The sequence below is a fragment of the Oryza sativa genome, chromosome 9 (genome assembly GCF_034140825.1).
Source record: "Oryza sativa Japonica Group chromosome 9, ASM3414082v1".
Lineage (NCBI taxonomy): Eukaryota > Viridiplantae > Streptophyta > Magnoliopsida > Poales > Poaceae > Oryza > Oryza sativa.
The window spans coordinates 10,079,200-10,151,288 of NC_089043.1; the positions used below are offsets into that span (position 1 = coordinate 10,079,200).

The window sequence follows — 72,089 nt, forward strand, 5'->3', positions numbered from 1 at the left end:
TAGTCACATCATTTAATGCACGATAGTCCACACACATCCTCTGGGTATGATCTTTCTTTTCCACAAAAATAACCGGAGCTCCCCATGGTGATGAACTCGGTCTGATGTATCCTTTCTGAAGCAAATCATCTACTTGCCTCTTGACTTCTGCCAACTCATTGGCTGCCATTCTATAAGGTCTCTTATGGATCGGAGTTGTTCCAGGTACCAAATCTATTCTGAACTCTATATCTCTTTTAGGCGGCATACCAGGTAAATTATCTGGGAACACATCGGGATACTCCCGGACTATAGGAATCTCTTCCAAAGTTATTTGGTTCAGTCTTGACCTTAAAGACTCAGAAGACAATGCATGAACAGTTACAACTCGACCATCATTGCTGGTGAGAGTTACTTTTCTGTTGGCACAGTCTATCACACCTTTATGTCTGGCTAACCAGTCCATCCCTAGGATGACATCAAGGTCTTTGGATTCTAACAGGATAAGATTGGCCAGAAATGGTACGCCTTGAATTTCTATTCTGACAGAGGGGCTACGTTGCAAAGAGAGTGCTTGATTACTTGGGGTACTAACCATCAAAGGACGTCTAAGATCTTCTACTTCCATCCCATGATTTCCCGCAAAACTCATAGATAAGAATGAATGCGTAGCACCAGAATCGAAAAGCACTGTTGCAGGAACTGAGTTAACAAGAAACGTACCCAAAATCACATCTGGAGCATCTTGAGCTTCTGCAGCAGCGACATGATTGACACGGGCCTTTGATGCTGGTACAGCAGAGTTATTCTGGGCAGGGACAACCTTCACGCGTCAGGGCTTCGGACACTTGTCAGCATAATGTCCTGGGTCTCCACAGTTGAAACACACCACGGGCTTGCTGCCTTGCTCCCTCTTGGCAGGTTGTTGCTGTGTTGGAGCTGCAACAGGGCGTGGAGCTTGATTACGGATGTTATTGCCAGCATTGTTGTTGAAGAACTGACGCTGCGGACGAACAACAGATGAAGAACCTCCATGTGGCATGGTCTGGGGTCCTAAAGTAAGACGCGGCTTCTGATTATTCCCCTGTTGTGTCTTGAATTGAGCAATCCGGCGTTTCTTCTGCTCCATGCGGTTGTACTTGTCTTCCAGACGAATAGCCTTATCCACTAACTTCTGGAAATCATGATAATCCCCAGTCATGAGTGGGTAAGAAAGCTCATCATTAAGTCCTTCCAAGAACTTCTCCTGACGCTCTTCATCATTGCGCACATCTTCCGGAGCATAACGAGCCAAACGATTGAACTCGTGCAAATACTCCGTAACAGAGCGAGATCCCTGGGTGAGCGATCTGAATTCCTTCTTCTTGAGAGACACCACTCCCGATGGTATATGCGTCTTCCGGAAAGCAGCGGTGAATTCAAGCCAAGTGATAGGTTCAGCAGTAGTCCTGTTAAGGCGGAAGTGATCCCACCATTCAGAGGCTGGGCCATGCAACTGATGTGATGCAAATGAGACCTTCTCCTGATCAGTGCACTGAAGCAAATCCAACTTCTTCTCTATGGCATGCAGCCAATCGCCAGCTTCAACAGGATTAGTGGTACTAGAGAAAATAGGCGGCCTCACACGAAGAAATTCTGCTAACTTGTTCTGGGGAGGTGCATGGTTATTTCCTTGGTTTTGCTGATTCTGGAGTTGCTGCATCATCATGTTCATTAACTGAGTCTGTTGAACAAGAACTTGGGTAAGTGTGGGATTCTCTCCATTGTTGTTGTTATTGGGGTTGTTGGGGCCATTCCCGTTGCTGCGAGTGTTCACCATCTGGCATGGACAGGGCACAAGAAGAGAAACCGGGGGAAACTACTTAGGACAGAGAATTACTTTAACTTTTATTGATCTTAAGTGAGTTTCATTATTACAAAACTGAAGACTCTTACACCACTAAACTCACCAACTTCCTAACACTCAAAAGCAAACAAACACATGCACTTACATCCCACCACTGATGTAAATCACATGCGAGGCACACACAACCAAACTTAAAACAAGCAAACTAACACAACGATCTAAGACAACGACTTAACAAGTCACTCTAGTTCTTCCGAGCATCGGAGGTCGATTGAAGGTTCGTTCGGCTCGTCTTCATCATCTTGGGTAGCTACCCACTCAATCTTGGAATGGTTGCGCTTGGATTCTTCTTCTTCATCATCACTTATGATGATGACCGGAGGATCTGCTAAGGCTGGGGTAACTTCTTTCTCCACCACACGAACCTTTGGCGCCAATTGATAGCGAGGGACAAATAGAGCTCTCTTCCTTGCGGTAAGACGAATCCTGGCCTTCTGCGGTGGTGCTTCTCCCTTCAATGTGGCTAGTTCCTTCTCCAAACGATCCACCTTGTCTTCTAACTTGCAAATCTTACCACGATTCCGGTCTTCACGATCTTGAGCCGCTAACACAGTCTCCGCACGACTTTCATCCATAGCCCACAGCATCTCAACCAAATGCCTTGTGGTAGCATCATTCTCAATTCCTTCAGTCTCAAGGTAACTGCCACGGTCACTTCCCTGGGGTTGACGAGGATGGTAGCGATACTCAGTGTCGGCCAACTGATCACTATAATGATCGCGGAGCTCTCCTATGGCGATCCTTGCCACCTCCTGACATGCATGGATGTAGTTTCTTCCTCCAGCTTCGAACATTACTGAGGGGATATCTTCACTATTACTGTTCAAGGTGACTTTGACTCGGCACTTCTCTTCGTGACGATCATGAGGAATCTGGGCATAAAAAGGGGCAGTCCCAAATCCAATGACAAAGGACATCGTACACAACTCCTGGACAAAACACTCAACACCAAACAAGTACTCAGGCTTGTAGCGCGGCATCTAAAGACAAGTGAAAGGAGGGAGTTAAGACATTTATCCAATTAATAGCACAAGTTTTTGGATTAATTTGAATAAAGTTAGGAAATCAAAGTAAAAGGTAAGTAAATAAAGTAAACCAAACTTGCAAGATAAGTTGAAACAGTTGGAAACAAAGTTACAATTTTTGTACTTTTGAACAACAGGTTTCAAAAGAAATAAAAGAAAGTTATAAAATCATCATGCTAAATTTATTTTATTGCAGCAAGATTAAATAAAACAACATTGTAAAACTTTTGCTGGTAAATGAGCCATTAGTACAGTAATAGATGTACAGTACTAATAACACTGGAATAAATTTTGAGTGAGAACCATTAAAAGAGATTATGAAAGGCATGTGCCATTAGTTTGGTTTAATTAGAAGAGAAAGGGAGGAGAACAGTTCTACTTTTCCAATCTTTTTAGAGGGCTTCTATGGGTAACCATTTGGCATAACCTAGGGTCAAGGGAGCTCTGATACCAACTTGTCACGCCCGGAATTTCTATCCAAAATTCCAAACGCTTACATGTGTGTGAACCCTCGTCCAGGAATCAGCCGAGGCACACAATAACAAATTGATAATAGAGTACAATTATTACTCTAATTAATAAGCGAATCAAATGTCATTACAGAGGTAGATAGTTCCTCTCATTCAATAAAGATCTAAGCAGCGGAAAATAAGATAAACGGCGCAGACGGCTCCACTCCACGGGCAGCTTGACCAAGGCTACACCTAATCCTCCACACCATCAGCTTCACTGTAGAACTCTTCCTCTGATGAATGATTGCAAGGTGAGTATATGACATACTCAGCAAGCCACGCAGCAAATATGCAAGTGCACAGGATAACAAAGGATGGCATAGTATAGGGCTCATTTGCAAAAGCAGCATTTAGCAAACATTTGAGAATTTAATAAAACAGTTAAGTAATTAAACAATATTAATCCAACGCTATACAACATACCCTGTTGTATAGGCCCAACCATTCTGAACAACCATCCCGGCTGCACAGTTCTATCTCCAAACCAGGAATATACCATTCCAAACCAGGAGCTAATCAAATTATTACCAGTTATAGCATCTTCTATTATGGTGAGAAGGGTGAGACTAATCACGAAAGACATTGTTAGACCCGCCCATAACCACGGGCACGGCTATTCGAATAGTTTTACTCTGATCAGAGGTGTACCACTGTACCCACAAGACACAACCCCACATCATGTCACCATGTGCCTCAATACCACCACGGTACCTCGGAAAGGAGTTGTGACAATACCCCTTGCATAACACAATCCATTACAGCGCACCTTTCCTGGATCATAATCACCCCCTTATAATCAAGGCATGGACTCCCCAGCGACCCCCGTGGGCTTATCTCTGCCACTTCTCAGTCTGGTGCCCCGCAATGAACCATGCTATACAAAAGGTAAAGCCGTTGCCCATGCTGGCTTGTGGCTGGCACGGTTAATGTTTCACAACCGAAACTCGTGAACCGGTCCTTAATTGTCATGAGCACGACCATCAAAACCATGTGCTCACAACCCACCATTATCAGGTTTTAGTTGGCACATTAATTAATTAACCAATCACGATTGACCATCGTGAATTATCATTAAGCCATCATTAAATAACAGTGAGTCATAAGTTATCCCAATAGTGTGCTAATGTTTCTAAGGAGGGCTAAGCAATTATATCTAATATCTAGTTGAACCAATAAATAAAGCTCAACTAGTCAAGTTATAACAACCCAAGGTATCAAGGAATAAGGTAAACAAGAACCAAAAGGGCTATAACAAACAATAGGTTAATTCCACCCAATGACATTCGAAAATAAATGCAATAGTTGAATAGAAACAATAGCTTTAAATAGGATCAACATGCTCAAAGGGTTGTTTGGGATCTGTGTGACTTGCCTTGCTGGCCTTGGAACTCTTCAAACTCTTCTCCGGCGAAAACGGACTCTCCGGAAACGACGGAATCTAAGCAGAAAGAAGCAAAATCACCAAAACAGCACATAAACAAGCATGAACAGTACATGTGGATATTTTTAATATGTAGATCTCAATTTTAGAAAAATTTAGAGACTTGAACCAACTAAATCGGAGCTAAGATGAATTAGTTATGAATTTTTGAAGATTTAATCGGATTAAAACACTTAAATTGATTTTAATTGAATTATGACGCAATAATGAATTATTTTTGAAAAGGAAAAAAGGGATTTATTGCGTCAGCGGGCTAGGGTTTCGGTGGACCGGGCGCACGGGCGACGGTTCACGCGAACGGACGGCCGAGATCAACCCATCCAAAACGGACGGCCGAGATCGATCGGGTCCACGGCGGCTCACGGCAGACGGCCACGATGACGTCAGCGGTGACGTCACCACCGGCGGCGGCGGCTCGGCGGCTCGGACGGCGCACGCTCGCCGGCGAACGGCGGCGCTTCGGCACGAACGGAGGCCACCAACGGGTAGAGCGCGACGCGGCGAACTCACCGGTGACCAAAAGAGCGGCGGAAGATCAACGGACGGCGACGGCGACGACGAAGAAACGGCGGCGGTCTTCGGGTCGACGGCGGCGATGGTGCTCCGGCGATCTTCGGCGACAGCGAAGGGGCGGACGAGGACGGCGATGACTTGGCGACCACGACGACGGTCTTCCCGAGCGACAGCGACGGCTGGAGCGACGGCGGCGCACGGCTGGAGCGACGGCGACGACGGCGGCGTTAGGGCACACGGCGCTAGAGCGTTTCCGACGACGAGAGGCGAAGGCGAGGGTGGCGGCGGGTAGAGGAGACACCGGGGGTCCTTTTAAAGGGGCTAGGAGGCGGCGGCGAAGGCCCACGGCGGCCGGCGACGAGAACGAAAGCTCGAGCTCGGAGAGAGAAAAGCCGATCCGATTCGAACTCGAATCCATCGATTTCCAAACCGATTTAGCCGAAGTTTCCAAAGGAGAAAAGGTAGAGGAGATCTCAAGGATCATTTCCCCTCTTTTGATTCGGCCGGAGAAGGAAAGGAGCGGCCGAATTTGGAAGGGAACGGCGGCGGCGGCGCGCTAGGGTTCGGCCGGGCGACGGCGGCTCGGGGAAGACGAACCTGACAGGCGGGACCCACCTGTCAGCGACAGTGAGGGCGCGCGCGGCTGCGGCGGACTGGGCCGGCTGGGCCGAGGAGAGAGAGAGAGGTTTTGGGCCGACTTTTGGCCCAAAGCCAAAAGAAGACTTTTTAAAACCTTTTTCAATTTAAATTATTTCTTAAATGCAATTCCATTTATTAAAAATACTTCCTTAGCTCAAATAAATCCTAGAAAAATCTAGGAATTATAGAATTAAGCAAAGTATTTAATGAAATTTTATCTGGCCCCATTTTATATTGGAATTTATTAATTAAAAATTAGATCTTCTCTTCAAGACTTTTAAAATTATTTCTAAAAATTCCATTTAAACAACAATTTATATATTTTGAATTTTTAGGGTGTGACAGTACCCGCTCCATGAACTTTAGCCCTCATGCACTCTAGGCGTCATACATTTCTAGCAGTGAGAGGAGTTCTGGCGCTCCTGGGAAAGAGACGTCTCACACATATTAAATTATGATTCAGGTTAAGTTCTCTCTCTCACGCACTCATGGCAGTCCTACCCATGGCGACACCGATGTAGGGCACGCCTCTCGGCCCTACCTCAACGGCTGTCCCACGGTAGCGCACCTGCCTCACTCAGGGGTGAACCATCTATGCAGGGATACTGCCTCCGCTCGGCTATTTAATCTGCTAGGTCTATACCCATACGAGAAGTGCGGTTGTACGGGGGTCGTTTCATGCTTAACTTCATGGCTCGGTCCTTAATTGATCGGGGACGGTACTAGCCTTTCCCAGATACCACCCAAATCCACCGTCTGCCCCAGTCTAAAACAAGTGTTTAATTTCATTCCTACTTTCACAAATCATGTCATCATCATCATGGCAATGTGGCGCTCATGTCTCCACATGCCGCATCTCAATTACCTTCCCAAAGGTAATTTCCCAAGCATATAGCATTTGATAAAATATGAGCGTGCATGAATCTAGAGTAGCATTTCTAAGGATGTGTCATAATTGACTAAGGACTCATACGTAATTATGGTTACATGGATTTAAAGGTAAACAATAATCAAGACATGGCATAATCACAAGTAGGATGTTCATCATTGCATGCAATCTTATTTGTAAACAAAATAATTTCGCAATTGGGATCAACATGTTCAAAGAATAGTGATGACTTGCCTTGCTCGAAGTCCTGCAGGTCTTGACCCTCGCTCGGATCCGCAACTCCCTCAGGCTCTAAAATTACATGCGAAGAAATGATTTGAATTCAATTAGAATTCAAATAAAATCCAAATGACTCACATAAAAGTCGAACGCAAATCGATCTTTCTAAATAGACTACAAAGTTTGCGGAACCACTTTATTCGAATTGTTGGGTCATTTAACCTAAGTCATTTTGGGATTTGGAAGTACATTCATAGAAATTCGACATAATTATTTACTTCTTAAATAAATCTAAATTCCTACCGCGAATCGACCTCTTACAGTGATTACCGAAAATAATTTATAATCACATTAACATTTTACAATTCTAGGCTATAATTAACCTATAATTAAATTCTAATTATTCTAAATTTTCTAAACTTCTTAATCTCCCTCAAATTCCTATTTTATTCCCCCCTTTCTTTTTCTTTTCCTTTCTTTCCTTTTCTTCCTTTTTCTCTCTTTTTCTTTCTCTCTCTCTTTTCTTTCTTTTCTTTCTTTTTTTTTCTCCCCCCCCGGTTTCTTTCTTCCTCCCTCTCTCTCTCGGCTCTTGCTCCCCGGAGGCAACAGCGGCAGAACGAGGGGAGGGCGGCGGCTTACCGACTGCGGCGGCACAACGGCGGCGCGGTGGAGAGGGTAGAGGAGAGGAGGAGGGAATGGGGTGGGGAGAGTGGGGAATGGTGGGGCTTTTATAGGGGAGAGAGGGGGAAAAAGGGGAGAGGGAAGAGAGGGGGGCGGTTAAATGGTGACGCGACGGCGGCGCGAGGCGGCGAGTGGACGGGCGCGCGGCGACGGAACGGGCGACGCGACGGCGGGACGGGGCTCGAGGCGACGACGGCACGCGTGGCGCGGCAGCGGGATGGCGACGGCGACGGCGCGGCAGCGGCGGCGCACGGCTCGGAGCGACGACAGGACGCGACGGCGACGGCGACAGCGACGGCGACAGCGACGGCGACAGCGACGGCGACGGCGACGGCGACGACGCGTGGCGACGCGCGACAGGCGGCAGCGGCGACGCGACGGCGGGCGGCGCGGCGCGGGGCGCGAGGCGATGGGATGGCGGCGCGGCGACGCGACGGACGCGACGGCGACGGGCGGCGATGGCGACGGCACGCGGCGCGGCAGAGGCGACAGGGCGCGACGGTCGCGACGGCGACGGTGGCGCGGGGCTCGGGGCGGCCAGGCGCGCGCGGCAGAGAAGGGGGTAGGGCTAGGGACCTCGTCGAGCACCTAGAGTGCAATAAACAGTGTATTTTCCTATTTATCCCAATTTTAGCCTATTTCCTATATAATTTCTATTCTATAAATCCTAATTTTTGCATAAATGAGGTTTACTCAATATTTATGTTATTCCAACCAATGGATTCACCCAAGATTAATATTACCCATATTTAATTTATTTAATTTATTTGAATTTTTAATTGGGCTAATTTTTGATTCCGTTGCACTAGAATTCAATTGTTACTAATATGGTTGCGATAATATTTTATTTATTTCCAACCAATCCTTCTTCGTGATCTATAAACTTTGAAACCAAATTCCAATGAAATGGGCGAATAAAATCGGCATGATGCAATTTATTTAAAAAGTTTTTGAAGGCCCATGTTTTTAGAGTTTTGATTTTTGTTGGTCGAATTTTCAGGGTGTTACAAGAAACCACCGAGAGGAGGGAACTATATTCGAGATCGTTGGTTGCCGAGCGTACTTTAGATTATTTCATGTCCCATCTTTCTCTTTGACGACTGCCCACTATCACAACATCATCTTCATTGTCTGTATCTTCGACTTGTTCAACATTGGAAGCCTCGGCCGCCATATTTGTTTTCCAACACAGTAATATACCGGCTAACTTGTACCTAAAAAGTTCAATATCTTTCTGCATAGTAAACATAACTTCGTTTAATAGGAAAATTAGATAAAATGTATGATCTAATATTTTGTTATTATGCTAAGAAATTCACTTGTGTAACAGGATGAGAAAATTTATCTCCAGCAAAAAACTCCATAAATTTGAGCATGAAGAGCCCACAAGAAGAACTACAATTTTGTAAACATTAATTAAAAATAAAACAAGAATGCACCAGTAAAAAATATATCATGTATCTTATTTTAATATTCCAAGAGATATGATTTGTAGTATACCCATCTAGTTGAATTTTGACTTGTAATTGTTCTATGATCAGCCATGTCACGACATTTAGATCTATCCATTCATGGCTAGGTAAGTCCTGCCGCCGTGTAATGATATCAAGATGTTTTTGTACTCCTTGTATCTATTCAATTATTACATTTGCGATTAGCAATAGAAAAATGAATTGCAATCTAAATAAACAAAAGATTGAATATGCCATATACACTTACCGCTATATGGAGGTCAACACGATCGAAGTCCTCACAGAGAGAATCAAGTACATGTATCACTTTTTTTTGGGGGTTGAGAATAGCTAAATACCAATGAATATTTCCTCTATTTATTGGTAGAAAAATCTAAACAAGTCATCGAATTAGTACACAATAATGCATATAATAACAAACTTAAATCCTATTAAATTTAGAGAGCCAAACTTTACCAGTTCATGAAAAAGATAGTTCTTCACTATATTTGTAATAAAGTTGTCTATATGTTCATCTATTATGTAGACCGCATCTCGTTGTAACATGGCAATGATAAAGGGGTTTTCATAATACACTTTCTTATCGGTCTTTGATTGCGCCTCCTTTATTCAGTGTATGTACGCACTGATGACCTATAGATTCAATTTAAAATATTTAGGAACTTGACAATTAAATAAATATTAACGTTGTATACTCATGTGCAGTTGTACTTACGTCGTCGTTCACCCATTCATCTTTAGTGAGAAGGCACGATAGGTGATGTTTTTTGACAGAAAAACCTCCCATGTTCACCAGCGTCTCATTTTCAGATGATACCAGAATAATGTCTTGAGCAGTAACATCCTGGTTGGTTAATACATAATCTGTAAAATAAAAAGGGAGAAAGGGATTACTGATGACAAAAAGTTATAGATAGATGATACTAAACACATGTCATACAATAACGTACCTTGAGGGAGGTAGTCGTAAGTCTGGCCAATTATAGATCGTATCAAGTTCGATGGTACGCCATTATTGGGCATGCTGACTTTGGATCCTACATGCTCCCCTGACTCCTTATCCTATAATAATGGTGTATTATACTAAACAATATTATGCTAAACAAATGAAATGAAATATTGACTAAGAGGGTCAATCAATTTGTGCAACACGCTCATAGAGTTTTAAATGAAGTGGAATAACCTGCAATGGTTCTTCTGGTTCTGTTCCTTCTACACAATTAAACAATGAAAGTATTTATAAGTGGCCATTGAGAGGAGCGTATGATAATAATGACAATAGTAGTGAAAGAGGGAATACTTGTTCTAAATGGTTATCAGAACACACTGGAAATTTTTTATGGGCTTACTGTTCCACACTGCATTCCTTCACAATTGAAGTTTGCCATCTCTTATGGCACTCTTTTAGCTTGATAATCTGAAAAAATATATGACTAAATCTATAGTTTCCTTTTATCCAGGAGGAGATTTGGCTTTTCAGTATGCTTCAGTAAGGATTTAGCAGATGGCAATCTTTGCTGGTATGTAGAGTATTTCATTAGGCTAATCGCCTATTTGTTGATGATCATAATTGGCACATAAATTGATAAATTTGTATTGATGATTCTACTCATTTTAAATGTTATATGGTAGCATCCTTTGTTTGATAAGGAAAAATCAGTGTTCTTTGCATATTCAATTAGAGAAGAGCATGAATACTGTTGTTACTCTAGGAAGAATGCTTATATTATGAAAGGAGCGCTAACATTGCGTTGAGAAAACAACAGGTGATGTTATCTTTTTCTGACTTCCTTATATTGCAGTCCGTTAGCAAGGAGCATCAAGAGTTCCTCGGCCTTGTCGACAAAGAGGTATAATGTGAACTTGTAAATTGATATTAGAGTGACAATTATTCATGCAGTTATCTTCCATTTTTATTGCAAATACTTGGGAGGGCTCAATAACTCTTGGTCTTTGTTGAATGCAGATTGAATTATATTATATACTAATGGAATTCTGCCGGCGGTGTGAGGCCCACTCAGAGTAGGAGTTGGAGGGTGCAGAACTGTGTTTGCATTGCCAATGAGAGGAGGAAGACCGCCTCAAAGAGCCTTGTCCCCATCCACCAACATGGCCATGATAATCGTTGACATCGACCAAGATCTCTCCAGAGTAAGTAGAACAGCACTAAAATTAGGATTAGCATTTCTAGACACCATGTTATTTCAGAAATTGATTAGTTGGAATCTTGTATTCATTTTGCTAGCCTGAGTGCCTAACTTAGTGGAAATATATTGGAAAAGTTTCTCCATGGCAGATCGAGGCTGTTATTTCCTGTAGATTTAGATTTCACTGTAAATACTGAACAATTATTGCAATTTTCTATTTGTATTGAGTACTTGGGTGGTTCTTTCTATCAACCAAATCAATTTTTATTCATCAGTGTAGACTCTTTGAACTGCAATTGTTGTGCTGCTGATATGTGTTATGTAGGCTGCAGCAGAAGGTCAATTTTCCATTTTGTGAGGTGCCATAACTTTGAAAATATGTTAATTTTGTCAATTGCTTGATATTAAGTGGAGTATCTCCTTTGTATGCACCAACCAATTTTGGAGCTCCAGACAATGAAACGATAGCTTCATCATATCCATGAAAAAGTGCTATTGGATGAATCCAATAAAGATGTGTTTTCTCTGGCATGTTGAATATTGAAGTGTGCTGATGACTTTGTAATTACTAATAATGATGCAATGCATAAATTCTATGGCCGGTTCTGTTACTTCTTTTTATTTGGATGTAATTTGCTTGAAAGATTTTTGATGTGGCTAAACGAGAAAATTTTTTAAGGCATTTGGTTTCTCAGGAGTTTAGGAGTTGGAACCATGCAAACATGCCTCATGCTAATGTCTTCCTGAGCTTTCAGAAATCGAAGTTATTTCTAGCTTAAGATGATGTTGGAGCTGATCCTGGTGCTGTTAGAGAGGCCAATCTATTCAGGTCCAGCAGTTTACATCAAGATGATGTTCTTTCTAGCGATGCATGTAGTGACCATTGATGTTTCGATTGCTTGAGGCGACCCTCTTTGTAATTGTGAAAAATGTGGTGTTATGAAACAAAAATATAGATTTACATCCAGGAGATAAAATTATTTTATTTTGTATTTTAGAGTAACACGGTATAGCTACTGGTGCTATCCATCTCTGGACCTGATTTTTTTTCTGCATGATTTAAAATTTGTTATTTAAACTGAACTTTTTTTCATGACTTTAAAATTTATCTCATTTTATACTTTCAAGATATATAAAATATTTTGATTTTTTTTTAATTTTGCATTATCAAATATTGTCGTAGCGTTAGCACGTGCATCGAACTGAGAAACTTGTCCAAGTTCACATCATCAGCAACAATTAGTTCAGTCAAATGATACATGCATATGGATCCAGTGAATCAAACTGAGAAACTTGTCCAAGTGCTGTTGAAACGCCTCTAATCCATGCACATCGCTCTTAATCAGTAGTCTACTGTCTCATTCTCACACAAAATTGAAACCCAAAAACAATTACAGGCACTGTTGGTATTTCTTAACAACATTAATAGAAATATTCATTTCTAGCAATGGCACAGAAATAGTCCTGATATATTTATGGTTACAGAAGTAATCCGCAAGCGCATGGATATACCATTGTAGCATTTCACCCGGAAGTATTCGAAGGTATCATATTTATTTAATCCCAAGGGAAGATTGTAAAAGAGAGAACCATGCTAATATATACATACATATATTACTTGCTTTAATCAAAATCTAAGTAGAGGTTAATTTAATATAAGGATGGAGTGACACGAAGCGAAGCCTTTGGATTTCCTCAAATAAATAATTCTAACTGAGTGGAAGAAGAGATAGGAAGAACTCATTTCCTATACTTCTAATATACACTCAAACTCTAGTCTACATTTGCTAGTATACAATTATGTGGCAAATACCCCCTAACAGTGCCCTCCTGGTGTTTCGAGAGACCACCCTTGGTTGCTGAGTTTCTTATGACAACCTGTCATGGCTGTCCAACCGGGGCTAAATACGGAGGAGTACCCTCCCTAGGAATTTGTATTAGGAATATATACTAACGTGGAAGAATACCCGTACTGAGCTATCACCATCAGCAGCCCACCTCTACTATCCCGCAGCATATATGCCCAGATAGTGATATTTAGTAATCTAAGCACCATGCTTACATTAATAAATACTACTCCTCTGCAGATGATATAGAGCAACCGATAACTCGGACACTAAACCCACACCATTGCACCTCTCTGGTAGGCTACCCACACAATTGTGACTACACAAATATAAAATAAGAGCAGCACTCAGACTAAGTAAAGTACCGAGAATATAAGAAGAAGAGTATCTTTATTATTTCCGAGAGTCTTACAGAAGAAAATAAGAAAGCTACTAAAGCCATACCGAAATTCTTCTGGAAGCTCCGAGGACTGCGAGAACTATTCTATACTACTCCACTTAGTACTAAAACTACTAAAATAAAGTATGAAGAGGAATCTTGAGCTTGCCTGAGTGTTTTGAGAGTGAAATGGGCTCCTCCTTTTATAGGGTCAGCATGACGATGGTAGGAAAGGCGAAATGACCTTCCTACCCCACAACCGTCATTGAGAGTGCATCCTGGACGTCCACATGGAGGGCCAGGCTGATTGGGGGCCACCAGGGTTCGGCCCCTGGGCTAGCCCAGCAGGCCTCCAGCTTCGGGCATGGTACAGACAGGTGGGTCCTCTAGTCGATTGTGACAGTTAAGGTGGTTTCTGGACGGTTACACCTAACATGTGGGCCCTCCTTATCCATATGCTTGCTTAGGAGTGAGTTCTCCTCATTTCTTCATTATTTATTTGCTCAATTCATGCAACATTATTCTCCAAGTATAAGTGGAACTATATTATTCTAAAACAAATATGCATTATAAGCATAGCTAATTCTCCTTTAATGTAGATATATTGGCGGTCAAAATTGGCCTATAATGACCGTCAACAAGCACATCATCAGGAATTCAATAGCAGTATAGTTACCAAAGTTAAGAGCACATACAAGTAACCAAAACATCTTTGCGCAAAAAGACTAGTTTTATACCCAAAAAAAACATACAAATAAGTGAATCCATTCATGGTACTACTATCGTGGCTAACAAGGCAAATAGCACTACAGTAACCAAAGTTAAGAACATGGAGTACAGGTTAAACGAAAGATGTCAGTGCTGATTTATTACCTTTAGCTAGGCCCAGAACAAGATGAGTACCCGCTGATGTCTGCCCACACGGAATCAGATGTGTTTTCCGCCGTTTCAGAATCCATGTTTGCTACATACTGGTCACACATGTACACCTCATCTCCCCTGGAATGTAGAAAAAATAAAACCTTTTCAACGAAATGTACCAAGAGAAATAGATTGGTGCGGAATAGAGTTGCTTACAATGCATCTTGGTCAGCAGTATTTTGTGCTATCCGGCAGAACATCCATAGAACTTGGGACGGGGTCCAGATCAATAGGACTGTAAAGGTAACACAATCTCTGAGGAAGGGGGTAAACAAACCTGAAAAATAAAACCCCAGGAAAAAAACTAGAAAACTCACGATGCTGGTAAAAATTCATCAGGAGAAAGTGTTGAGCTCTGTCCCGGAGGGTATGGGCATTTCCCTACTCCTTGGAAATAACATGCGCCTTCCAAGCTGGTTGATGGAGAGAAAAAATCAGAGCATTTTCGTAAAAAAAAAAAAAAAGCACGGATCGATAGAGGGTAGGGGCGACGAAGGACTGTTTGTTGCAACTGCAAGTCTGCAACACTATAGATTAGTAAAGACTAACCTTCCCAGACCAGGATCCACGGGGCTGCATATTAGCCATCAACTGTAAGAAGGACCGAGTAGGACGTAAATCCTCCATGGGAGAAATAGCGAGGAACACAACAAGAACAAGCCAGATCTGCCCTACTATGGAAGAAAATGCAGAGATGGTGCTGAGCAGCAGAGAGACATGGGTGGGATGCTAGAGAAGAGCCCGTGACCTGTCCGGAAGCAGACTTGGACGGGAAAAAAAGGCATAGGTAGCTTTTCCTCCCTCGATAGGGGGCTTTTGCGAATTTAAAAAGTACAATCCGTACTATACGGGGATTGAAATGTATATGTATATCGCAGTATACGGCCAAATTATCACGAAATACTGCCTGTTGTGCGCGCGAATCTTGGCGACATGATCAACGGCAGATAGTGTACGTGGACATCCACCTATGCGATCAGAATCCGCCCTCAATGGCACATACCTAATACAATATATTGAATACCAGTTAATAGAACAACTCAAAAAAAATGTAAACAACATATTTTCAACAAAAGAGTAAAATATTTTTATAAGTGTCAACAACATAACTTCTAGATCTATATTTGGTAACTAGTGTATGTTACACACTTTTTACATAAAACAGTTAAAAGAAATCACCACAAAATATCAAACAAGAAGAAAATAGAAAAGAGATTTGTCCTAAATAAAGCTATGGTTAAATCTAGTGTGTCAAACTCCAAAAACGCACATCTATTTTTTTTGTTGCACTAAATGTCTTAACACAATCAGAAATGGTGCTCACGCATGTGTAGAAATGTGGGATTGGTTACGCTATATTTCTATTATTTTGCACCTATACCTCAATTGAATTTGTCCAGCATTAGAGAGTAAATGTTGCACGCATGCCTAGCTTTCTAATAACATAGCCACTCCATCCTATCCCTCTGTCCATTCTACCATCTCGCACAATGCCACCATTCACCTCACAACCTTCTTCTTCCCCACCCTAGGTGCACACACACAATGGCTAAAAACCAATATGCAGACTCAATTCGACACGATGTTATAACAATTTATTTGCATGGGCTTGAAGATAAGGCATTAGTCATTTTGCATTCCCTACCCCTTCCATAGCCACCATAGTGAAAATCTAGTAAGAGGAAGAGTCGAAGGCACCTTAGTGTGCGCAAGGGACGTTGATACTTTCAGTTGTTTTCTGTAAGGTAACCGAGTTACTTTGATGACACCTCCCCTAGTGACAATGGACAGATCTGGTTGCAAAAAGAGAGAAGGCCAACCAAATCTATTCAATATTATAAATGGTAGATTTCAATGCTTATATTTGGAAATACAAGATATCTATCGTCATCATGTGCTTATGTAGATCACATACATGCATCTTGCCCACTGGAATGAAATGATTCCCACAGACCGGTTTACTCATATTGGTAAAGCCACTTGGACTGTTGGACATACCATGACCTTGCACATTACAATTTGTTGAATATATGAATACACATATACATATGTCAATATATTTTTCCAAGAAAAGATAAATCATACAGATATCCAATAAAAATGTGCTTGTTATATCAAAGCCATTGTGTCATATATGGACACCTACGACAAAATTGTATTTCCTGAAAATCACTCACTCTTCACTAATATGACAATTAATCTGATACTAACACTCTAATCATTTTTCCAATTTCAAGTAGTACTAAACCTGGGCCAAACCATATGCATTAATATAAATTAAAATCATCCATTTTGTCCCCCAGATACTGGAAGTATATACATCTGGTCTATGAGATATAAAGTTATCAACCTTTGTTTTGCTCCAAACTGATATCCTGTCAAGTTCTCTTTCCATTGTTCCTCGTTCTCCTGTTGACTAAATTATTGGACTTTTTTTCAACAACTTCCACTTCATCAGGTACATCCTTGGTAGCCATGGCTAGAGTTTTTTAGTTCCTCTTCTAACCCTAGATCAGGAAAATTTGAGGATTCTAGCTTGGAATGATCAACATGACCATTCTTTGTTGTCCCGACAAAACTATCTTGTTGTTTCACCTGAGAAAACGAAATTGAGGAATCAAATTCAAATTCATCGATCCAAAAAAGTTTGGATCACTATGTTAATAAGCTCACTATCAGTCATCGATATGGTGTAGCTAGAATTTTGACATGAATGATCTAAATCTGATCAGTTGGAATAGATCAGTTGGAATAGGGGAAGAGGAAACGAGAGATAAAGAAAAGGTTGAGTAATTTTTCTGTATTATGTGTTATGAATCAATATATATAGACTCTTATCCATGATAAGGATGAAAGTATATTAGTGTGATTATGTGTACTATCAAATACACGGGTGGCTTTAATAAAATTGGCCGTCGTTCCGTCACCGGCATGACGAGAAATAACCACAAGCGGCTCATGGCTTACATGAAAACGGTGTGCTGATTATATCCATAAATCTGTGTTCGGTTTTGTGAGCCAACGGTTAGTAAGATGAGTATGGGCTGTGGGCTAACAACTCCTCTACACAACCGCATAAATTGGCCCCTTTCATTTTTAATCCGTTTCCGAAGGTAAGTAGTGAAGCAAAAAGTGCTCGCATTTCCGGAATATATTTTGCTTTTGAAGTGCTCCCTCGCGTTTGGGTTGGGGGATTGAGGGAAAGTTGTGAGATCAGCGGCGATAGCGAAGATGGCATCAAATTTCTCTCTCCCAAAGATGATGCTGGTACAGATCGCCGAGGTACAACACACCTACAACCTCACCCCCTGCCACCAACCTATGCACGGAGGACATCGCCAGCCCGCGGCCTAACCTCATGCCTCTATCTCCGCCTTTATATATATATATATATATATATATATATATATATATATATATATATATATATATATATATATATATATATATATATATAGGACACTCATATGGGGCACCATGGTGCCCGGGCACCATGATATCAAATACACAAAATCACTCAAATTTTTCAAAATTTTCAAATTGTGAGTATATACCTAGTTATAATAACTCGATTCATACCTATACCTATCAACAAAACAACTCAAATTTAACTTTATTTCACAATCCATGATTACATACCTAACTAATTATATGTATGGATGCTATATACCTAGAATCAAAATCTAACAAAAACAAGTTCAAATTCAGTTCAAACTTGCTTTGAACTAGTTAGTAAAGTAGCTAATGTTAATATCTAAGTAATTGAAAAAGTTTCATACTCATTTGAATTAGGTATATACTCAATTTTAACAATGGTGCCCGGGCACCATGGAGCACCAAACAAATTTACTATATATATATATATATATATATATATATATATAGAGAGAGAGAGAGAGAGAGAGAGAGAAAGAGTTTCTAATCTTTGTTTTACTTCCACTGTTACCTCGTTGTCTTGTTGACAAAATTATTGGATTTTGTTTCAACAACTTCCACTTCCTCAGGTACATCATTGGTAGGCAGTTCCAGAGCTTGCAATTCCTATGGTACATCTTTATTTCCAGGATCAAGAAACTTTGAAGATTCTAGCTCTGAATGATCAACATGATCATCCTTTGTTGTCCCTAAAAAACTATATTGTTGTTTTCCCTGAGCAAACACAATTGAGGAATCAAATTCAAATTCATCGATCCGAAAAAGTTTGGATCACTATGATAATAAGCTCACTATCAGTCATCGATATGGTTTAACTAGAATTTCTACACGAGTGACCTACCTTCTTATGCCCACTCGATTCCTTTGTTTCCTCTGGTAAGTTGCTATCGACCAAGGTGTTTTTACCCACTGCTTCCCTCTAAATCAGTTCTGTTGGAATAGAGGAAGAGGAAAGGAGAGATGAAGAAAAAGTTGAGTGATTTTTGTCTTATGAGTTATGAATCGATATATATAGACATGTGCGTGATAAGGATCAAAGCAGATTAACTAGCATGATTATGTGTACTATCAAAACCACAGGCGGCTCATGGCTTACATGAAAACGGTATGCCAATGAAATCCATTAATCTGTGTCTGGTTTTGTGAGCCAACGGTTGGATTGTAGCATTATCATAAAATGGCCCGTCAGCCTGGCAGTTGTTAGCACCAAATCCAGCACACCTCTCGCTCCATAACTTTCATACTATCCTTGCTCTCACAAAATCTAGATGACACAATGCAAGTAGCTATACCTTATATTTACCAAATATGCTCCACATATAGTTACCTCTCCAACACTGTTGGCTAAAAATGTTTTACCCATTTTTAGCACAATATATCTAAATAGGTTATGTCACTAATATTAATATAAGTATTTTATAGTTATGAATATGTGTATTCTACAAAAACACATATCGTTTAGTAAAAAGTTTGCACAGAGTATTTCCATAGCATTGATATTTTTTTTAAAAAAAAAATCATGTAGACTAGGCAGCCGACGATGTGTCTGTAACCACATCTAGGCATGCGTGCGGTGGCGGCACAACAGAGGAGATGATCGCGTACCCTTTACAGTGCTGCCCATCCGCATTACAGCTTCCACGGGGAATGAGCTGTACTCTGCATGTCTGCGGAAACCACTCAGGATGATGTGGGAGGAAGGCTTTGCCACCAGATCATTATATCACCACCACCATCCATATGCCTAGACCCAATCTCGGTGATCCCACAAGTGCCTAAGCCTATTATTGCTTGTTTACATTAAAGTAAGATCACAAAATATTATTTGTATCGAGAACAACAAACTTGTGTATTGATTAGTTCAAATTTCACACTGAGTTAAGTACCACTAAGTAAACTGCATACAAAAAATTTTAAATTATTTTACTCTTTTAGCATTAAAGTTATGGTTTAAATGTCTAGTTTATTCGACATTAATCGAATTGTTAATGGCCAGTGTAGTTTGTTTCAACTATAAGTTTGTTAAATATATTTAGTTCAAATATTAGCATGCTACTTAAAAACTTAATGATACAAATAAGATTCATTACATAAAAACAGCAAAAGCTGATTTCATACATACCATGACCTTGCACATTACAATCAGAGGATTTCTGCATATGAGTACACATATAAATATGTCAATATATTTTTCAAAAAAAAGATAAATCAAAGAGTTATTCTCTATATAGTCATTATATATTCAATTAAAAAAGTTATTGCTATATGAAAGGCACTGTGTCACACGTGGATACTTACAAGAAAATTGGCATTTTCTGAACATCTCTCACACTTTTTATATAGTAATGAACCTTGGCCAAACCAAATGACATTAATATAAATTAAAATAACTCCATTTTGCCCCCTTGAAATTGAAAGCATATACTTCTGGTCTTATAAAATATATATGAGACCTGAAGTTACTCACCTTTGTTTTACTTCCACCGTTATCTTGTCGAGTTCTATTTCCATTGTTCATCCTTTTGTTGTCAGCCCCGTTCGAATGTCCTGAAATGGGGGGACTAAATTTTGGATTAAAGTGGCACGTTTTCCAAATTGCTAAACGGTGCGTTTCGTGAGAAAAATTTCTATATGAAAGTTGTTCTAAAATATCAGATTAATCCATTTTTCAAGTTTGTAATAATTAAAACTCAATTAATCACATGTTATTACCACCTCGTTTTGCGTGAATCATTTAATCTTCATCTTCATTTTCATCTTCAGGAGATTCAAGGTGGTGTTTGAGTACCTTCCACCTCCACGGGTACATCCTTGGTAGCCATGGCTAGAGTTTTCCAATCCCTCTTCTACACCTAGATCAGACAAATTTGAGGATTCTAGCTCGGAATCCATTCTTTGTTGTCCCCACAAAATTATCTTCTTGTTTTCCCTGAGCAAACAAATTTGAGGAATCAAATTCAAGCTCATCGATTTGAGAAAGTTTGTATTGCTATGTTAATAAACTCACTATCATTCATCGATATGTTGTGGCTAGAATTTCTACACGAGTGACCTACCTTCATATGCTCACTGGATTCCTTTATTTCCTCTCATAAGTTGCTTTCGCCCAATTTGTGTTTACCCTTAGCTTCCTTCTAAATCTACTCTGTTGGAGTACAGGAAGAGGAAAGGAGAGATGAAGAAAAGGTTAAGTAATTTTTCCGTCTTATGAGTTATGAATCAATATGTATTGGCATGGGTGAAAAGGATGAAGGTATATTGTCATGGTTGTGTGTTCCATCAAAACCACGGGTGGACCATGCTTTACATGAAAATGGTGTGCTGATCAAATCATTTTCTTGGGCGGGAAAAGAGGCAATAACTGCTTGCATTTCAAGAATATTTTCGTACTTTTGAAACTGCTCCCTCACATTTGGTTTGGGGATGCAGGGGAAGGTAGATAGATCTGTGGCGACGGTGAAGATGATGTTAGATTTCTTCATCCTAGAGATGATGCCAACACAGATCGGTGAGGCAATTCACACCTATTGCCTCGCCCCTTCCACCAACCTCCGCGCGGAGGACATCCCTGACCCGCATCCTGACCTCCTCCCTGCCATCCTCTCCGCCTTCCTTGCCCCTGTCGTAGATTCCATACGCACACCCCACACACCCCTACCCTCATCCCTGCCGACTAGTGCTGCGTCTTGGGGTGGTGTTTTTGCAGGGATGCTATCAGCAGATGGGGTTTGATGCACTGCTGGCACTCGACAACCCCAAGCACCACATAGAGGCCATACAGGTGTTGCACCTCCACCGCTTGCTCAAGTCCATCCAGTTCCCAGGGTTCACACTGCGCAACATGATCTCTAGAGGACTAGTTTTCCATCCATGCCTGAGTAATTTCCTAAACTACATTGCCCCAGCTAATCTAGTTCCTAGTTCATACATAGTTTCACGTTGGAATGACATTTTTTTTGCCTCCTAGGTAATTTTTGATTTTGTAAAGACCATCATATGTGTATGACATTGTTCTTGCCAACGGATTTGGTGAATTGCAAATGACTCCAGTATTTGTTTTCTCTACAAACTCTCCTCTCGTATTACAATGAGTTAGGCGTCCCTTACCATAGACAAACTAAACTAGAGTATATTGATCATTATCCTTGTTCTCACCAACTCTAGATGACACAATGCAAGTAGCTATATCTTATATTTTACCAAATATGTCCCACACATATTTATCACTCCAACACTATTGGCTAAAAATGCTTTGCCCATTTTTAGCACAATATATCGAAATATGTTATGTCATTTACCCATTTTTATAGTTATGAATATGTGTATTCTACAAACACATTTGGTTTAGGAAATAGTTTGCACAGAGTATTTCTAGAACATTGGTCAATAAAAAACGCAAAGAATAGTAGTTGGCGAGGCGTTGGTGACCACATCTAGGCGTGCATGTGGCAGTGGCCCTATAGAGAAGGAGGTCACCGCCACCTCGCCGCGTACCGTATACACATAGTGCTACGTGAGTGCATTGTGCCCCTATGATCCGGTGAGGATCTATGCTCTGCATGTCTGCAGAAACTACCGCGCAGGTTTAGAGGAGGATTACGGCTAAGATGCCAGCTACAAGAAGATGAGGGAGGAGGGGGTTGCCACCATATCACTATACCACCGCCGCCGTCCCTAAGCCTAGGCCTGAGTGTGGTGATCCTCTCTCGCTATGTCTCCATCCCGCAAGTCCTTGAGTAGCAAATCACATTGCCCAGGGACAGCCAAATCCGGTTGCAACGGGGGAGGAGGGAGACCAGACGACAACAACTAAATCTCGATCTCTGTTGCGCCATCGGACACCATGGCCAACTGATTAGGCGCCGTCAGGACTCTTGCCAAGCTCCATCTACCTCCCGCTATGCTTCGCAATATCTTTCCCCAATGCTGCCCCCAATATGACATGCAAACTCCATCTCCCGCTACTACTATGGTATATCAATCAGAGAAGGAGGTGACTACCTAATCGATCATTCATGGTCTTCCGTGAAATAGCACAATCAAGAAAACAAAAGGCTACATCTTTTAATGTTTTTCACATCTAGTTCATGTTTATCATCCATTGATGATAAATTGGGCTAGCATTTATACTCCGCATATCTTAAAACCCAATGAACCTACTCATTAAGGGAAAGAACACTTGCAAAGGTTGTCACAAAGTTACTGCTTTTAAATATTAACAACCAATGGAAGAAGTACAGATCAATGGCCACAAATGCCCATGATAGCATATATAATGGCATTTATGACATACCTTGTGGAGTCCCAACTATTCCCCAATTGAGCCAAAATCAATTTCATATTTCGCCATCCACAACAGATTTGGGAGGAACACACCATTGCTGACAAGATGGTTGCGGGGATGATGATGGAGTAGTCGGCGCGCAATGGTGCCATCACATCCCCCTGCCAAGGATCTATATTTTAGGCCGTACGATATACACAATATGTATTGTAGATCTCCTTCGAAGGCTATCAATTCCACTCATATTTTCAGTTCGAAAAGTTTACTAATAGACGGTATCTCTGTATGTCATGACATATTAAGCGTATAGGTATTGGTTCTAGTAATCCTTTGCAAGGATTTGGCATCAAAGATTACCAGGGCATGATGACTCAGATGTAACAGCCCACTCTCTAGAACCGCGCAGCCCAGACCATCCAATGGGCAGGGCCACTTACATATAGCACCCCACTTACAGTTCCATCCTCGTGTTTTGTAAAATGATTAACCCAGAGATGATATGGTTGGAGGGACACACCCTTAGAAGTTGGTTCCACTCTTGCTAAACTAGCAAGGTGGTACTAATCATGGGCTACATTTACCACATCCTAATTGGGACAGGATGTCAAATGATCCCAAAGCACTAATTATAAGAAATACAAACTTTTGAGTTGAAACTCCAACGATCTGGGTAATGAGGACTGTGGTGATGTCCTCGCCAATTTTTTTTATCCATGAAAAACAAACAAGACTCATTTAGGCATGAGACGCATGCCTAAATTTAGGATAAAACAAGACACATGCCGATTGTTTTATGCCTATATTTCCAATCATAAAAAGTATTGCATACCTCATGTCTAAATTTCACTAATAAACAAGAGCTCACATGGGAACTTATATATGATTGGAAGTACTATATATCGCATACCTAAATTTCAATCGTAAACAAGTTCTTGCATCTAAGCTTGTTCTTTTTTCTTATTACATATGTTTGTTTGCGAGAATTTATTCTATGCCATTCAGTTTATCATGGGAGAATCCATTGTATGCCGTACAAAGAGATAAATGCTATCGCAAATCAACAATTAAAATGATGGTATCTGTAGAGTATGGGGATCGTTGGAACAAGCGTATATGCGATATTGGATGAAGAAGACAAGGGGCATAGATTTATACTGGTCTAGGCCCTCAAGATGAGTAATAACCCTACTCTAGTTTATATGTATTATGGGTGGGAAAGTCACTTTACAATGAGGAATAGGATGACTAGACTAATCCGCCGACTTGTAGTTGTCGAGAACAACCCGACAAGATCTATTGGCGAATAGGGCGTTGGCTTCCTTTGGATTACTTCTGGGTATGGCTTTGGCTATGGCTTTGTAACTTGATGCCCCTCCCTGAGTGAGAAGGCCTTGTATATATAACATAGATCATCTTCTTCTCCAAGTAGGACTCACAGAGATAAAACAAAATAACCCAAGGAGACCTTATCTTCCCTGAATAGGTCTCTAACACCTTCTATTCCGGGAAGATAATTTTCTTTTTTATATTATCTACCATATTTCCTTAATTAAAGGATACCTGCTCGTATACAATCAAGTATATGGTATTGCCGTATTCCATGAATCCTTGTGTAGGAGGTATGCCTTATCCTTGACACTCAAAGAGGTAGAGAAGAAATCTTGTTCTGTTATTTTCATTGGAGATAAACTAGCAACCAATCAGGTCGGCTACCTGAGAAATGCGACAACAATAAATCTTGTGCATTTGATTATGTGTGATTTTGTCTTTTCAAAAGGACAAAGTAACTGACAGCAATGGCAAATTGTAGGAGAGAATTTCAAAACCTGATGGCATATAATGGAAGTGTACAAATTCGGTGGTAAATCATAGAACCATGACAAACTCAATGGCACAGAATATATTATCTCTTATTTTATTATAATGCATACTACATTTTGGTGGTTTTTTCTCACATAAATCCACAATTCTATGATAATGTATCCCTTAAGTATGTGATTTGATAAACTAGTTTGTGATACCAATAATGATGACTTCCTTTCAAAAGTACTTGATTTGGTAAATAAAACATTTGTGGCAATTAAAATACAACTTTAAAAGGAAATGCTAACATTTGGATGCTATTGAGGTAGCATATTCTAAAACTTCAGCACAGACCAATTCTTAAGAAGTCACATCCTCCAACAACAATTACATAATATTCCAAAAGAACAATGGAGAAACCAACTATCACAAAATCAAATCCTCACATAACAGTCACACAAAACCATGTTGAATATTGCCGCTAGTTGGATTCCTTCCCCTCTGGTATTGAGTAGTACCTATATGTTTTAGACTGATTGAGCTGAAAGTACTATAAGAGAGTATTGACATATTACAAAATTTCTTTTCATAAACCAGTTCCACTTTACTTGAATTACCTGGAGTTGGATCCGTTTTGTATCCTTTCACGGACCTACTGGTGCTTGTGTACATGAGAGTAAGATCACATAATATTATTGTTGTTATCGAAAACAACAAAAGTGTGAGTTAATAAGTACAAATTCCACACTAGCTTAAGTACCATTAAGTTACTAAACTACATAAAAAATTAAAAAGAACTATTGTACTCTTCTAGCATTAAAGTTATGGTTAAAGGTCTAGTTTATTCCACATTAGTGAAAATCGAATTCTTTGTGGCTAGTGTAGCTTGTTTCAACTATAAGGTTGTTAAATATATTTGAGTACAAATAGTAGCATGTGACTTGAAAACTTAATAACACAAATAAGATTCATGCACACAAAAGAGCAAAAGCTGACTTCATATGTACCGTGGCCTTGCATATTGCAATCAGAAGATATCTTCGTATGAATACACATATACTTATGTCAATATATTTTTTCCCTCAAAAAGAATAGATAAATCCATATAGATAGTCTCTATATAGTCATTATATATTGAATAGAAAATGTTCTTACTATATCGAAGGCATTCTGTCACACATTGACACTTATGAGAAATTAACATTTTCTGAACATCACATTATATCTCACATATGTTTTATAAGACCAGGTATATAAGCTTCCTTGGTAGACATGGCTAGAGCTTCCAATTTATCTAATACATCGGAATTTCTTCCATAGATCAGGAAAATTTGAAGATTCTAGCTCGGAATGATCAATATGATCATTCTTGGTTGTCCCCACAAAACTATTGCATTGTTTTCCCGAATTCAAATTCATCGATCCGAGAAAGTTTGGATATCTATGTTAATAAGCTTACTATCAGTCATCGGTACGATGTTACTAGAATTTCTACAAGAGTGACCTACCTTCATATGTTCACTGGATTCCTTCATTTCCACTCATAAGTTGCTATCACCCAAGGTGTATTTACCCATAGCTTCCCTCTAAATCTGCTCGGTTGGAATAGAGGAAGAGGAAAGGAGAGATGAAGAAAGGGCTGTGTAATTTTTCCGTGAAATGAGAGTTATATCAATATATGTAGACATCCGTGATAAGGATGAAAGTATATTGGCATGATCATATGTACTATCAAAACAACAGGCATGTCATTGTTTATATGAAAACAGTCTACTGATTAAACCCGTCATCCGTGTCCAATTTTTTGAGCAAATGGTTCGGTTGTAGCAGTATCATAAAATTGTCCTTATGCATTCTAGGTGTTAGGCCTAAATCCAGCTTACTTCTCACTTCGTAATCTCACTAGTATCTTTATTTTTATTTTTTAAAAATGTTAGTATCCTTGTTGAAGATGGTGTTCCTTAATTGTCCTTTTCTAGTTCAAAAAGTTTACTAATAGGTGGTATCTCTATTTCTCCTAATGCATTAAGCGTAGGTATTGGTCATAGTAATATTTTGCAAGGATCTGACATCAAATATGGCCAGGGCATGATGCTGATCCCACAGCCATAATGGCTGAAAACAAAAGCTTTGTAGTGGTAACGAGGAAGGTGGTGATGTCTTGCTAATTGTTTAACCCATGAAAATTGGCTCTTAGCCACTTTTCTAATTAAAGAGTGCTATATATATTATGCCTAAATTTCTATTATAAACAAGAGCTCACATGCAAGCTTATTTGTTTTATGCTTACTACATTTGTTTAAAATTGTCTGTTTTAAGATAATGCATACTACATTTTGATGCATTTTTTCTTACATAAGTGCAAATTTCTTTGATAATATATCCATTATGTAGATTTAGATCTATTCAGTATGTTCTATATAAAGGAAACATGTAGTATTGTTTTAATTTTTTATTAGTTTTAAAATTGGTGGTATCCCTTGAAAAGAAAATGTGTCTAGCCCATTTTAGCGCACGGCCACACACACCACTAGTTTCACAAAGGAATAAGTTCATTTTAGGTCCCTCAACTTGAGAGTGAATTCGATTTTCAACCTTTAACCAAAATACCAGATACAATAGTTACCTCAACAATCAAAACCGGTGCAATTTAGATCCCATATCAGTATAGTGGGTAGTTTTGTTCGACATGGCAATTTGACCTGAGTCAACGCGGAACCCATGTGGGCCCCATATATCAGAGGCCAGTCTTCTTCCTCCTATCTCCCCTTCTCCCCTCTCTTCCCCATCTCTCTTGTGCTGCATCTTCGATGAATGCTCTGGCGCCGATGTGCTCGGCCTCAGCTTGCTCGTCTCCGCCTGCATCTTCACCAACCGCTTCCTCTTCTATCTCGCGCCGCTTTTTTCCTCCTAGATTCTTCATCTTTCTCCATACTCGCGCCACTAGATTGATAGAACAACTGTTGCACCCAACTGCCCTTCTGCAAGAATCGATTAATCCCACCTAGCTCCTGCATACCAGCACCTCACCTACCAAAACCCAATAATTGCTCTCATTTAGCCGGATTCATCCACATCGGTGCCTCAACCACAACAAGAACACTAATCAAGAAAACAACCATGCACAGGGTCAAAAATAACGGAGTTACATAGAGCACTACATAATCTGAACCTAGTAACTGATCGGTCCAGAGAAACACCGCCAATGCATATGTTGTATTTTTCCCTGCCTGTGCCTGTCAGCGCCACATCGCCACATCAGTTGGCGCTGAGGTAGCCAATGTCAGCAGCCAGCAGAGAGACATGGTTAAGTGCCCAAAGTCAGCGCCAATGAGTTTGGCGCTGAGGTAGGGTATCTCATCGCCAAGGACATTGGTGCTGACCACCCTGGCACGTCGGCATGGGGAGGCGCTCAGCTGCCACGGTGGCACGAGGTTAGCGCCAGGCCCGTTGGCACTATTGGATACAACCTCAGTGCCAGCTTGTTTGGTGCAGAGCCGACGGCCTATTTTTTGTTGAAGTTTTTGGCAGGGGTGTTGACTCGAAAAATCGGCACGCAGCGGCCTGGTATATCTGCTTAACTCCAGTGCAGATACGGGAAATTTGTCTTCGGGTTCTGAGAGTGCCAGATGGTTTAATCCTGCAACCAACAAGATAGAAAAAAAAAAGCAAAAGAGTTAAATCCATCAACGATAGCTGATTGGCGGGATTGCCGATGACATAACATTGGGAGCCACGCCGATGCAACTCAAGCCGGATCGGTGTAGGCTAGTAAAAACTTGGAGATTGTTCGGTGTACTCGATCGACTGTAGGTATCAGCGACGCGTAATCCGTTAGACGGGGCATGCTTAGATCGAGCGACTGGGATAGATCGGTGGTGGCATCGAGACAATATAAATTGCTCCATATCTAAACATACTCCAAAGAAGAGATTATGCACGCTCATAGCATAGCCGATGGAGAGAACCCAACCTATACCAGCTAATACTCCGATACCGCCTTATACCAAGATACCAGCACAAGTGAAATATAGGAAGCTTGACCCAATCTAGAGACTAGGAAGCTTGATCTACTTCAAGAGGATGGGGTCTTGATATAAGGGGCAGATCTAGATGATTTAGAACCAAAAAGGAAGATAAAACGACTAAATCAAGCAAGATCGGCTGAAACCCTGATAATATCTCTATTAGAAATCAAAGAAAAGATTAGATAGAGAGCCTCATGACAGTACTTAATAGGTCGAACCTAACCGATGCAGCATTAAGCGTGAAGAGAGGCAAAAGATCTAATCAAACCGATGAGAGCTCATTCAAGATGGTGGATGTACCGCATACTCTAGCTCAAAATTGAAACCTGAGCCTTCCAGTTGTTTTCGATGATAGAGGCTAGCTGAAAAAGCCTAGATGACGAGATCAATCTAGATTATGCGACACATATGATAACTCGGCAGCTTGCGAAGACAGGATTAGAGTGTCATAAAGATGTAAGCACTAATCCCGAGAGCACAAGCCGCCATGACAAGATTTACCTTTTCGTCGGAGATTGAACCTGATGCAGCCCAACTCGAAAGCAAAAACTCGTCAAAAAAAACAATGAAAAGTAAAAAGGGTGGCAATGCGCCAAAGTGTATTGAACTGACGTTATTTGATTACAAAGGGTCGGTCTATATTTATACTCTAAGTACATGGTAGGTCCTTGCTGGACACGACTCTTATCTCTAACATACGAATGACCCTTTCAGGTGGCCCTTACCAAAATATCTCTAAGGAAACTAGAAAAATGTCCTAATTAATAGATATAATTGCCTCTCTTAGGTCTCTTTTCCTTGTGTAGCAATAGCTATGAAGATCTTTAGTCCGGCCCAATGACAATTGTGGGGCCACTTTCCCGAGATCGGCGGTATCGCTTGACTATGTCATGCCCAGTACTCAGCCGATATGTTATAACCGATATCAACGTAGCCGATTTGGTAGTTATTCTTCTTTCCCAAACAGTCTTTTCTTCTCAAAATTGGCTTCTTTTCCTACTTCGAATCCAACTCATGGAGCTTCTAAATTTGGTCGTCAACAAGGGGCTAGTTTCAAAATAAGTATTTTAAAGGGCCAATTTATCAAAAAAAAAAAGGAAAATGTCCAGCGACTTATCCAGAAAATCTTTTAAGAGTAGGGCTGATCTTCCTTATGAATCTTATATCTTCAAAACTTACACTAAACTTTAAACACAATATAATAGGAATTTAGTAGACGAGTCTAGGGCCTAAGCCATAGCTATCTTAGGCCGTCTCCACACTGAAGACATTTTCCTTTCAATGAGTTTTGGTAACTCTTTATGAATTTCAACAAATTTTGAAGGAGATGCACACTTCGAGCAAGCTGAAGATGATCGTGAAATTTGTTCGAAATTCGCAAGAGCGAGGAAAGGGAAAAGAAAAGATTGACAAGGTATGTAAAACGGGATGAGTCATCAGTACATAATTAATTACATATAAGTTGTTTTAAACTTATAAACATAGATCAATATGATTATTTAAAATAGCATTTCTATATTTTTCTTTCAGAATATATAGGATAGTTTAACAGTTTGGAAAACACACGCGTGAAAAACAAATATTTTTTTCTCTCGATCTCCTCCTAGCGAAACGAAATAAGCCAAACGGCATATTTGCAAAAAAAAATGTGAAAAAAAATTATATACGTATTTTTAAAAATCTAAAAGCTAAGGCTGAAAAATAAACTTGGATGAAAAAACCAAAATCAATTCCAAATTTAAGGTTGAAATTTTCAAATTTTGACAGATAAGTAGTAGTATAAGCATAAACATAATCGTAAAGATGATGCTGTCAGGCCCCTAAACCCCGTGGCCCCACCTGCCAGCCAGCCAGCCGTTCTGCCACTGTTCCAACCAAACCCAAAACCAAACCCCATCATCTCCGCCGCCACGCCTTCTTCACTCTCAAATCTCCAACTCCAACGAACACACAGAGGGAGGAATCGGATCGGATTGGATCCCAACCCACCCCGCGCCGCCGCTGCCGCGTCCCGTCCCGAATCCTCCGGCGAGGTAACCACCTCCTCCCTGCCACCCCCTCTCTCTCTACCCGCTCCGCCGCCGTCACCTTTCGCGCTCGCGACGAGGGGCCTCTTCCCTGGGGGAGTCAGTGCGGTGCGGAAGCCAATCCGGTGGGGGGGAGTGTTGGCTGTTCTTGGCTGGCAGAAATGGGGAATCGGGGTTGCGATGCTGCGTCTTGTCAATGCCTTTGCCGTTAAAGACGATGCTTGAGTTTTAGGTTTCATTTATGATTTTTCTAGGACATCAGCCTGAGCAATCGTGATCTCTGTTTTTTTTAAAAAAAAAAAGAGGGGGGGGGGGGGGCGAATTTTATGGGAATGCTCCATGCAGCCGAGTTTTCAGTAACTTGTGCATATACCGAATTATTCATGATTTTCTCTGCAGAAGTGATGGTTTTGCTCCACTTAACAACTCCAATTTAAGTTTTGTTGTACGGCATTTTGCTGACATTGACCCGTAACTGTCAAAATTATCGGAAACAGAATAGATTGATGCCCCCATGCTCTATCAATATACATGTTGTATTTGACATTATGCTCGGCTTAATCTCATTGCAGCCTGACGTCGGCCGATGGGCGCATCAGTGACTACTGGCTTGCAGATGGCGGCGGCACGCCCTTGTATCCCAGCTTGCCAACGCCTGCTAGGGTCAAGAGCAGCACTTCCTTCATTTGGAAGGGCGCTTAGTACCCAAACTGGCTTCGCGAGCTGCAGAAAAACAGCATCAGCAGGGCCGTTTGTTTCTCTGAACCACAAGAGGTTTGCCGTGAGGGCGATGTCTGCCCAGGGACTCCCCATTGATCTCAGAGGTAAGCTTTATGCCTCTCAGTCAAAACTCAACAAAAAAAAAGTTCTTTAACTCAATTTTGGAGCTATAATATCTAGACAAGATTTTGAATGGTGTTTATTTTCGTCACTCATCATGGCTAAAAACATTTTAGTGGTGGTCACTAATTTCTGTAAGTGCTGTATTTTAGTATGTTAATGGGCTTCTAAGATGTATGCCATAAAATGGACTACCTTGATGCATTATTGAATTATCTGTTATAAGTCTGTTATTAATTATATGTAAACTTTTTACTACTATTAAACATGAGTGAACATGGTTAACTCTTTTGGTATTGCCCTTCTATATTTGAGTGATGCACTGACTCCTCGCACGCATAAAAAGTGCTACTAACTTGTCATTACTGAAGGAAATGTATAATCTAGCACAACCCAAAGGATATTTAATCATGAAGTCTCTAACTTGTTGCATTTTTTTACAGGTAAAAGAGCATTTATTGCTGGAGTTGCTGATGATAATGGCTATGGCTGGGCAATAGCAAAAGCTCTTGCTGCAGCTGGTGCCGAGATTCTTGTTGGTACATGGGTACCTGTAAGTTGATCTCATTCACGAAGTGTATCATTATAGATGTTCTGGTGGAAACACTTAATTCTCATTCTCATCTTCAGGCACTGAACATATTTGAGACAAGCTTGAGGCGTGGGAAGTTTGACGAATCACGAAAGTGTGTTCCTAAGTGTACTTGCAGTTATTTAATGTTTTGTGTAGTCCATTTCAGTGTTCCATGCTGGAATGATTATCATCTCCATGGTGTCTGACTACCTTTGTTGCAGGCTTCCTGATGGATCTCTTATGGAGATTACAAAAGTCTACCCATTGGATGCAGTTTTTGACTCTCCTGAGGATGTTCCTGATGATGTAATGTTCATCATTTTCTTTTTTCATGTCAACTCCTGTTCTGTATTCTGAATCGGTCCTCTGGTGTAGGTTAAAGCAAACAAAAGGTATGCTGGATCTTCAAACTGGACTGTTAAGGTAAGCTGCAGTATGCCTTTTTTGCCATATTACTTGGAAATAGATACTTGTGAACCATGAGGATTACTAATTTGTACGATCCTCCCAAGTTCCAACCCAAGGCCTAATCTGTCTTTATTTCATAGGAAGTTGCTGAAACTGTGAAGAATGACTTTGGTACCATTGACATCCTCGTACACTCTCTTGCAAATGGTCCTGAGGTATGCCACTATCTTTCTCTTTCTTTATCTCATTGTCGTCATCTGATTATCCTCGTCATCACTAACATCTATTTTTTTTTATTTTCTGCTCAAAGGTAAAAAACTCTTTGCTGGAGACATCAAGAAAAGGGTATCTTGCTGCAGTTTCAGCATCTAGTTACTCTTTCATCTCTTTACTCCAACACTTCCTTCCTATAATGAATCCAGGTATCAAACAATCTTTGCTAGTGCTCTGTAACTATTATTATTTTCTCTTTCTGTTCAGGTGTGGATTTTTAAAAATCATGCTACTTTCTCAATTTATTTGGCCAGTTTTTCATACTACTAGTTGTATTGTATAACAGTACTTATTTAATGCCAACTCATTGGTTGCGAGTTGGGCCTTGGCTTTATCCAAGAAATTACTTGCTACCAATCCTTAATATCGTCAGATGGAAAATAATTAGCGTACTGCTGGTTATTAACTCCTGGCTAACTTGTTTGCCATGTGGTTAGGTGTGGAAACTGTGACTGGCAATCGAACAAGCCCTATGGGCCTTTCTCATGTTTCTTAGATTATTTTGTTCTATTTAGTTAGGTCGGAATCTAGTTGTTCTAGTTCAAGAGTCATTGCCATTTCAGCATGCTTCACAGGAATGTCACTGATTTGCAGGGGGTGCTACTATATCCTTGACCTACATAGCTTCCGAAAGGACAATTCCTGGGTGAATACTCTCTCAATGTTTATCACTTCTAAATTGTGAGTATTGTTACTTATATTTTGTTTTTATTGCTTTTATAGATACGGTGGCGGCATGAGCTCAGCAAAAGCAGCACTTGAGAGTGATACAAGAGTATGAACTTATGTGTGAAGTCGTGCATATTTTTTTAAGATCCCAAATAATGCTTGGTTTGCAAATATTTACTTCTGGCCATTCTCTTATACTTGTAGGTTCTAGCTTACGAAGCAGGTCGAAAAGGCAAGATCAGAGTGAATACCATATCAGCAGGTATCTTACAGTAATTAATCTTCTTTTCATAAGAATAAAGTCTCATATAAATTAATCATTTATGTGTCAACATTCACGCAGCAATAAGTTCAATCCCAGATGTGTACAATCCTTTTATATGATAATACAATTTCATTTGCACTTGCATCCTACATAATATTTCATTATTCAATGTACGGGTTTTGAGGACATCTGTTCTAAACTACTTGGCGACATTACATTCCCATATCCTGTTTCTGCAGGTCCATTGGGAAGTCGAGCAGCCAAAGCTATTGGTTTCATCGAGAAGATGATAGAGTATTCGTACGTGAACGCACCACTGCAGAAGGAGCTCTTGGCAGGTCGAAATTAACTTCTTTCAGTTTGCCTCTATTGGGATGCCTATTTATGCACCAAAGGTCACTTATAAAGCTTTATTTATATGTTCAACAGATGAAGTGGGGAACACAGCAGCATTCTTAGCATCGCCGTTGGCATCTGCAATCACTGGATCAACTATCTATGTTGACAATGGGCTCAATACAATGGGACTTGCACTTGACAGCCCTACACTATCCACATAGACGTGTAAACTATTCTCCTGGATGGTTCCGTTTGGTAGCAGATGGTCATTAGGCCCCAACTGAAGCTCAAAACCAGATGCTGATATGAAAATGAGGAAAGATGGTAGTTTGAAGATGCAGACTTTCTAGAAAGTTGAGTTACTGGGTTTTCTTCATTTTGGTCTATGCTAGCAATGAGAATTAGCATTGTAGGAGTACAGTTTGTTGATTGTTCTTATGTTAGTCCTAGCCTCCTAGGATCTGATCTGAAGAAAGAGAATAATGGAAGTTAAAAAGAACAGGAAATCGAAGTTCTGCCCATTGCGTTGTTTGTTTTTCGTGTAGTGTTATCTCTCACTCGGGTTTTATAAAAGTTGTAAAAATCTATAGGTATTATAACGTGTGGTACATGATCACACAGGTTTTTATTATTAAGACCCTTGATTAGATTCTCTGTATCTGAAATATTTTTTTTAGAGCAGTAAAGAGTTAAACTTTTAATAATTAAAAATTTCATATACCCTCTATGTTTTAGAAATTTAAGTAAATTCATGCTCAACATAAATAAGGGAGGGATTTTCTAAAACTTTAGAACCGTGAGGTTATGTGCCACACGTACCTTGGGTTATTTGCAACTTTAACCATAAAACTGGGTTCTCTAAAATTTACTTTATTTTTAAATATTTATTTTAGTTTAGAGTAAATTATATTGGTGTTTTATCAGGTGCATGCTCACACAAACTTATAAAACACTTATTTTCGTGCAAGACATTAATCTTGCTGGTTTAAGTACGGGCAAACACACACGTGTGAGAAGGTTGTCATATAGACATAGATTTGTTCAATAAAAAGATGAGACAAAATGAAGTTTAGTTGTTGGATATGGAAAACTAATATGAAATTCATGAAGAGATCGAGTTTATAAATATTGCATGATACACATATCCATTGTTACGAGTACACATTATGTTCTTTACCTGATAATTTAAATTAGCCGTGCAAGCTATTTTGGTCTTAATTTGCGCGCATCAGATAAGTTAAAGCACTATTTTTTAAGTTAATTTATTAAATTACACCCACCTGATACATCTGCATAGCATCACTTTAGTTTACTTTTTTTTTAATCACTTTAGTTTACTTTTTTTTTATCGGATGTCTCTGAAGGACAATATAGCTAACTATATATTTTAACTTAGAGCATCCCTGGCAGTTACACCATTCAGTGCTCCATCTGAAATATGGTGCACGAGAGTGAAAAATGGGCCTCCGGCAGATACGCCATTGAGCCATCCAAAAATAGTGCATGCGCCAAAACAGATAGATAAATGTCAAATATAGCGTGTCTCTCTCCCTACGCCATATCAAATCAGTCATATCTAGATCGAGCTCCCGTCCTCATCTGGCGTGACCTCTGCTTCGTCGGCGGCTGAAATGAGAGGGTGGAGAGGGAGAGGCATACCAGATCTAGAAGGACAGCGTCGCTAGTGGCAGCCATGCATCCCTCCGAGGCCTCCAGCTGCCACCGTCGTCCTATGCGCGCCCGCCGCCTATCTCCTTCGCACCCACCGACTGTCGTGTTTGTCGAGAAAATAATAGAGAATGTTCTAGGTAGAAAAGAGAAGAGCAATCTGGGTATAATAGAAAAAAAAACAGAGAAAAGCTACCCATTTTACGCATCAAATTGATAAAAAATGGTTCACTCATTTCAAATATAAAAAATTACCCATTACAAATATATCTATTAAAACCTACCCATTTCAAAAGATTATCGCAATAAATAACGGCATCCGAAATTTAGTAGTTCAAAATATATAGCCCTTAAAAGTACATATGTACGGTTAGTTGGAAGGTATTACTAAATACGAGGGTGTGATAGAGGATATAGATGATACGTTGGAGTGACAAGGAATATAAAGGAGAAATATTTCTTTTGGATAATTTTTTTTAACAACTCGCACGAGACGGTGTGAAGTTCTATTGATAGAAGTTCTATTGATAGAGCAGGAAAAAAAATTACAAGATTACAACCCTAGAGAGTTGTAACCAGAAAAAAGGAAAAGAAATAAACTACCACCCACACACCGACATCGCCAACACATAAGCCCAGGAGAAGGCTAACACCGGACCGGTCGCCGCTAAGCATGACCGACCGCCACTAAACCAACAAAGGGACACAGACGAGATCGCCCCCTAGGGGATGCCAAAAACGACGTCTTCAAGAAGAGAAGCGACGGAAGAACCACCGCCGCCGTCCGTCGAGACTCAAAGGAGCTAAGACTGGGCTTTCGCCCGGCAATCACCCTTGAGGGGTGAGACAGCACGACAACGCCCTCAGGAGGGGGAATGAACCATCGTTGTCGGTCCGGCCAAGGCCGGAACTGGGTTTTCACCCGCCGCTTACCACCTGCGAATCCACGGCTGAAGCACAGATGCTCCACCACCACACAAGCTCTGCCGACATGTGGGACCCCTGCACCGGCGTCCTCCGTCGACCAGCCTTTGTGCGCCGAAGACCGCGCCACACCCACCGGCAGCTCCACCTAGGTCGCCTCCTCCACCGCCGACCGCGCCTCTCGCGCCAATCCAGCCTCCCTCCATCGGCTGCGCCTCTCGTGCCAAGCCGGCCTCCTTCTCCGTCGCCCGCGCTTCTCGCGCCGAGCCGGCCTCCGTTGCCATCGGCTGCGCCACTCTGCGCCAAGCCGTTCTCCGAACCCTCCACCAAACGATGCCGCGCCGGCCAGATGCAGCCGTCTCCCACGCCCTCGGCTAGCTGTCCGAGGCCGCCATGCCTCTGGTGATCGCAGACATGCTCACCACCACCGCAGCCGCTGCTGCCGAACGCCCAGCCACCTCACCATCGCCATCCTCACCTCGCACCCGACTCCTTCCCCGCCGCCGACGTCGCCACCGCCTCCACCCGCGCCCTCGACCGACTCCATCCCCGCCGCCTTCAACCACCACCGCGTCGGCGCCACACGCCGCGACGGCCGCCACCTCAGCCATAGCCACCGCCAGCCGCATCAGACGCCGCCGCCGTCGCCACACGAGAGTCAGACTCCTCGTTTCCTCCACGCAGCCGCACCCCGCCGCCTCACCACCACTGCAAAAGGTGCCGCTGTGTGCCGAGTCTGGGCAGGGGAGGTGGGTCTGGCCATCTCGTCCTCCCAACCCCCACACCACCGTAGTCATTCGCCTCCGCCGGCTAAGGTCGCCGGCAGCACACCGTCACCTCCTTCGGCCCGCCGAGCCGCCACCGCGTCAGAGGGCAGCCGGGCCGTCGCCGAGCTGCCGCCACCGCGTCCGACACTCCCAGCCGCATCATGCCGCCATCACGCCCGAGGTGCTCGCCGCCGCGCGCAGGCTGCCGCATCGTCACTGAGCCGCCACTGCGCCCGGGCTGTTCCGCCGCCTCCGCACCGTCGCCGAAGCTCCCAGCCAGCTGCTCCGGCCGAATCCAGGCGTGGGAGGGCCAGATCCGGCCTTAGAGGAGCCAGATCCGCCGCCTCCCCAAGCCGCCTTGCCGTCTCCTCCCCTGGCTGCGGCGGAGTACCTCGTCGGCTTCCCCCGTCCTCGTCGCGCCGAGGTAGAGGCCGTGGAGTTGTTGGGCCTCGCCGCCGCCTTCCCTGCTCGCTGCCGGCTTTGCTGCCGGCGAGCTCCAGCAGCGGTGAGGTGGGGAGGTGGAGCGGCGGCGCGGACGGCTAGGGTTTTTTGCCTCCCGAGCCGCCCGTGCGAGAGCTACACGGGGAGGGGAAAAGTTTCTAAGTAAAATCTTCTTTTGGATGATCATCCATATCAATATATGGAGTATCAAATTTATATTAGCTGTTGGGATGCTCTTATAATACGTGGGAGCATGCGTGTTGGGTAAATTTGCCTGTATGTATGGTGTAAGTTAAACATGGAATCAGATCCTGCTTCTCGATCGTTCATCCCTCCATAGCCCAGAAGCCAGAACATATGTGCCTTCATTTAAATTTTAAATAAAAAACAAACAGAAAATGTGCCACTTTCTCCCAATCGGCACACGTGCATCTCCCACCGTGCCGCCACGTGCCCCCAACCCGGGACACGTGCACGTCCACGTACGCACCAAGTGATCTTTGAGCAACACAAGCTCTACTTAATTTTGTTAAAAAAAAAAATTACTCCTATAAATGACTCAGCCACAGCGAGCGAGCGAGCGGCAAATAAATCACCGTGCCAAACTAGATTGCGGCAAGAATCAAGAACTTAGCACGACAACACAGAGAGATTTTCTCAAGAGAGATTTTGAGGTTTTCGGAGATGCAGGGCGGGAGGAGCGCGAGCGCGGTGGAGGCGGCGAAGGAGGCGGCGGCGAACGTGGGCGCGTCGGCGTGGGCGGGGAAGGAGAAGACCAAGGCCGTCGTGGAGGCCACCGTCGACAAGGCCAGGGCGCCCGACACGGCGGCCAGGGACGCCGCCGACGCGCGCAAGGCGGACCGCATCCGCGAGGTCGAGGCCACCAAGCGCCACGCCATGCGCGCCAACGCCGCCGCCTACCACCCGTCCTCCCCCGCCGCCGCGCCGCCGCCACCAGCTCAGGCACAGCCCGTCGGGGTCGGCGGACGCGCCATTGACAGCTCGGCGGCGCCCGCCCCCGCACACACCGCCGCGGGCGCTGGGGTCGTCAACAGCGGCGTCGCGCCGCCCGGCGCCATCGCCGGAGCGGGGGGTGCCTTGGGCCGCCCGGCGGCGGCCGCGGGGGGAGACGGAAGCGCCGTCGACGCGCCCGGCGGCGGCGACGTGGAGGGACATGCAGGCGGCGTGCCGGTGGCCGCTACAGAGGGCGCCGGCGCCGGCTATCCGCCGGCGCATGTCTGAGCGGATGGAGCTCTGCCTGCCATGATCGTTGATCGAGTTGAGTGTGTCCATGAATCCGAGATTTCTTTGCATGTTTGGTTTGGTGTGAAATGAACACGGTTTTCACATATATTTACGCTGGTTTGTGAATTGATTATGTATGATGATGCTGGTTTGTGAATTGTGATCGACTTGTGTGAGTTGTGAGGACGTTGGTCCTGTAAAGAAAATGTATGGTTGGTTTGTGGTAAAAAATTACTTTGATGTTTGGTTATGTTCATACTACCTCCGTCCAAAATGCAAGTGGTTCTAAAATGGACACGTGATCAAATGTAAGTTGTCGTGGACATACCTATTTCTTTTAGAATTGTAGAAGAGGTGTGATTTGATCAAGAAGAGAAGGTTTATGAAGTCATTAAATTGTTAAGATTGGTTTAGAGGAGATTTAATTGTTATGATCGCTTAAGAAGCGGAGGAAGGTAAAAAAGTAGTTTTATTTCAAGGTATCGTACCGTGCTAAAATAGCTACTCCTTCCAGGTTATAACACGTCTTTGACAAAGGTAAACTGTAGGTAAACTGTTATAACACGTCTTTGACAAAAGGTAAACTGGAGGTAAACTGTTTTAAATTTGACTAAATTTATAGGTAAATATAGTAATATTTATAATACTCAATTAGTTTTATTAAATCAATAATTGAATATATTTTTATAATAAATTTATCTTGGGTTAAAGATATTACTATTTTCTTCTACAAACTTGATTAAATTTTTAACTTTGATAAAGTCAAAACGTCTTATAACCTGAAATGGAGGGATATTATATTTTAAGATGGTAATAATAAATCACAAATTTAGTTGCAACCCTGTATTCCTATTCAATATTCCACTTGTTTTGCACTCACACATGATATATCAGATTTATCGTCTGCCAACTAATACCTTTATAACATATATATGCAGTACTTAAAAAATCCTCATAGGGATCGGCTTATAGATACCGGTTTATTTAAAACCGGCACCTATATATATTTTCACACCTCTCTGTGATGGAAAAATATAGAACCGGCACCTTTAAACACTGTAGGTGTCGGTTCTAGCGAAAAAACCGGCACATACTATAAGTGCCGGTTTTTTAAAAGAACCGGCACCTATAGCTTTTTAAGCCGAGCCATCAGCGGCACCACACCCACCGAACCAAACGTCCTTATCTACTCGAGACAGATCTTATCCACACGCATCCTATCCCTTCTCGCGTCTCTCTCCCTCCTCTCTCTCGCGTCGATCTCCCTCCCCCTCTCTCTCTCTCGCTCTCTCTCTCTCTCTCTCTCTCTCTCGCGTCGCTCTCTCTCGCCGGTGGAGGCGGCAGGCTCCTGTGGCCAATGCGCCTAGCGGAGGCGGCGAGCACTTGGGAGGGCGCGGCCGCTGGCGGAGGGGAGGGGAGGGGAGGTAGTGGGGAGGTGGCGGGCTCCCCTCCCATGGCCGGCGGCTGGCTGGCAGAGGTGGCGGCGGCGGCCACACTCTCCCCTCCGCCAGATCTGGCGGGAGGGGAGGCGGCGGGCTCCCGCCTGGCAGAGGCGGCGGCGGTGCAACTTGGCGGCGACAGCGGCCACGCCCTCCCCATGCGGCGATGACGGCGAGCGTGGAGAAGGACGGCGGTGGCGCGGGCGATGTGGCGGCCAGCGGCATGTGCTCTTTTTTGAAACCCTTGTGGCATGTGTTTTTGAGTTTCTCTTTTTGATTTCTTGTTGAGTTCTAGTCCCAAACTTGAGTTCTTAATGATTTGTACTATTCGCTAGTTCTTCGTGAGCTAGTTCTTGATGAATATACTAGTTCGTTGTTAGAGTTTATCACGGATCCGAGAGGTGGTGATGAAGGGGAGTAGGGATGGTTTTGAGGGAGGAACGATGGTGGAGTGTAGATGGTGAGTTCGGCTTGATTCGAGCTGGCTCGCTCTTTTTTTTTAGCTCGAGCAAAGCTAAAGGTGCCGGTTCTATTTTGACATAGGTGTCAGTTTTTTTTATTGGTGCTGACCAATAGCCGATTTCTAACCGGCACTTATGGCTGTTTCTGTACTTGTGATGGCTATGGATTCATAGGAGTAAGTATCATTGTTTCCTCTCCTACAGCCAGTCGGCAGGGGAGTATCATGCTATGATGCCACTGCACTGTGCAGCGTTTAGCGATTACTTTGTCGATCTTAAAATGTAATTTCTACTACTGTAAATATACGTCTATCTAATACTATATTGTTACGGAGTATATCATAAAACTAATATATTACATCCATTCATGCCAATTTGCTAATGCCAATTTGCCGGTGCTACATTGCTTGGGCTCTACTACATATAAAATAGGAAAATTTTGCAACAGGACATCGTTGCTTCGTGGTTTTAACTGTAAGACACCACATGAAGCCGTTTTTAAGAGAACATACTCTAAAAATGTGGCTATTTGCCAGAGAACACCGCACCCACTAAATTAATGTTTTCGTGCTAACTAGATGAGAGGGGCTCACTTTTTACATGGCTTGATTAAATTACCCCTTATTTCTCTTTTTATCATCTTCATTACTAGAAAACCTTATGTATTTTTTATTAGGTATAGGTATAGATATAGATCTCTTCCCCTCTCTCCTTTCTCTCTTCTCTAGCGAGGTTGTCTGCATGTGGCTGGCCGGCGGCACTCTTTCCCTCCCTTCTCGTGGCGATGGCAACGGGTATGGACCCGACGGGTTTCCACTCCCTATACCCACACCCATTGAAACCAAATTTGCACACTACAAAACCCACACCCACTCACTGGTGAAAATTTCCCCCATACCCGCACCCGCACAGGTGATGGGTACCCACACCCATTGCAACAATTTCAATTGTAGACAATAATAACTCAATAAGGTATAGGCTACAGTGATATGTACACATTAGGATTCAAAAACTAACGCTCAAACAAACCATACTTCGCCAGCCATGACGCTCTGACCCACTTGGATTCTCTCCTCCTCACTGATGCCTCTCCCGTCCTCGAGCTGTTGGTCGATCGATCGATCGGCGCGGTCCTTCGCCTGCCATGACGACGGCGGCGGTGGCAATGGCACCCTTGCCTCCGGAGCCGGCGTAGCCAAGGCAGCTTAGCCTCGGGGACCTCAGAGCGGTGTCCTCGCTCGGCCGGGGCGCCAAGGGCGTCATGTTCCACGTCGTGCCTACCATGGCGAGGGAGGAGGAATGGGCAGTTTCCTCCTCCATCGCGCTCAAGGCGACCCGCAGGAGACGGCGCGACACAAGAAGACAAGGAACTGTGGCGAGGACGGGCACCGGGGGATCTGGTTTGAGCGGGACGTGCACATGTCGCAGAGCCACCCGCTGCTCCCTTCACTCCGAGGCATCCTCGCCATCGATGCCGTCGTCGGGTTTGCCATCGACCGATGCGGCAGCGGAGATCTCAACTCGTCGCTCCGACACCGCCAGACTGAGAAGATGGCTCCGGGCTAAGCTGGCCGTGGCCAAGAACCGCCTCGCCGGGATGGCGGCCGAGATATCGTTGCTCAAGTCTGTCGTTGGGTCAACGAAGGATGCCATCGTCACGAGGAAGAAGCGAGCAGCAGTGGAGGAGCTCTGCCGACGCTGCGGGCGCTGATGTCGATGTTGATGTCGACGCCGCCCACCACGACATCATGCCGCTCCCGCCGTGGAGGCTGGAGGAGCTACACAGGGTCGTGGAGCTTGAGGAGAGGAAGGCCGTGGCTACCATGTGACTAGCTGAGGTGCGCGCCAGGAAGCGGGAGACCGCCGAGCAAGGGCGTGGCCGTGACACTGAGAACGAACACGCTGAGGATATGAGACGAGAAAGGAAGGGCAATTCGGTCAAGCAGTATAAGAAAGTGGGACCCCTCTCGTCAGTCAACACGAAAACATTAATTTAATGGATGCAGCGTCCCTAGCAAATAACCACATTTACAGAGTGTGTTCCTTCTAAAATAACTGAGTGGTGTAATACAGCTAAAACCACGAACCACGAAGTCACGATGACGTATATAAAATATCACCCATCTAGAAAAGAAGTTTGCATAATGATGTATACTGTCCATGTGCTGTGGTATTTGCAGGAAAGAAACGTTAATACAGTAATACCCCCACAAGACCACAACCCCAAAACATGTATTGATACTCAAACGTCCACCGGGGGATAAGTAGCATGGTGGAAAATCATCTTACTTAAAAAAACCTGTTACACGAAGGCTCACTACGTACATACTTCCTCCGTCCCAAAAACCCAAAAAAAAAAAGATAAACCTTAGGTTTCTGTATCCAACATTTGATTGTCCGTCTTATATGAAATTTTTTTATAATTAGTATTTTCATTGTTGTTAGATGATAAAACATGATTAATACTTTATACGTAACTTATCTTTTTGATTTTTTCATAATTTTTTCAAATAAGACAGACGGTCAAACATTGGACACGAAAACCTAGGGTTTGTCTTTTTTTTGGAACGGATGGAGTAAATCACAAGCTGGAATTAAAGTATGCACTGATCCTTAAAAAAAATCCCTGTCACACGAACGCTTACAACGTACATAAATAAATATTTTAATTCCAACTTGTGATTTACTCCCTCCGTCCAAAAAAAACCTAATCCTGGGTTTGAATCTGGACACACAGGATTGAGTTTTTTTAGGACGGAGGGAGTATGTACGTAGTGAGCCTTCCAAGATATTTTTTTATTGTTATTAAGAAAATAAAATATTTTCCTATTCTGCTGCTCTGTTTCTTTCTTTTACCTGTATTATCTTGGAAGAAACAGCTCTCGACAATGTGTGGAACGGCTGCTACCTCCTGAAGTCCTGATGTGTCTGGACAGAGAACCACCAAGAGATGTACATGTACATGCATATATATACATCAAAACCTGGAATTGCAAAATGTGATGTGGAATACGACAATATACTTGGGCCTCTCAAAATTCCTTTTGCATTTTGCTATGTTATTTCTGAAGATTAACCATTTGTGTGGCTCTGACGGAGAAATCTGCGATTTCCTCAAATTCACCCTCCAAAGGTAAGCAAACTCTAGTATTCATTGCAGGCGTTCACGTACACAACATGTAAGTAATCATCAGTACAATAGTCTTTGTTTTACATACACAGAGAGTAGGTAATATCGAGGTGTGAGTGTGTGACCATTAACCAATCCGAAGACTTCCAAAAGATATTGAGCCATTATCCCCATATATTGGCGTCTTAATTAATAGAGGTTTGCCATGCCTCAGACCTCTAAGTTCTTCCCTACCAAAATTTGCATACTACTTATAAACTATATGCATCTACATATCATGTAATCTATAGGGGAACGTAAATAAAGCGTCCAAGAGCAAATAGTGCCACAGATAAGACTTTAAGCAACTCAAGAAACTAACAGGCACTGTACTGTTTCAGTTTAGTAAGCAACGACATTTCAGTTTGTCATGCAACGACATTTCAGTTTCTAGGGAGGCCTAATGAAATAAATATACACCGTGCTCAAAAATAGCTTAATTAAGAAAATGGTAGGCACAATTATACCGGTTAGGCCAGAAGTTCTGGAATCCCAAAGTAGTGGTTATCTGTGCCACCGCCCACCAGTCTGCATGTCCTAATCATCTTCCATCATCTAAAATAGTAACAATTCTGCATTTTCTTCTGAGCAAAGCTGTTGCGAAAACTTTTGCATTTTTCTTAACTAGTTGAATCTATGCTTTATATTCAGGCGTTGCAACTTGCTTCAAAGTTATCGCCAAGGAAGCAATATGATTACCAAGGGGTCCTCCTGTCCTGGCATAGTTGTACTGAATGGAAAACAACAAAATTTATCCTGTCCTCAAACTCACAATTCATTTTCATCCCCTTGAGAAAAAAGAACAGTCCTCTTAATTTTTTTCCTCTCCTGAAAAATACTGTACCACCTCTAGGACTTGTTAGATTCTTGTTAATTGATGTAACCACATCGCAGTGGTCAAAGGGACTGCGGCATTCCTGCAAAAGCAACAAGATTCAAACCATCAATAGAGAAAATGCTCAGGAACCAAAGTATGACCACCTTGTAGGAATAAGAAACTTGTAACAGTGGAGCATGGAACAATATTGCCATTATAATATGGACGTTAAGAACATTGAACTATCCAAATTAAGCAGCAGCAGCAGCAACATAGAAGACCTTTCTGAAGTTTTTTTTCATTATGCAGGGGGAGCCCATATTAGGGAAATAAAACAATTCTAGAAGGTAACAAAGCATAAGGATATGCAAGCAAGCATTGACCCTCTTGCAGGCTGGCTGGCTGGCTTGCATTCCCAAGGTTGATAGCATGTATGTAAGGAAACATGAAAAATGCAACAAAGAGATATACAACAATTGTAACAAAAGTTACTCTATTCTATTTATAAATGTATCCAATTCAACAGGAAGCACAGGTGATCAGCAGAATCCTACAAGTGTTCGGGGCGACAACAGGGTTGAAAACAAATCTCGCTAAATGCACGATCACACCCATCCAATATAACGTACAGCACCTGGAGGTAGTAACAGAAATCCTTCAATGTAGAGTTGAGCACTTCCCCATAACATACTTGGGCCTGCCCCTCGCCATGAGGAAGCCAACCAAGGCAGAAATCCAACCAATCCTGGACAGATTGGCGAAGAAGATTGCTGGCTGGAAACCCCGGTTGCTATCACCCGACGGCTGGCTTTGCCTCATCAAATCTACTCTAATGGCCCTCCCTGTGCATCTCATGTCAGTGTTACAGCTACCTAAATGGGCGATCAAAGATATTGAGCACGAGTGTAGAGGTTTTCTCTGGAAAGGGCAAGAAGATGTAAGTGGAGGCCATTGTCTAGTTGCTTGGAAAAATGTATGTATGCCGGTGCAAAATGGTGGTCTTGGGATAAAAAATCTGGATTACTTTGGCCAGGCCCTTCGGCTGAAGTGGCATGCTATTAAACTTGAACAGAAAAACAGGCCGTGGACAATGGTTGATTACCAACTAGGAAAGGAGGTGGATACTCTGTTTCAATCTGCAGCAGAATTCATTGTTGGTAATGGGAAGAACACCAGGTTCTGGACAGCAAATTGGCTGGGTGGGGGGAGCATCGCCTGGAGATGGCCTATTCTAGCAACTTATGTAGGCAGATCACATCTCACAGTTGCTCAAGCTCTATCAAATCACAGATGGGGTCAGAGATTTGCAAGGCTCCCTTTCCAACGAAGCTATGGCCCAATATTTCCAGCTCTGGGATGAAATTCAGAGATTTCACCTAAGTCACGAAGAGGACACAATCCGATGGAAATTATCCACCAATGGTCATTTCAGCTGCTCCTCAGCCTACAGTCTATTCTTCTTGGCAAAAGAGCTCTGCCCAATCAGCGAATTAATCTGGCAAGCGAAGGCACCGGCAAGAATGCGTTTCTTCATGTGGCTGGCTGTAAAAGGACGCTGTCTGACAGCTGATAATCTTGAAAAAAGGGGATGGCCTCACGCTGATTGCTGTACTTTGTGCCAACGTGAACCTGAAAACTGCTTACATCACAGTGTGGAGACTGATGCGGCAATGGATCAGCGCTTACTTCCCCATCCCTGGGAGTGAGAACACATGCCTGACAGAGTGGTGGTTGCAGGCCAGAACATGTTTTCGGAAGTGCTACAGGACAAACTTCGACAGCGCTTGTATGCTGATTTGCTGGCAGATTTGGAAGGAAAGAAATGAGCTGATTTGCTGGCAGATTTGGAAGGAAAGAAATGAGCGTGTTTTCAACCAAAGATCGAGAAGCCCTAACCAATTAGCAGAGGTTAGCAGAGGCTATCAAAGAAGAGATCTTAGTGTGGAAAGAAGCAGGCTATTTCGAGAATTGCAGTTCTTAGTTTTTTTTTTCCTTTTTGTTGTGTTGGCGTTCCAGTTTTTTAGTTTGCCGGGCTGTGGTTTCTGCCACAGTCTAATTCGACAGCCTCCTGTCGTTGCAAGCAAATGCAAAAACGACTTGTAATTTGATTTTATTCCTTCCAATCTTAATGAAATTTGGTCGCCGGTTCCTTCGGCCGACCCGGCAAAAAAATATTTATAAATGTATCGCTATGGTATTTCACAGTCAACTTTCTCAAAGTTTGGAAACTATCTCAATTCTCAACAAGCCATATGAAAATGGTACCAATAAATCTGCTTAAAAGATGCTCTCATGATATTATCTTGTATATATGCCCCTTGGAGACTACAGTTTCTAAAAGGTGTAAAAATTAACAAGACACAGCAGTTGATAACAACAAGAAATGCTGATTACTTAAGTCCATCAGAATGATTTCCATGACCAGAGGAAAAAACCATAAATAGCACGATAATTTTGATATGGAAATGATCCAACTTAAGAATCAGCCTGTCCGGACTGGTGGAAAATATAATTTTGTAGTTATCTCATGCTCATGTAAACATACCTCAAAATGTTACCTTTGTTATGATCTATGTTAAACTAAGTTCAAATTCAGTTTGAATATGATACCTCCAAAATAGTTTCACCAGGACTATAGTATCAACCTAATCAACGTACACAAAAACATACACATATTTGTCACCCTAAAAACCTGAAACAAGGAAAGGGCATTGTGACATTCAATGATTTAAACTGATAGGCCTTACTAGATGGCCAAGTGACTAAGAAGGCAAAAGATTGAAGCTCTTTTGCAATTAGTTTCCAGGGCAGTTAGAAGCAAAACAATTCTAGCACCTAATTTTGATTGTATTCATATGAGAGATATTCTGCTACATTACACATACAAGATAAATAAATGTTCCATGCTGGTAGTTATTTACCGTCGTGGTGACAAGCCCACTGATGTGCGTCGGGTCACACATGAGCACCGCAACACACTTATCAGCAATGATCCTCATCCTTGTAAAATCCCGCTCTGGGGTATGAGCTCCCACCACATATGAGAATCTTGGTGTGGAAATCTTTGCCCGTTCCTCAAGCTTGTTAACATACCCAATCTGTGGATTCACCTTATACGACAATTTCTCAATGAATATAGAAGTGCTAGACAGCTTACCACTAAGTGTGCAGTATTGAGTATCGACAGCTGACATGACCACCAGAAGGCAGCTCAAGCCCCATGATATACAGTCTTTGGAGAGGAGACCTGTGTAAACAGCTAAAGAATGCAGAGGTACAAGAGTAGGATTGGATGTTGACCCCTAAGTTTGCAGAGGTGCAGGAGAAATATACTTCTGTCCATATATCTCAATCAACAAAATACAATTGTCTGGATATATGCAGATTAATCACAACCCATTTTTCTAAATCCTAACAAATCATGGAAATATTTTTTTTCGATTGATCACCTGTTACAGATCTTTTAGGAGGGAACTTATAAATAAGTAAACATCAGTTTATAAGAGACATTAACTGATTTAAATAGCATTAGGAATTTAGGACGACATTAACAGGTCATACCACCATGGACGCTTAGCCAACAAGCTATAACTATGACACATATTTAGATAATGTATTTGATTCCAGAAACCTACTCCTAATAACATAAATGAATACATGAATTCCCTATTCTCTATAACACTCCAAGCTAGTTGTCCAAAAGGTGAACTCCACCTTAATGCTCATCAAAAAACGAGCATATTGGTTATATGTAGGTCCAGTCACCACTCCCTTGCTTAAAATTTGTGGTCCCCCAGGGAACCTATTTCCTAAATGCTATGTACAACAGCTGCAAAGCAGTATGGATGGTGATAGACCCACACTACAAAAAATGAATAAAATGAAAACTTAAAGCTGAACTCATGGGATAATTTACTGTATGCCAAACAGGCATTTAACCAAATCATACTCAACATAAGTTCAGCCACCAAAAGCCACAGTATGTTCAATGCCTCAGAACTCATCAACTCAAGCATCTGGAACTGATAGGAAATACTGAGACATAAATGCCCTGAATCTTATCTTGTACTCCTTCGGGGAAATTACAGTTGGAGATAGGTTCTTGGGAACAAAAAGTGATGTTTTCACCCAAGACTCCAATTGTTTGTCCCAGGTGTATTGCCTCAAATAATCTATAATTCCAAACACAAGTTCCTTCTTCTGTTTGTCCACTCCAACAAACAAGGAGTAATCCATGACAGTCATGCGCTGCAAATAAAAGAAATGCAAATTGTAAACTTTAGAGCTATCATCATGTCCCCGTAAAAGGAAAAAAAAAAGAAGAGCTAGCATCCTGAATATACTCTTATGAAGAAAATGAATGCATATACACTAGCGGAAATCTGTTTTCTGGCAATAGGTACACATACACTTAGAAACGCCGTGTCGTTCCAAATAGCACGCTCCAAGAGGTTCTTGGTTTTGCCTTCAATGTAGATAGGCATAGCACGCATATCTTCAATGAAATTTTGATCCAACAGCACATTCTCAGGATTTTTTGAGTCGAGAACATATCGTGAGAAAAGAGCACCCTTCAGATCATATCTTCGTATTATATTACGTCCAAACAAAAAATTTTCCATAACCATGAAATTGGTCCTTGTCTCCTTGCCATTCCTGATTTCCTTAACCTGACATGGTTGTTAGAGAGAATTACAATATTAGTTATAAGTAGTTAACACTTTTTTATTACATTCAAGAGAAATGCTTGAAGTACTCAAATTTTTGGCAGACCTGATATATTCCCAGAATTTTGGCAAAGCATGTAGGGTTAACTGAGGCCTGAGATACACCAAAATGCTTGAAGTACTCAAGGCCAAACTTCAAGAATGAGTCAAATTCAGTCTTCTTAATTTGTTTGATGATAAATCTGTCATCCATTGATTTCGAAAAAAAAGCCTTGCTCTTTCCACCTTGTGCATTCCATTCTTTACAACGGCTTATAGATGAAATATAGGCAATCTCTGATGGGCAACAAATCTTCCGAAGATCGTAGAATTGTTTCGCATATATACACAGAACAGTGTATTTGCTCTTCAAAGTTAGCTTTTCATTATTCAAACAAAATTCAGGATGCAGATCTTTTAAGGCAGAAAGAAAAGAATCATAAAACCCAGATGTTGATTCCTCGGATGATAACGAGGACACATTTCTTGATAGGTTATGATCTTGTTCTAAAGAATCATTTGGAGATAAAATTGCAGATGGCACAGGAGTATCTCCGATCGAGTTGATTGGTGTTACTTTATCAATTTTTCTACCAGCAATAACTTCATCCTTTACAATTGCAGCTTCCGAATACATTCCTTGTTGCTCAGATATCAATAGTGCATAAGCAATCATACTAGATGCCTCTTCCTCAACAATGGACAAGATACTACCACCAGGGCCAACAATAAACTGTACCATGTCCATTTGGGATTTAAGCTGAGCCAGTGATGAAAAGGTGGGGATGTATTTGTTGATGAGATGAAACTTGTCCAAAAAGCCACCCTGAAGCTCTTTCTTGTACTCCTTTTCCAAGTGACTAAAATTACCCCAGATCCATTTTCTGGCATCATTACTGAAATCTAATAGGTTCAGGAATACATGAAAACACTTGCTTGGCTTGGCAACAGGATACATTTCATTACCTCTGACTAGTTCTGGTAGTTCATTCTTAACTGGTAAGTCAATTGATTTTTCTAAACAAAAACTGTCAGAGATATGTGCATATTTGTCGACTTCATGTGATCCACCATCTTCACCATGATCTGGACTAACATGTGACCCAGGCTCTTGGATTACTGATTTCTCAGTTAGCTGCTCATTCTCCAAAATCATACCGCCAAATGAACTATCAAAAGAATGACAAGTATCGATACGTTCTTCCCGCCTTTCCATTCCAACATTGGTAAGACATAGTGTATCCCCATGAACAGAAGTTATTTCATAATTCTTTGGCTTGTTCTCTGGTGTTTTTATGTGGATAGTACTGTCTGAAGATGCAGCGTTAGCTTTACAGTATTGAAGAATATGTTGCAACCGGACATCCCAAATGTAAATTCCAAGAAGAAGTAGCTGGTGTAGCCAGTTCAACCCAAGGATCCCGTGAGCACTAGTCCCAGATTTTACAAGAAGGTCAAATGTCTTCGGATAAACCTTGTGTTGACAAGATAAGTTAGCATATCAAAAGTAGATCCAAATCTTCTCGGAAGGAATAGGACAAAATAGAAGCTGATAACAAGCTTACCTCAAATTCGTTTTTTTCTTGTGCAAGTATCCTATTGACTTCCAAAAATAATTCATCATGTACTGAAGCTTTGGTGTTTTCTCCCAAGGCTTGACTAGAGTCCCCTGATTTCAAGATTTGTACTTTATTTTCGGCTTCAGAAAAGAGTAGCCTCCATTTTCAAAGTACCTTGAATAACCAAGTATATTAGGATTAAAATATGTAATTAGCTAAAAAGAGGATGTTTCAGAAAAATATTTGGAGACAATGAGACAAACATTATTAAATTCAACTTCCAGGCATTCTCTTTTGTTTGGGTTATGAAACTCCAAAGTCAATGGCGGCTTAAAGGCAGAATATATTTCAACAGATGAGTATCTGAACATAGCAACTTTGGGTCCCATTCTGCAAGTCATGAAACAAGTAACTTTAGTGATGTCATTATGAAAAGACTTGTCCTTTAGGTAAGAGCATCTTGGAAAGCACTTACCCAAAGAAGCGTAGGCAGTCCCTATGCAGCAAACGCCCACATGTTGATAACTTCTTAGCAGCAGAATGTGTTGAGAAACTGAGTTCCAAGAACTTCCCAAATGACAGATTGCGTGCAGAGGAAGAGATTATAACCCTCTGGGTGGGCTTACCATTGCATCTCAAACACCTAGTCCACATCCAAATTCTTCCTTGATCCTTACCAGAAAGAGTTACATCCAAGGGGAGGCTTTTCACAAGAACAGTTAGAGTGCCATTGTGGTGGGTGTAAGAGTACATGTGAGCTTCTGGGGGTTCACCACAAGATAAGCAGCTGTGTTTCTGCAAATAATATATTGTCAATTGAAACATCATAAGATAAAATAAGCATCTACCAAATCAACAAGCAGTTAAGATGTATGACCTCATTAAGTAAACTATCTTGCAAATAACGACCAAGTGATGTATCAAAATACCCGTAGTAAGTTATGCGGGAAAGATGACTCTGCTCACAGATTGCTTGGTTTCTGATATGTTGGCTAGACATCGAAATCAATATGTTCTGAGAATCTAAAGAAGTCCTAGTCTCTGTAGATATTCCATCACTAATAGCTTCTAGACAATCTTTGCCATCCGCCCCATTCATCTGCAAAACCCCATTGTTTGAAGGAGCTCCAGAGGTGGAACCAGCAAAGTCATCACATGATGTCAATTTGGCAAAATCTAATGATATATCGCCAATAAGATTTCTCGAGGGGTCAGGAACTGGCAATGATGAATATGACTGAATGTTGTTGCTGTCATCAAGTTTTCTGTCCGCATACTCTCTAGATGTTTCAATTTTGGAATCGTGCATGCACACGGATTTCTCTGGATCAACAAAATCATCCTGATTAACATACTCTCCATCCGAAGCAAGACTGTTCAAAGCCTGTTGTGTGGGGTCACTATTTTGTGCAATATCAGAACAGATTTTGGAGGATGGAGCAGCAGTACAAGGAACAAGCAGCTGCGGATCAGTTTTCAAACAGTTGCCTTTCTCCATGGCATTTTTTCCCGTTGCAAATAACCTTTGATCAGCAAAGAATGAAGTTTCAAGGATCAAATGATAAGCTGCAAAAACAGTGAAATGAAGAACACGCTTAACTTTCTTCAGTTCTTCACTTGTTGATCCTTTCAGTAAAATCTACAAAATAGTTTCAAGCTGATCAGATTTTGCTTCAATTCACTAACACAAATGGTTTAGTGCATCAAAGGTGTAACAATTCATAGCTTATGCATTTGTGCATAACATATAAAGCCCCTAAAAGCAATTTGGATGATATATAGCTATTAGCTAGCATTGTCGCACAAATCAAAGTTATTTTTTCTTCAAAAAGAAATATTATAATCAATATCAATATGAGAAACTCAATCCTAACTGTGAAAGTTTGTCCCAATTTCTGTACTAATACATCTTTAGGATATAATCCAATGTTAAGCTGGTAACAAGGTGTGAAGCTCTAATGTCATGGTGGAAAAGTATATTTAAAAAGCTAATTGGTTTGTTCTATCAACATAATTTCACTAAATAACACAGACAAATGCAAGGTAAGATTCTGATTCAGAACCCCAACAATGAAGATTATATTATCTGATTCAATGCATTTCAGTCTAAATCATGATGTCAAGCCTGCAATAAGGAAATTCATTAGCTTCAAAATTAATTAATACTATATTTTTGTTGATTCCAAATGGTCAGGATTATATTTTATAATTATATATATCAGTTTGTCAAAAAAAATGGCAGAAAAAAATTATTTATCATAGAAGGCTAACCTATGTAATATAAATAATATACTGAAAAAATATACTAAATGCAGCTCAAGGGATCAGAGAAAGAACAACTCTGACCCAGTCATGAGAAGATCAGTCCTACATAAAGAGAAAAGATGACCTACAAACTAAAAACAAGATAGGAAAACAACATACCGTGCATCCCAAAGGCTTTCGAAAACCTTCTAGAAATAACAAAGTTTTGGCTGACCTCTTTCCTCCTCCAGTTATATTATGCTCCTCAATAAACTTTTCAAAATGGAGAGACTCGCACTGTTTAATAAGGTTGGGTGTTGCAAGAACATTCTGCAACAAGAGAATTGGAGAACCAGTGCAACGAGCAATTCTTTCCAGCCGACGGATATTCATGTCACTAACTACAGTGACTCCTTGTTTATGAATATATTCATTTACATTTCGTGAGACTGCTTTCTCCACCAATATAGCATCAGGTTTGCATTTGATAATTACATCACTGAGAATTTTCTCCAAGTGATCGTTTTCCTGATCAATGACAATGAAAAGAAATTTGTATATGTTATGTCATATGGCATAACTCTCTACATAATGTAAATATGCTCTACTAAGGGCATACATGCACACCTGTTTCATTGAATCCATTGACAATAGCCCTGCAGAAGAATGACCAACAACACCCTGCAGAAGTAACAGTCTAGGATTCTTCATGTTGGCACGCATCTGCTTATGAGCAGCGCTCTTCTTAAAAACAAGACCGTTGATGACTTCACTGTCAAAAAAAAAAGATATAAAAGGGAGCTAGTTATGGCATGTGTACATGACTAAGCAAAGAAAAAAAGCAAAATGAGGAAGAATGTTGGTAAGTTACCTTTGCTCGATAGATCCTGAAGCTATGCATTTCACCTTAACATACATACAAGGATCCATTGCATTTCCAACATTGGCATCAGGCTTGACAAGTAATGCAGTACGCCATGATAATGAAGCAACGATATCAAGCCAGTTCTTGTCAGCTTCTCCATCAGACAAAGAGAGCCCTTCAGCAGCTAAAAAACGAGTAACAAGAATCTTGAATTGCCCATTCATAACTTCCGACATTGCTTTCAGCTATTGGTCTTCACAACTAGTCTTGTTTCTCTTTGCATCAAAGCTAATATTGAAACTTGACTGTACCCAATTACCATTGTTGTCACTATTATCATCATTATTAGCAACAATATCAGTGTCATCGTCCTTATTGACTGGGTCTGGTGGTAACCAAATGTGAGGGTCTGTATCAAAACTGGGCATTACTAGCGGGTAAAGGTTATCACTGGATTCATTTCCTTTCTCAAACTCTGAACCCGAATTCACATGCTGCTCAGCGCTTATTGTACTGTTGTAAACTATACTACTAATTTCCTTCATATCATCAATTTGGTCCATAATTTGATCATCCAGTGGAGTCATTTCATTGTCGGCCATAGGAAGGCTAGTAATCTCTTCACCATCTAAGATATTGGATTGTTTGAGATCAATATCATCCACTGGTACACCATAACATGCTTCTATAAGTCCACCATTGGAAATGACCTCTTGATGAGGATCTGTTACATTTGCATCCAAAATAGCATTGGATGGAACAGATTTTTCATTGGTGGCATCAAGATGTATCTCCAACTGCAGTTGACCAGATGAATTATTCTGGTTTGTCGGAATGGAAATACTAGAATCATCGTTAACAACAGCAGAATGACTGACTTGATATTCTTCCACCTGTACAGAATCCGCTTTTCTTTGCTCCATCGATTCATCAGAGAATAAGATCCCGGGATGAAGTTGGCCAGTATCTAAGACCTCAATTTCCTCTTCAGAGTCAGTTTCAACTAGGTAGTCATCTAGGAAATAAATGGCATAAAAAATGTTAGTTATGCTAGCAAAAAAATCGCAAATGATAGCAATGACAGCATTTCATCTACAGGAGAACAGTGCAAAAACACTCACCGAGGCTTGAAAAGCAACTGGCAAAGCTTGAACAAGAACTTTCTCGGCTAAAAAGAGGAGTGCCATAAGGAGTGCTGCAAGGGCTTATTTCCATGCTCGGCCAACCAATCTCACCATCAATTATTGAAGATTTATCAGCATGGCCACACATCTTATAGCAAGAAGTACTACAGATAAGGCCATCATCGACCCCATCCATTGTTGCATCTTCCGATTCACATGAATGGCACATTTTTCTCATGATACAAATTTTCTAGATTATTGAGTCACTCATTTGACCACCTGCAAACAAATACTCTCGAAATTATTCTCTCTGCTGAACTCAAAACTTGAAAGACTACTGGCAAATATTAAATACTTGTCAAAGTACAAAATGTTGCAAACTTAGAAGACAAGGTAACAAGAATCAGGGCACAATTGTCAAAGCTGGTGCTAAGTTATGAAGTTATTGATTTATACTCTTTCAGGGCAGTGCACAATTGAACTCAGGAAGTTAAGCTAACTCATAATTGCATGCCAGAAGATTGTAGAACAGAATAGAAGCTATCAAAGAGCAAGGCTCAAAGCTTAGACAAACCAGACACACTAGTTGGGGAATATAATATTACTCCAATATTATGCGGTAACAACTTCCACTGGAATGTAACTCCAATGCATAGTAAACTATAAGCTATCAAGGGATAAAAATTTTAGTGGAGCGCATTCACAAGGTCACTAAGGACATATCAGAATAAGAGCTGGAATATACTGCAAATTAATAGAAAAAACCAAAACAAGCAATGAATGCTACAAAAAGATCACAACACTAAACTCAAAACATAAAACAAATCGCTAAATACTTACTAGTAGAATGGGAGTGGAACCAAATGTTTGTGACACATTAAGGGCCTGCTTGGGAGTTTAGTTTTTTTTTTCTCAGGTGTAAAGTAAAACACCTGTAAATTTGGATTACCCAAAAATAACAATGAAACCCCTCTAGGATCTACTTCATCGGTTTGTAAGAACTGAATCCTACATGGCCATAGCAATCTAGCATGTTGTATATGAACACCTGTGTCTAACAGAAATTTCAGTTCATAGGATCAATCTGGAACTACAAAATTTGATAAACAAATACTTAAGATTGAATCTCATTGTTCATCAAAATTTCAGAACAGAACGTCAAATTGAGGCCTCATTCCAACCATTCAAAGAGTAGCGTGAGTACATATAATCGAGGCTCTGTCAGCCAATAGCTCGATTATTCCCGGAGTCCCTAAAATTTACACACAAAAAGAAACAACGGACTCAAGCTTGAAATCCTCATATTCTTCACCTACCGAGCCACCGAAGTGCTTCGCAGCCACTATGATCAATCGTGTCGTGCAGATAGAGGACACGTCGGTGGTGGCAGCGGCTCAGATCGAGGACCGGTGACGGAGCAGATCTATGGTGCCCCTCGGCGGCGACTCAGAATGAATGAGGTCGCCCCACCCCTCGGCGGGGCAGTGGCGCAGACCGAGGACACCTCGGCAGCCGCAGCGGTGGGGAGAGGAAAAAGGTTTCGGCGACAACGGCGGCGGCGGCCTTGAGGGAGAGGCGCCCACGAAGGCAATAGGTTCGGGCAACGCAATGCCCAAGCCGCACGACGACACAGCACTAGCTGCTGCTGCAAAGCAAAACCACACCCACGACAACGCGGCGGCGGCGGAAACCGAACGACTGGGAAAATAAAAAAAGAAAACCCAAATGGCTCGCCCGCGATCGCCGGCGCGGCTGCTCTCAACCTCGATGGCGACGCCCACCCCTCTTCATGTTGTCATCAAACCGAGCACAAAGGAGGGAAAAACAAACCAAACCAAAAAAAACACCCGAGCGATTCGATTCGCGAGAGGGCAAAGCATCGAAGCTTACTTGCGGGGTGGAGAAGCCAAAAGAAAATTTGTTCCAAATCCACCGGACGAATCCGTCAACCAGATGACCTCGAGCCGCACGCGTCCCCTCCCAAATGGCAGCAGCGGTGAGCGAGGCTGAGGCCGACGACGGAACGGAAGAGACGATGAACCGACCGCGTCGCGAAGAAATCTCCGAAATCTCGTGGATTCGGTGGGGGGAAGGAATCGATCAATCTGGAGAGAAATTTTTTCTTTTTTTTTCTGGAATCCGATGGAGAAATCAGGGGGAGGAAATCATGGATGAGCCGTATATATATATATATATATAGAGAGAGAGAGAGGGGTAAATTAACTGGTGCTACATGGAGTATGGGCTCCAAGATTCAAATTGAGTATATATCCAATTTGAATGAGTATGAATTTTTTTAAAATATTTAGATATGAACATTAACTTCTTTACTAACAAGTTCAAACAAGTTTGAACTGAGTTTGAACTTTTTTTTGTTAGATTTTGGTTCTAGGTATATAACATCCAAACATATAATTCGTTAGGTATGTAATAATGAATTGTGAAATAAAGTTGAGTTTAAGTTATTTTGTTGTTAGGTATTTGTATGAATCAAATTCATATACCTAGATATCTACTTACAATTTGTAAATTTTTAAAAATTTGAGAGAATTTGTGTGTTTTATATCTTGGAGCTCGGGCACCATGAAGTCCCATATGGGTGTGTGTGTGTGTATATATATATATATATATATACGTGTTCGAGGTAAAACGTTGACATGGGCAGGCAGGTGTGGGCGCGAGACCAATGTTTTCGTCGCGTATTAAGTGGGGTGGTGGGGCCATGGCGTTTGGGGCCCACTTCCTGAACCGGGGAATTTGCTTTGCTTTGCTTGTGTGAATGCGATGGATCATGCACTACACTGCAGTGCAAATATGAGTTGGCTGGCGTGGAAGGAGGAGGTGGTATGCTACAGCTACACGGTGTGGTTACCAGGTTTTCTTTTGACACATGCGACGTGTGACGGTGAGGCGTTTGTCAACTCTAAGTACGGTTTTACGGTAGTCGGGTTATCTGATTAAATTAATTTGAAGAGTTTTGAATATGCATCGATGAATGTTGCGCGTTGACACCAGCATGGCAGCATATATTTGGCTTGTTCGTTGAATTGCGTCAATGCCAACTCTAGAAATGGTTTTATGCCAGCTTACTTATGTCCGGGCATCTCTATATCGATGGTCACGAGCTAGTTTGAATAAAAGCTTAGCTGTGTTCAAACATGTATGTATTTATGTTTATTTCAACGTTCGATGCCAACTTTAAATTAGCTAGCCTATATTTTTATCCGACCATTTCCGTATGAGTGGTAATTAAGGAGCTCTTGTACGCTGATAAAAGGTTAGGTGTGTAGGAACATGTGCTTAGTTGTTTGCTTTAGAGGTAAAGCCATCTCCCAGGCTAGTCTGGCGATTGTCGGGCTCAACAACATCAGTGGCTTCAATAATGGTTTGCTTCAATGTTCGCATAAAAAAAATTGATGATTATGGTATTTTTCACAAGTAGTTGTATATAAAATATATAATTATATGTAATTATAGAAATTAGATTGTTGTATTTATAGATGATTAATGAGATAAAAGTCTAGCTCGGCCTAGGACCAACCTTGTTATGCTTGTTATACTAGTTAGCTACTAGAAAGGTCTAGCTCACTTGTATCATCATGGTCAGTGGTAATATAAATAATAAATATTATACCAATTCGTAAATACTATTTAAATATATGTTATAAAAAGTAATCGGTACAGCGGAATGAAAAGTAACATTTCTGATCGCTTCAGTTATTGTTCAACCAAGACATGCCAGATGCCAACACAAGAACACACGATATTTGTTAACGAGATTTAGCCGAAGCCTAATCCCTGAGCTCTGATTATGGACGCTCCTCCCCAATCGACATAGCACTTAACTGCTATGAGTCCATGGTCTTGTCATCATCCTCTCCCTTCGTATATACGCTACATTGTACACTAGAACGGATACCCTCATCTTAATCGGGTGGTAAGCCCCATCTCAATCGGGCATGGCGTCCGTCACAGGCTAGAAGTCACTGATGTGAAGAGCTATCTCAATCGGGCAAACGGCTGTCACGGATGATTCTATCTCAATCGGGCCCTAAGTAAAGCCCATCACCGATAGCTTTGACCCAGACGACCAGTCAAACTATAGCCCGTCACAGATGACCTATCTCAATCGGGCCACAACTAGCGCCCGTCACAGACAGATGAGTCATCTGTGACGGGCATTAATTATAGCCCGTCACAGATGAGTCATCTGTGACGGGCATTAACTTATGCTAGAGTTAATGCCCGTCACAGATGAGTATATTCCAAAAATAAATAAATTTTATTTTTTGGCTAGCCCTCACTCGTGTGCACCCACGCGGGAAGTTCAAACTTCCCGGTCGGTCACCCATCCCGAAAAGTTACCCATCCCGAAATTGCTCCAGACCAAGCACACTTAACGTCAAAGTTCTTTAGAGATTGGCTTTCGGAAAAGTAATTATAACATGTTGGTATGAGTATTCTATTAATCCTATTATGTCCTAGGCCAGGATGTCAAATTGGGGTTATTAAATGATTTCAAATGGAAAAGTCACCAAAACCAAAGTTGTAGAACTCATCGAGGTGCAAAATTTTTATTTTGGTCATTTCTCCATCTGACTCTATTTAAACAATTTGAAATTTGAAATTCAAAGTTTGAAAAGTTCAAATAGAATTTTAGATCAGTGAATGACTTCAACTGAAAAAGTCATCAACAACAAAGTTGTATAACTCATCAAAATCTATAACTTTTATTTTGGTCATTTTTCTATATAACATTTGTTGACCGTTTGAATTTGAATTTAAAAATATGACAACTTCAAACAACATTTTAAAATACTAAATGATATCAACTGAAAAAGTCATCAACAACAAAGTTGAATAACTCATCAAGATCTAAAACTTTTATTTTGGTCATTTCTTCATACGACAAAATGATAGTAACATTGTTCACAAAATTGACATATCTCTTATCTGGTTTTATAAAACTATAACACATATATGTAAAATTTGTGAATAATATTACTAACATTTCATCAGATAAAGAAATAACAAAAATAAAAGTTTTAGATCTTGATGAGTTATTCGACTTTGTTGTTGATGACTTTTTCAATTGAAATCATTTAGTATTTGAAAATGTTGTTTGAAGTTGTTATATTTTTAAATTCAAATTCAAACTGTTCAAAAAAAAAAGTTATATTGAAAAATGACCAAACTAAAAGTTGTAAATATTGATAAGTTATACAACTTTGTTGTTGACATTTTTTCCATTTGAAATCATTTACTACCCGTAAAATTATTTTGCTATAGTCAACTTACAAATATAAATATTTCATATGAAAAATGGAAAAATAGTCATCAGTGACGGGCTTTAGTTAATGCCCAATAGAGATTAACTATATAGCCCGTCACTGATGAGTCATCTGTGACGGGCCTAGTTGTTATCTCAAACGGGCCTCAAGTTGGTGCACGTCACAGATGATGGTCATTTGTGACTGGCCACAACTTGTGGCCCGTTTGAGATATGGAATGTTATCTCAAACGGGCCTAAAGTTGTGGCCCGTCACAGATGATGGTCATCTGTGACGGGCCACAACTTTAGGCCCATTTGAGATATGGAATGTTATCTTAATCGGGCCTAAAGTTGTGGCCCATCACTTATAGGTGTCATCCGTGACGGGCTTAAGTTTTATACCCATCTAACATGTCTGTGCGACCATATCTCAATCGGGCACTTTTCGGCCCGATTGAGATGACTTCCTTGTGACGGCCCGCTATTTCTAAGCATATTAGAGCCCGTCACAGATAGAAAGATCAGTACTAGTGGTAGTCGCTATGGTTACATTACGACGTCTTCCTATCTATTATCTATTTAAAGAGTTGCCGGGTTATTGAACCAACTCTAACTCTACTGCTACCAACAATTCAAATAGTATATTCAACATATATTTTAATAATATAAATGGTTTATAAGTATGTTGTAGGATTAAATCAATTAAGATGACTAATGCTCCGTTCAATCACCTCATTTGGAGATAGAATTTCAACGCACACAAAACGAGAAATCTCATTAGCACATGATCAATTAAGTGTTAATAATTATAAACTTGAAAAATGGATTTATTTGTATATTTTAAACTACTTCTATATAGATTTTTTTTAAGAAACACATCATTTAACTGTTTGAAAAAGTATGCTAATGGAAAATGAGAGAAGTTGAAGTTTACTAGAGTTGAAAAAAATAACTGGGCCTAAGTAAAAATTATTTATAAACGAATGCAGTGCTACATGCATTATCATCCCTTTAGTAATCAACATCGATCATGCAATGCACGGGTGGGAAGGTTTTGGGGGTTGAATAGCAATTAGAAAGGACTGAGGAGGTTCCATGGGCCGAACAAAGCCGACAAAAAAGGGAACATAGCCGGCGGTTCCAAAACTAAAACACGCGATATCTTAGCTAGAATTAGGGCCTGTTTAGTTCTCAAAAACTTTTTCCAAAAACATCCTATCGATTCTTTGATATATGTATGGAGTATTAAATATATATAAAAAGAAAAACTAATTACACACTTAGAGAGAAATCGTGAGACGAATCCTTTTGAACATAATTAGTCCATAATTAGTCATAAGTGCTACAGTAATCCATATGTGCTAATGACGGATTAATTAGACTCAAAAGATTCGTCTCGCGGTTTCTAGGCGAGTTATGAAATTAGTTTTTTCATTCGTATCGGAAAGCCCCTTCCGACATCCGGTCAAACGTCCGATGTGACACGCAAAAATTTTCATTTCAGCAACTAAAACAGGCCCTTAAGAACATGTGTAACGGCGGTTTCATCTTGGCTTTTCATCCGCTGATGCGCGAAACGCTGTCTCGACGCGGTGGCGCAGTGCGTTAGACGATGGAGACGCTCACGATCATACCCAACCAACATCAACCGGGCCGGCGGCTGGCGCACGCATACCGCATATGGACATTTCCTGCTCACGCCTCACGCCTCACGCTATCTGCTCCTCTGTCTTGTAAGAAACCACAGAATATGATGTTATCTCATAAGAATAGTAATCGACGATGAAAACGGTTGAAAATAATACCATTGATTTGTTATCTTTATAGAAACAGTTTTGGTATGGTTGAGGTTTTTCATATTTCTAAATTTATTACTCCCTCTGTCCCATAATATAAGGGATTTTGAGTTTTTCTTGTAATGTTTGACCACTCGTCTTATTTAATTTTTTTTGAAATTATTATTATTTTATTTGTGACTTACTTTATTATCATCTACAGTACTTTACGCACAACTTTTTATTTTTTATATTTGCAAAAAAAAATTGAATAAAACAAGTGGTGAAACATTGCATGTAAAAATTCAAAATCCCTTGTATTATGGGATGGAGGAAGTAATTATTTGACGGTGAGTTAGGCAGTGTTCTTTTGTTCACTTTTCCAACTCACCTCCCTCCTTTTTTCACAAGCATGTTTTTTAAACTGCTAAACGATGTGTTTTATGAAAAAAAAAGTTATATACGAAATACTTAAAAAATCATGTTAATTCATTTTTTGAAAAGGTTAATACTTAATTAATCATGCATTAATATGTTACTTCGTTTTGTCTGCGTGAGAATCTCAACCAAAACACAGCCTTAATACAATACTAACATAAATTTTAAAAACCAGATTATATATATAAGGAAAAAGTACGAATTACCCCCTAACTATCGTAGTTGACCGAATTACCCCTTAACCACGAAACCGGGTATTACAACTATCATGGTCAAATCGATAGATTATTTTATTATTATAACTAACAAATTAAAAGGAATACATAATACAACATGTAGATCCTTGTCGAGATGCCATAGGTGGCTACTTTTTTTATATGGCATAAAAAGTATGGTGTGGAATATAGATTTTTAATCAAAATGCACGCACTAGCCCAGTTGTTGCACCTATATGCTCATTTTTTTCAAGTTTTTTACTAGATCGCACCCACCTACCAAGTCTATATACTGTAGATGCAATTTAATTCCACCAATTTTAAAAAAAAAGGGAATGGGGGAGTATTTCTCCTTGATTTAAAAAAACGTGAAAATAGCTCCAAATCAAGTAAATTTGAGGAAAAGAGGTGGGAGGGGCAGAGAGAGGATACAAGCTTGGACTGGTAGGAGGGGGCGACTAAATGGGGAAGAGGAGGGGGTGGGGCTCTCACACTTAAGTGCCGTGTGATTTTGCTATCGCAAAAGGATGGTTTCGCTGGAATACTATCCCTTCAAAGTGATTCAATGAAATGCTATCCTAAACTGAGGGGTGTTCACCAAAATACTATTTTTGGTCTTTTTGTTTAATAGAAATGATTTTGCTCTATTTTAGTTTTTCTTCTGACCAAAATACCCTTCTCTCAGCAGAGACCAAATCGAATCAAATCGAAGCCATTCTCTGCCTTCTCTTCTCGGCCTCTCGGCAGTGGCGAGCGCCGTCACCCTCCGCTCGGCTCCGGCTCCAGCTCCGGCTCCGGCGCTGTCCCCTGCCGCTCCCTCACCTGCTCCTCCCCTTCCCCCTCCCCTTTCTGCTCGCGTCGCTGCCTCAGTCTGCTCGCGCCGCCACCTGTCTGCTCACGCCGTCACCCCCCGCATCGGCTCCGGCTCCGGCTCCGGCTCCGGCACCGGCTCCGGCGCCGGCGCCAGCCCCCAACGCTTCCCCACGTGCTCCCCCCTCCCCCTTTCTGCTCGCGCCGTCGCCGCCCCAATCATTAGCACCCCCTCCACAGCCGCCGGCGCCGCCCTCTCCCCCTCCCTGCTCGCCGCCCTCCGCCCGCTCCGCCGCGGCGCGCCGCCGCCACCGTAGCCGTGCACGCGGTCGCGGCATCCAACTCCCCGCCTTCTTCGCGCCGCCGCATCACCGCCACCGAGGAGCAATCGGCGGTGGATTCGTCGTCGTCGGTGACGAGGTTAGTCCCGCGCCACCAGCCCACCACGCCAGCCCCACCCTCATTGGCCCCGCGCCGCCACGCCCGCCCCACCCTCGCCATGCCCACCCGCCGGCCACTCTCGCGCTCCCGACAGCGTCCTCGAGAGAGAGGAAGAGGACGCCCACCACCACCTGCAACGCCGGCGACACGGGCCGGGGCTTCATCAGTCCCGTCGCCGCCCTCTTCTTCGAGGACACGGCCGCCGGGGAGTTGGACGCCACAGCGGAGCGAAGGAGGCGGCCGGGCGGGGCGGGCGGAGGGCGGCTTGCTAGGAGGGGGAGAGCAGTGGCCGGTGGCCGGTGGACGGGGAGGCGGAGAGCCGGTGGCTGGAGGAGAGCAGTGGCCGGCGCTCCCGAGAGAGGAAGAGGAGGAGGAGAGAGTGGAGAGAGTATGACAAGTGGGCCCATATCAGTGGTATTTTGGTCCGGGAAAATGTTAAAATTGAGGAAAAATATTTCTATTTACCCAAAAGAGCGAAAATAATATTTTGGTGAACACCTCTAGTTTATGATAGCATTTTAGTGAATCAGTTTGAAGGGATAGCATTCCAGCGAAACCACTTTTTTGCGATAGCAAAATCACAATTTTCTCGGAGGGAGGAGTGCACTAGCGTTGCTGTTGCCATGTGGGGAGGGGGAGGGGGAGGGGGACGACGCCGGTATAGTTGGCGCCGTTGTCCAGCTACGTCAGTTCGGGGTGAAGCCATCGTGTTGGACACAACACCAGCGTCGAATGGTGCCAAAAAAAATGATCATTCCTTGAATTTTTTAGGAGTTTATTTGTAAAACAAGTTTTCTAAATGAACCAAAATGTGAAAAATCCGGGCGCTTTAACTGTTAGCAGGTCTTGTAGTGTATTTACGTAGGGTCTGTTTAGCACAACTTTAGCCTCCAGCTCTAGCTCCACAGTTAGAGTTCAGCCAAACAGTTTTAGCTTCAGTCAAAATAATAGCGGAGCTGGTTGGAGCTCTCTCACAAAATAAACGAGAGGTGTAGCTAGATTTAGACAGGTCCATAGCTCCGTTCCATATCTAATTTCTAGAGCTAAATTTATAAGTTGAAGTTATACCTAGTACGCTTATATGTACGTATACGCACGGCTCGGTGACGGGGACTGGTACGTGCCATGGCATGTGAGGTCTGCTGACGCATACGGCGTACTGCCATTTCGCCGTACCCTACAGAGGAGCCCCGCCACCGACGACCACGAAGATGGACACATCATCTAGCCACTGCGGATTAGCCAGTGTACTCTCACCATCAAGAGAAAAAAAAAATCAACTTATACAGATTCAGTGGTGGAGCTTGACAGCGACACAAATCTGAGGGGCCAAACCAGTATTACCAACAAAATACTCCCTCCGTCTGTCAATATTTGACGCTTTGTACAGCACTAAAACTAATGAAGCTTTAAGCATACACATTGTGTTACAGAGCATATAATTACCGTATTTTCTTCGTTAGTATATATATCAGTGAAATAATACAAACAAGTATTTTCATAGTACGGACAAAATATACACTAATATTAGTTTAAAGAAATTTAGAAGTGTTAAAATCATTCTTTCACATTAGAAGGCAGTCTATAAAACGAGGAAAAATATCATTGGGAGGAGTTGAACCAAGAACTAGTTGAATAGAAAATGTTAGTAGTAATAACTAGTACATCCAAGAAAGTTTGTGACTTATTTTCATCAAATAAGCTGGAGGGGCAACACCCGTATTGGTCTCCACTAAGCTCCGGCACTGTACATATTTATCTTCGAAGTTAGTTGTTTTCTAAGGGAGTAGAAGTAGATGTAATGAATATATATATATATATATATATATATATATATATATATATATATATATATATATATATATATATATATATATATATATATATATATATATATATATATATATATATATATATATATATATATATATATATATATATATATATATATATATATATATATATATATATATATATATATATATATATATATATTAAATTAACTGGTGCTATATATGTGTGTGTGTATATATATATGTGTGTACTTTATCGGTTCCAAAATAAAAATGCAAAATCTACCATATAACTCTTTTATGATTTTTGCTCTCGAACACTATAATTTACACGAGCATATTATATAAATTTAGAGTGTCGTAAAACTTAATAATTAAAGCGTCTCAAAATGTGATCAGGTAGGGGTATTGAATGAAAGAATATCTTAATTTGTGAATCGAATATAGGTAAGGGAGTATAAGTCCATTTATTTTGGGACACATTTTGCATTCTGGAGCAGATGGAGTTCGTGTTAATTAATCTGATATGATCTGGCCAGCATGTGCCCATGTGTACGCATGCGTGCTCCTTCGGGTCTTTCTGTGACCAAGTTTGTTGTACCAGATCACAGCACCTGATAGCAACAAGTTTTATTTATTTATTATTTATTGCTAAATAAAATAGAAAGTTAATATGGTAGATGAAAGCAAGTAATTCCATTGGCCGTCGAATGGAACTAAATTCTCGTCATTTCCTAGATAATAATAAATCGTCGAATATTATCCAATATACAATACATTATATATTATATTATATCCCGTCGTTCTCACCATGCGACAATTGGACATATACGCTTGCTTTCAAATCGTTAGCTGTAAAATATCCTCAAATAAGTCAACATTTTTTTAAATAAAGAAGATAAGACCCCCGCAAAAAAAAATAAAGAAGATAAGACGTTCATTTCCCCTTGGCACCTTTACTCAAACACCGGATTAAATATCTCTTTGTATATCATCCCCGATCGAGCTATTATTCCAGATAAAAAGAGTGATGTCGTTTTAATTAGTAATTAGCTAGTATTGGATATTTGGATTCGAATTCGTCTCAATTGCACTTGCACACCTGCACCACAGCTCAAAAGATGCAAAGAAAGCTACTCCACGCCAAAACTCTGGAATGCTTCTCGATAAATAATTGAGAGAATCTACTCAGTGCCACTGAGTTTTGTCCACTTCTATAATATACCCCTGATTTTGTCAAGTTGAACAACATGCCATCAGGTTTTCTTTAACTTTCACTGCGTGCCATCGCCATCCACGAGCCGTTAGTTGGCCTCCGTTTACCGTATTGAATTGTCTCTAAATGACTAAAATACCCTTTGACTAAAATATCATTGTACTTGTTGACCGAAAACCGTAACACACCATCCACCCCCAAATCGATCTGTTGATGTTTCTCCTCCAGTGAGCGGCGCCGACTCCCCATCGATGGAACGCCAGCTGCCTGACTCCTCGACGCGCCGCCGGCCGGCCGGCTCCCCGATGACGCGCGGTTGGCCGCCTTGCTCCCCGACGACGCGAGGCCGGCCGCCTGGCTCCCCCACGACGCGCGGCCCGGAGCTCGGCTCCCCCTCGACGCGCGGCGGCTCGCCGGCCTCCCCATCGATGCGTGGCTGGTCGCCGGGGTCCCATCGACGCGCCGCCAGCCGCCCGGCAAGCAGCGTCTCCATCTCAATGGACTACCACCGAATCCACCCGGTGGGCGTCGGCGCAGGAGCCGCGGGCGGCGGTGCTGTCGGTGCGTGTGCTGGACGCTGCTCGCCGTGCTCGTCCTCGCCGTCGCCGTCGCCGGCGAGACGCAGCTGGACAGCGCCGTGGTGGCGCAGCTGCTGCAGCAGCAATAGGCCGGGTTCGTGCCGCTCACGGTGTGGGCGGGCGTGCCGATCCGCATCAAGTTCGGCGCCATCAAGCTGTGGAAGATGACCGGGAAGGCGACCTGCAACCTCGTCGTCGACAACCTCGTCGCCGGCAGGCGGATCCGAATCCGCTCCAACAACTACAGCTTCAAGCTCAAGGTCTGATCGAGCTTTGTAGAGGCGTTGATCCATCTCCATTTCTGTGAATCCATCCGTTGAGTTGAGATTAGCAGGTGGTAGAGGCGTGTATTTACATTTTTACCGATACTAGTTTCTGCGAATCCATTCGTTTTTGGAAGCACTGCTACTCAGATTAGTTTTAATATATGAGCACCGATGTATATATGAAAATGCATACGCGATGAATTTCTTTGAAAATTGGAATAAAGATGGCTAACATATATAATAAGTTAGAGGCAAATAGGTCTTTTTACATCGCTAACAGATGCTAACTGTTCTGTGATGGCACGTAGTGAAGGTTAAAGAAAACCTAATGGCATATTGTTCAACTTAACAAAGTCATGGGTATATTGTAGAAGTAGGCAAAACTCAATGGCACTGAGTGGATTCTCTCTAAATAATTTTGCTTTTCAAGCAATCAAAGGAACTAAAGGGTGCAGTTCAAAGAAAAAAATTTGAAAGTACAGGGTGTGCAATTAAAGGGATTAATTTGGCGCAGCTCCAGACCCCAGATCAATGTTAGATTTATAGTTTGAATGTTGAATTACAGTGATTTAAACTTTTATATTTAATCTAACAAGATAACGGTTCTCAAAAAAAAAATCTAACAAGATAACAAAGTGATTCGGATCTAGATTCATATATTTGTGGATCTAGAAATGCATATCTCAAAAAAAATTATATTTGATGCTGTACTAAATATGACCTAACTGATGTTATCGGGATTTTTGTTAGTCCAGGTTTACTGGTCCAATCGAGGGTGTTACTGTACTGTCACACAAAAGCTTATAGTCTGTGGAGCCCCATTGCATGGAATTAACAGTATGGGCTTTTAGCCCATAATAACGTGGAATAAGTTCACTTTGGGTCCCTCTATTTGTCGCCCAGTCTGATTTTCGTCCCTTGATCACAAAACCGGGTACAACAGGTTCCCTAACTTGCGAAACCCTTTAAATAAGGTCCCTCGGCAGTATTTGACCCCGAGTTTAGATGAGGTGGTGCCTACGTGGCTAATTTGACTCGGTCTTCATCCGACGTAGCATTGATGTGGCGCTTACGTGGCAATTCAATCCAAAAAATAATAAAACCTATGGGATCCACAGTTTCACACACACAATATTTAAAAAATGGTGGGGCCTACGTGTGCCCCACCTGTCATCCTCACTACAGCTCTCTCTATCCCCTCTCTCTATCCTCTCTCCTTCCTCTCCTCTCTATCGCCCCCTCTCTCTCTCTCCCTGAGAATGGAGAGCGGCGGCGGGCGGCGCAGAGGGGCGGCGACGGAGCTGAGAGGCGGCAGGCGGCTTGTGGAGCGGCGGCACGCGCGCACGTGGCATTGGCGCTGGCGCGGTGGAGGCCCTGACACACCCGCTCCCCCATGCCCACACACCTGGCGCTCGCGGCGGCCACCGACGCGGCGGCCACAAGCACTGCACCGACATTTACTGCTTCAGGACGGTTCTCCTTGAGCTTGTGCGTGGCCGCAAGAACCACAGCGAGCATGTGAGCGATGGTGCCGGCGGCAGCGGCGGCGCCGCCACCGGCAAAGCTCATGGCGTTGGAGGGGCTCGAGGCAGGGCAGTACGCCGAGCTGGGCGACCCGCGGCTAGAGGGGAAGGTGGTCGCCGATGAGGTGGAGAGGGTGATAAAGGTGGGGCTCTGCTGCCTCCACGAGGACCCTCAGCTGCGGCCGAGCATGGCGATGGTGGCCGGCTGCTGGCATGCTTGAGGGCACCATGGAGGTGTGGGAGCCGCGGGTGCAGTCACTCGGGTTCCTCCGGCTCTATGGCCGTCGTACATGTCATCGTCGCAGCTCTCTCTGGTCCAAGATAGGGCGGTGCACGCCGGCGAGAAGATTGTGTTGTTAGAGATAGATTATACGGTTGCATTGATCATTTTGGTTGATTTGTAAACAGAGGGATTAATTTGTGCGTCGTGAGGTCTATACAAATTTTGATCTGTTTTCCCATCGGCACACGAACCTGATATTCTCGGCGCTGTTCGCGGCGTTGCTGGTGTACCTGATGTGGTGGTGGCGGGAAAAGATCTGGTCGTCGACGCCACTCCACGTGGTGGGGCTCGCTGAGATGCTCGCCATCTTCGGCCTCGTCGTCTCTTGCCGAGATGCTCGCCATCACCGAGTAGTCGCTCCGTGCACCGCGCGACGAGCTGCCCGTCGTCCCGTTCGAGGAGTTGGAGTCGTCGCCGGTGGCGGCACCGACGCCATCGCTCACATGCTCACTGCGGTTCTTGCGGCCATGCACAAGCTCGAGGAGAACCATCCCGAAGCTGTAAACATCAGTGCGGTTCTTGCGACCGCTGCGCCGGTGGCCGCCGCAAACGCCAGGTGTGTGGGGGTGGGGGAGCGGGTGTGTCGGGGCCTCCACCGCGCCAGCGCCAATGCCACGCGCGCGCGTGCCGCCGCACCACAAGCCGCTTGCCGCCTCTCAGCTCCGTCGCTGCCCCTCTGCGCAGCTCGCCGCCGCTCGCCATTCTCAGAGGGGAGAAAGAGAGGGATAGAGAGGAGAGGAAGGAGAGAGGATAGAGAGAGGGGATAGAGAGAGTTGTAGTGAGGATGACAGGTGGGTCCACGTACGCCCCACCATTTTTTTAATATTGTGTGTGTGAAACTGACATGTGGGTCCCATAGGTTTTATTATTTTTTGGATTGAATTGCCACGTAAGCGCCACATCAATGCCACGTCGGATGAAGACCGAGTCAAATTAGCCACGTAGGCACCACCTCATCTAAAACCGGGGTCAAATACTGCCGAGGGACCTTATTTAAAGGGTTTCGCAAGTTGGAGAACCTGTCGTACCCGGTTTTGTGATCAAGGGACGAAAATCAGACTGGGCGACAAATAGAGGGACCCAAAGTGAACTTATTCCTAATAACGTTTGGGAAACCAATATAGATACAATCCGAGTAGAACTAGGGAAACCAATATGGATACAATCCGAGTAGTCCTTGTCATTTTTATTTTTAGAACTCTGGTTGTCTTTCTTTATCCGGAACTCCCTCGAGGTCAGTTTCCGTATAATACATGGTATGTAGTGCATCCTGCCGAGATTTAGTCAACTACTATTAGGTATGTGGTATCCATAACCCGGACAATAGCCCCCGACTTCAATGCAAATGAACGAGTTCATATTCTCAACCGCAAACTTTGGAGGAACTGTTATCGAGCTCACGTGACCGTTCTCGGTGAGTTTAAAGATAACGTTAGACTTCCTTTATTAGCCTCGTGCGGCCACCGAAAGGGTTTGTCTAAGTCAATCTCTGATGTCGACCGAGAAAGTACAGAGCGTACGACTAAGTCTCCCGT

General features: G+C 42.1%; 3 protein-coding genes, 1 long non-coding RNA gene and 1 pseudogene across 6 annotated transcripts; 2 read left to right on the forward strand and 3 right to left on the reverse strand.

Annotated features, from left to right (window-relative positions):
* Positions 1 to 8,711: 8,711 nt before the first annotated feature.
* LOC9266872 (uncharacterized) lies at positions 8,712 to 15,358 on the reverse strand. 3 transcript variants are annotated; one of them, XR_010735127.1, is made up of 12 exons: positions 15,120 to 15,302; positions 14,888 to 14,983; positions 14,727 to 14,805; positions 14,523 to 14,648; positions 10,577 to 10,693; positions 10,460 to 10,488; positions 10,227 to 10,338; positions 9,992 to 10,140; positions 9,733 to 9,909; positions 9,524 to 9,649; positions 9,305 to 9,435; positions 8,712 to 9,038 (listed from the first exon to the last, which is right to left on the reverse strand). It is a non-coding gene; the product is annotated as an uncharacterized lncRNA (long non-coding RNA). The 3 variants fall into 3 exon arrangements; XR_001539766.3 differs by lacking the exon at positions 10,577 to 10,693 and having other exon boundaries at positions 15,120 to 15,358; XR_003238789.2 differs by lacking the exons at positions 10,460 to 10,488; positions 10,577 to 10,693 and having other exon boundaries at positions 15,120 to 15,265.
* A 15,657-nt stretch (positions 15,359 to 31,015) lies between these two features.
* LOC4346596 (enoyl-[acyl-carrier-protein] reductase [NADH] 2, chloroplastic-like) lies at positions 31,016 to 35,217 on the forward strand. Its single transcript, NM_001422711.1, has 13 exons — positions 31,016 to 31,153; positions 31,720 to 31,971; positions 32,431 to 32,540; positions 32,618 to 32,673; positions 32,783 to 32,867; positions 32,937 to 32,984; positions 33,110 to 33,184; positions 33,280 to 33,391; positions 33,837 to 33,888; positions 33,966 to 34,017; positions 34,116 to 34,173; positions 34,416 to 34,514; positions 34,606 to 35,217. The coding sequence occupies exons 2-13, from the start codon at positions 31,734 to 31,736 to the stop codon at positions 34,734 to 34,736; spliced, it is 1,116 nt and encodes a 371-aa protein (NP_001409640.1). The 5' UTR covers positions 31,016 to 31,153; positions 31,720 to 31,733; the 3' UTR covers positions 34,737 to 35,217.
* Positions 35,218 to 38,870: 3,653 nt separating this feature from the next.
* Positions 38,871 to 39,821, forward strand: LOC4346597 (18 kDa seed maturation protein). Its single transcript, XM_015755904.3, has one exon. It carries the CDS (start codon positions 39,000 to 39,002, stop codon positions 39,555 to 39,557), a length of 558 nt encoding a protein of 185 aa, XP_015611390.1. The 5' UTR covers positions 38,871 to 38,999; the 3' UTR covers positions 39,558 to 39,821.
* Positions 39,822 to 44,364: 4,543 nt separating this feature from the next.
* LOC107278822 (putative 1-phosphatidylinositol-3-phosphate 5-kinase FAB1D) lies at positions 44,365 to 55,056 on the reverse strand (annotated as a pseudogene).
* On the reverse strand, positions 49,061 to 56,212 carry LOC4346598 (uncharacterized). The gene is made up of 11 exons (XM_066304000.1): positions 55,942 to 56,212; positions 54,827 to 55,835; positions 54,583 to 54,727; positions 54,136 to 54,483; positions 52,589 to 53,350; positions 52,187 to 52,506; positions 51,975 to 52,101; positions 51,718 to 51,885; positions 50,220 to 51,626; positions 49,856 to 50,116; positions 49,061 to 49,694 (listed from the first exon to the last, which is right to left on the reverse strand). The coding sequence occupies exons 1-2, from the start codon at positions 56,180 to 56,182 to the stop codon at positions 55,066 to 55,068; spliced, it is 1,011 nt and encodes a 336-aa protein (XP_066160097.1). The 5' UTR covers positions 56,183 to 56,212; the 3' UTR covers positions 49,061 to 49,694; positions 49,856 to 50,116; positions 50,220 to 51,626; positions 51,718 to 51,885; positions 51,975 to 52,101; positions 52,187 to 52,506; positions 52,589 to 53,350; positions 54,136 to 54,483; positions 54,583 to 54,727; positions 54,827 to 55,065.
* Positions 56,213 to 72,089: the final 15,877 nt, after the last annotated feature.

Coding starts and splice junctions, on each gene's coding strand:
- LOC4346598 (XM_066304000.1), bottom strand. CDS start 56,182: ATGAGAAAAATGTGCCATTCATGTGAATCGGAAGATGCAACAATGGAT. Junction 55,836..55,941: donor CAGTTGCTTTTCAAGCCTCG/GTGAGTGTTTTT, acceptor TTTATTTCCTAG/ATGACTACCTAGTTGAAACT.
- LOC4346596 (NM_001422711.1), top strand. CDS start 31,734: ATGGGCGCATCAGTGACTACTGGCTTGCAGATGGCGGCGGCACGCCCT. Junction 33,392..33,836: donor CCTTCCTATAATGAATCCAG/GTATCAAACAAT, acceptor ACTGATTTGCAG/GGGGTGCTACTATATCCTTG. Junction 33,889..33,965: donor TCCGAAAGGACAATTCCTGG/GTGAATACTCTC, acceptor TTGCTTTTATAG/ATACGGTGGCGGCATGAGCT.
- LOC4346597 (XM_015755904.3), top strand. CDS start 39,000: ATGCAGGGCGGGAGGAGCGCGAGCGCGGTGGAGGCGGCGAAGGAGGCG.